The 63091-nt window shown below is 54.5% G+C and overlaps 1 protein-coding gene across 1 annotated transcript; it reads right to left on the minus strand.

Moving 5' to 3' along the window:
* Nucleotides 1-5120: 5120 nt before the first annotated feature.
* CEBPZ (CCAAT enhancer binding protein zeta) lies at nt 5121-36063 on the minus strand. The gene is made up of 17 exons (XM_061549806.1): nt 35901-36063; nt 31772-33513; nt 30919-31150; nt 30157-30379; nt 29726-29814; nt 29534-29587; nt 24745-24847; nt 23324-23398; nt 21470-21536; nt 17785-17891; nt 14324-14393; nt 13092-13330; nt 12562-12600; nt 8917-9039; nt 8110-8174; nt 6679-6760; nt 5121-5701 (listed from the first exon to the last, which is right to left on the minus strand). Exons 1-17 carry the CDS (start codon nt 36036-36038, stop codon nt 5448-5450), a joined length of 3702 nt encoding a protein of 1233 aa, XP_061405790.1. The 5' UTR covers nt 36039-36063; the 3' UTR covers nt 5121-5447.
* Between the last annotated feature and the right edge of the window lie 27028 nt (nt 36064-63091).

Consider the following 63091-nt stretch of genomic DNA (forward strand, 5'->3'; position numbering starts at 1 on the left):
ATTACACAGCACACGATACGTACGCGGCCAAGGAGGTAACAGCAGCAGAAGCATACTGCTCCTCCTCTGCCCGTGTCTCCAATCTTTCTCCCCGTGTCTCACTCCTCCTCTGCCCGTGTCTCTCTGCCCGTGTCTCCCTCCTCTTCTCCCCCGTGTCTCCCTGCTCACGATTCTCCGTCTCTCCCCGTGTCCCCCTCCTCCTACTCTACCCGGTGTCTCCCTTCTCCCTTCCATTGTCTCCCTCCTCCGCCTCCTCCGCCTCTCTCTCCCCGTGCTCCGTGTCTCCATCCCCGTGTCTCGGAGCCACAGAAGTAAACGCACGCGGGGAGGTATAGAGATGTTGTACACACTGTGCAGCACACGTGCGCGCGCACACACGCTCCACGCGCACCACGCGCACACACACACCACACACACCACTCGCACACACACACCACACACACACACCACGCGAACCACACACACACACCACGCGCACACGCACACCACACACACACACCACGCGCACACACCACACACACCACGCGCACACACACCACACACACACCACACACCACGCGCACACACACCACACACACCACGCACACCACGCACACACACCACACCACACACACCACGCACACACACCACACACACCCCACCACACACACCACACACACTACGCGCACACACCACACACACCACACCACACACACACCACGCGCACACACACCACATACACACCACACACACACCACGCGCACACACACCACACACACCACACACACACCACGCGCACACACCCCACACACTCCACACACAGCACGCGCACACACACCACACACACACCACCCACACACACCCCCCACACACACACCACGCGCACGTTTTTATTCAAACCAAGTGGGATCGGCAAGAAAAATAAGAAAGACGAGACGTTTTTTTCGAATTCGGTAACAAACAAAAAAAAACCCCACACCACTCAATATTTCCAAGAGCTGCAATGCACCGTGTGGTGAATACGAGACGGTGGTGGTGGTGGTGCTTAATAAACGTCACGAAGCAGTCGTTAATGAGCCACATGCCGCAGATTGACGACCTCTGCCCATGGTGAACTGGACTCCCATTGTGAACTAAACTCCCATGGTGAACTGAACTCCCAAGGTAAACTGAACTCCCATGGTGAACTGAACTCCCATGGTGAACTGAACTCCCATGGTCAACTGAACTCCCATGGTGAACTGGACTCCCATTGTGAACTGGACTCCCATTGTGAACTGGACTTCCATGGTGAACTGAACTCCCAAGGTAAACTGAACTCCCATGGTGAACTGAACTCCCATGGTGAACTGGACTCCCATGGTGAACTGAACTCCCATGGTGAACTGAACTCCCATGGTGAACTGGACTTCCATGGTGAACTGAACTCCCATGGTCAACTGAACTCCCATGGTGAACTGGACTCCCATTGTGAACTGGACTTCCATGGTGAACTGAACTCCCAAGGTAAACTGAACTCCCATGGTGAACTGAACTCCCATGGTGAACTGGACTCCCATGGTGAACTGAACTCCCATGGTCAACTGAACTCCCATGGTGAACTGGACTCCCATTGTGAACTGGACTTCCATGGTGAACTGAACTCCCATGGTCAACTGAACTCCCATGGTCAACTGAACTCCCATGGTGAACTGGACTCCCATTGTGAACTGGACTTCCATGGTGAACTGAACTCCCAAGGTAAACTGAACTCCCATGGTAAACTGAACTCCCATGGTCAACTGAACTCCCAAGGTAAACTGAACTCCCATGGTGAACTGAACTCCCATGGTCAACTGAACTCCCAAGGTAAACAACTCCCATGGTGAACTGAACTCCCAAGGTAAACTGAACTCCCATGGTAAACTGAACTCCCATGGTCAACTGAACTCCCATGGTCAACTGAACTCCCATGGTAAACTGAACTCCCATGGTGAACTGGACTTCCACGGTGACCTGGACTTCCACGGCCAGGGGTTGGCAACCGAAACAACAAGAAAATAAAAAAAATGTCTTTTCCAAATTTCAAGAGCCCGAACTCTGCGATCCGTGAAGAGCCGCAGGTTCCAGAGCCCTCGTTGACACCGAGGCTGCGATAATCTCCTGCGCTGAGAGCCAGACTCATTAGGCCACTCGCTAACACCAGGTTCGGACGCATAAATATATATATAAACGAAAGAATATAAATAAAATCAAGAAACTGCGTGGAGCCAATTCATGAACATTCTCGATGTTTAATGGCGTACGCATCGTGCCCACGTTCGTCACGAATAATGCCGCGTTGTTAAATAGAATTGTATAACGTGCCGACGTTTCGCGCAATGGGCCTTAATCACTGATGCCGCCGAACCCAAATATGAATGATAAATATTGAATACGATTAATGTGTTTTCATAATTTACTGTTGTTAAAAAAAATTCCTGTTTACATTTTTGTCAAAATTATGTTTAGAAATGGTATATGCCCGCCGTGAACGTAACGCTCACAACAAATTTAATCGCTTAAAATAAAACGTCAGCTGTCCATCAATCGTGAGCCATGCTCTCTCTCTCCACTGCTGGATGAAGGCCCTCCCCACGGCGTCGCCGTCTCTCACGGTCGCAGCCGATGCCAAAGAATTGCGGGCACAGCGAGCCCTCGTTGAAGGCCGGTTCGATGTAGTTCCTCAAAATCAATCGCCGCGTTCAGCGAAATTAATTTCCCCATAAATAACGTCGCGATGATTGTTTTTTAACCCTTTTATCTGGCAACAAAACTGACACCTTTTTTACAAGGAGTAATGTTTGCATAGACCACAATACCTGCAGTCATAATGCAAATAAAAAACACAACTCTGATAATGTATGCACTGTCCTTGAAGTTGATTGGTCCACACCCGAGCCAGCTTTTCTTAGAGCCTAGTCTCACATGGTGTTGGACCAGATGACGCCAAAAGGCGCACAACTCAAAGACAACGCACCATCAGAGTATGAGAGCTCGGGGTAAGCATTTACACCATTGCATTTCGACTGCAGGTATTGTGGTCAATGCAAACATGACTCCTTGTAAAAAAAAGGTGTCAGTTTTGTTGCCAGATAAAAGGGTAAAAAAAAATATCATATTTTTTACTGGCAAATGAGGTTCCAATGGTGAAACGTCGCGATGACAAAGTTTGACGCGACACGATGTACTGTTACGCACGCGCGGCGAGACGCCGGGAGACATGACCTGCGTTACTGCATCATCCCGCGTTACCGCATCCACTGCGCCGCTCAACAAAGTAGTTCGACGTTTCACCGCTCAGAAATCCGCGTTATAGCGGTGCAGCTACCGCCTGGTGCGGAGTGTTCACGAATGTAGGAATCGCGTTGTAGCGAACACGCGTTGTCGCGTTAAGCGAGGACTTGCCGTACTTACTCCGACACGCGCGCCATGACGACAATCGATTTTCATTGGGCGAATCGGCGCGACCACGTGACACACCTCCCCGCAAGGTGAAGGCGCAGTCCCTTCAACGGCTCGCTCGCGCCGCTGCCGGCAGAAGGGCCTCCACCCAGAGGCAGCTCTGGAGAGCTCCTCTGCAGGGATGGTGTTTGGCCTACTCTTCCATTCCGGAAGGAGCGGGAGTTACCGATAACTTTACCCCACCGCACATGAACTGCCAATCGACTGTGATGCTGCAGCAATGCATGCCCTGAGGGTGCCTCGGTGGTGAGATGTTAACTATCTCGCTCGGTATACAGGAGGTCGTGGGTTCGATCCCGACCCTCACGTCTGCTGTGTGCGTCTCTCTCTCTCTCGCGCGTGGATTACAATCAACATCACGCGTTCAATGTCTTTAGCGACGATCATTTCCACGCGATAAGCCACTTCATTGGGCTATCATTTGTGGCCATGTCGCCTCCGAAAAAATAGTTATATAGTTTAGTGGGTCTTGTAAACAATAAAAAAATAAGTTTAGTTGAAATATACCGCTGGGCGGACGGAGGTGGTGGGGGACAGGAGGGGAGGGGCGGCAAGGATGTAAGGAGCCTGCCCCATTATTTAACTGCAGCTCCGGGAGATTGAATGAGCGTGCACTCACCGTCATTCTTTCATTATTACAATTAAATATAATAAACAGAGGTGGGGGTGGTGGTGCGGGGTAGTGAAGGCGCAGCGGTGAAGACGCTGCGCTATTAACCCACCCCCCCTCCCCCCCCCAAGCTCGATTCCCGGCCACGGCTAACATCAGTGGCGAGCGATATCCAAACCGATCTTGGGCTCTTCAGCCTTCAGTAACTCCGCACTGCCTTTTGTTTGTGTGCGTTTAGTTTGTCCTTCCCCGGCACCTCCGATTAATTACCACGGCGCTTCTACGTACGGAGCGCGAGAGAAGTTCAACACGCATACCGATACCCGCCATTCGCCACAGGCGCCTGTGCCAGGCCAAGTGCACGTTGAGGCCACGTCAAGTGTCCAAGGCTCGCTCGCTGGACAGGTGGTCACGGGACAGGTCCCGGTGCCATGGGTCGACTGCCCCACCAGGGTGGTGAGGTATGGTCAACAATCAGCTGCGGTGTGGGTGGCGGGTGGATTGCATAGCACCGGAGTGGGGGGCTTCATCCAGCAGTGGATTGAGAAAGGCCTCAAAAACAAAGGTTCCCCATATAGCTTTAACGGACTTTTGGGGCAAGTGCTGTTAGCGAGCAAGGCCTCAACACACACAGGAGCCCCGCCACCAAGAGAATCATGAGTCTTGAGACTCAGATGATGCTTCTGTGGTCCAATAAAGGATAATTGTATTTGTAATTATTTTTAACATACGGTTGATTTTACAGTTGTGGCGATTGTCGACATGAGATTTGCGAATCGGTTTCACTTTTGTGAAGGCTGGAAACCCCCACGCGACAAGGCTGACGATGATATCACCAAGCCCCGCCCATCACCTCCCCGTCCAGCGGCACACACGGCAAGAGAGGCGAGACTTGTAGAACTCTCCCAACTCTTCTCGTGTTGCTGGACTATTGGAGTAACCTCACCGATACTTATCGGTAAGAGTAATCGATCACTCAACTCACTGGTGATCCCAGCGTCGGTCTGACTTAAACTAAGTCTCGAGATAACCACACAGAGCATGCAACTTTAAACACGCCAAAGTTTATTTCCTGGTTTGTGTACAGTTTGAAGAGCTGTGTGTTAAAGGCTGCTTCATCAACATCACCACCATCTCCACTGTCATCACAACCAACGTTGTCGTCGTCATCATCATCATCTCACAACCATCGACACACAATTGGCACCACCAGCTGACCAACATCGCCGTCACCTCCACGGCGATCACCACCGTCGTCGTAGCCGCCTCCCATCATCCACGCTGTCATCACCACACCTCCATCGTCCAAATCGTCGTGGTTGTCATCGTCATCGTCGTCACCTGCCACCCCCCCCCCCCCCCCCCATCGTCACCATCACCTCCTCCTCCTCTCTTTCCCTCCGAGCTTCTTCCCCGCTGTTCTCGCTCCTCCACCAGCCGCCCCCGCTCTCCGCCCGGCCGCTCCCTTGCGTGGGGCCCCCCCGAATTTACCTGCCGGGGCCCCCCCTCCCCCTCCTCCTCCTCCCCCTCCACTCCGTCGTTTCCTCTTCCAGGACGGCCGCCCGCGTCGCTCCCCGTCCCCCTTGACCCAGCGGTCGCGCTGCGCTTCCCAGTTCAGCTGCTTGGCGTCTGCGGAGCGGAGTTCACGGCGGTCACGGCGGTCGGCATGGGGTCAGGCGGCCCGCCGGGGTCATTCAACCAATCAGGTCGCGGGGTCATTGGGTTCACTGGCTCGTCAGCTCACGGTCTGCGCCCCCCCCCCCCCGTCGACCCCCGCCCCCCCCCCCCACCATCGACCCTGCCCCCCCCCCGTTGACCCCCGCCCCCCCCCCCCGTCGACCCTGCCCCCCTGTACTGCAAAACACGTGGCAGGACCCTCCTGAGTTTTGAGGCCTCAGGGAGGCTTTGCCAGGCACAACGTGGCGGCTCGCAGCACCGAGATGTCAACTAACCTCACCTGGTGTGCAGGAGGTCGTGGGCGAGTTCGACCGCGACCCTGACACCTGCCGTATATATTTGGAGTTTGCGTTCTCTCTCTCTCTCTCAACGTGCCCGCGTGGATTTGTTCACCGGGTCCTCCGGTTTTTCCCTCCGCGTTTAGAATCAACGTCACGCGTTCAAGAGGATTTGCCCGCTATAAATGTCCACGTGACGGTGAGCCCACTTGTGTTGAGCTACCCCCCACTTGTGGTGAGAGCCGGGTCGCGTCTGAAAAAGAGCTGCAACACAGCTCAGTGGAGCATTACCTCGTCAAGTACAAACGGCGTAGGTTGTATAGGAAGCGACCTCTTACTCCTCCTCATTGTCGTCGTTGTTGTGGTGGTAGCTAGCGACGCGTCCGCGTTTCAGCTCAAAAGCAAAAAAAAATTTGGGTTTTTTTTTGCAGATTATCCAAAATGTTCGCATCCGGGCATGGATTTTCAGATATTTTTTTTATGAATCCGAAAGTCGGGAACGCACGCTTCATGCAGGTACACAGGCACGGCCCCTCTCTGTCAATCCACTGAGGGATGAGGGCCCCCCCCACCGCCCCCCGTCCCCACCCCCCACCGCCCCACCCACCCCCGCCCCTCCACCCCCGCCCCCCGCCCCCCCACCCCACTCACGAGAGTTGTCTTTGTTGGCCACGGCGTTCAGACCCGACGTGTCGATGCCCGAGGACGAATGTTCATCCAGCATCGTCCCGAACTACAGAGACAGCGGGTCAGGGTTAGAGTCAGAGTCAGGGTCAGGGTCAGAGTCAGGGTCAGAGTCAGGGTCAGAGTCAGGGTCAGAGTCAGGGTTAGAGTCAGGGTCGGGGGTTTAGCGGTGGAGATCAGTGTGAGAGTCAAGAAATTAGCGTCAGGAATTAGGCTCAAGGATAGGGTGAAGGATTAGGGTCAAGGTTTAGGGTCAAAGTTTATGGTCAAGGTTCAGGGTCAATGATTATGGTCACGGTTTCAGGTCAAGAATTAGGGTCAAGGTTTAGGGTCAAGGGTCAGGGCCAATGATTAGGGTCCAGGATTAGGGTCAATGATTAGGGTCCAGGATTAGGGACAAGGTTTAGGGTCAGGGTTTAAGGTCAGGGTTTAGGGTCAAGGATCAGGGTCCAGGAGTAGGGTCAAGGATTAGGGTCAAGCACCAAGATGAGAGTCAGCGTTAGAGATTAGGGGTTGGGGATCAGGGTCAGGATTAGGTATTAGGGTCAACGATTCGGGTCAGGCATTGTTGTCAGGGTTAAGGATTAGGGTTGGGCAGTAGGGTGAGCGTCAGGGCAAAGGTTTTAGGGTTTAGGGTTAAAGATCGGGGTGAGACCAGGGGATTAGGGTTGGATTCAGGATCAAGGTAAGAGTCAGGGGACAAGGAGAGACTTCAGCTAACATCAGCAGCAAGTGGTGACCAGAACTCAGCCTGTGCCTCCCCTCTCGATCAACCCACGCTTCAATAAGCACCTAGTGAAGTGTGGAGTACAACCGCCACTCGCCGCATGTGCAGCGAGTCTGAGTGGCTCGCTGTGTGTGTGGTGGGTCTCTATGGGTCTCGATGAGTCTCTCTGTGTATGTGGTGAGTCTCTGAGTACACGCTGTGTGTGGGGGGGTTTCTATGAGTCTCCATGAGTCTCTCTGTGTGTGGGAGGGGTCTCTATGGGTCTCTATGAGTTTCTATGAGTCTCTCTGTGTGTGTGTGGGGGTCTCTATGGGTCTCTATGAGTACACGCTGTGTGTGTGGGGGGTTTCTATGGGTCTCTATGAGTGCTGTGTGTGTGGTGGGTCTCTATGAGTCTCTGTGTGTGTGGGGGGTTTCTATGAGTCTCTGTGTGTGTGTGGTGGGTCTCTATGAGTCTCTCTGTGTGTGTGGTGGGTCTCTATGAGTGCTGTGTGTGTGGTGGGTCTCTATGAGTCTCTCTGTGTGTGGTGGGTCTCTATGAGTCTCTCTGTGTGTGTGGTGGGTCTCTATGAGTCTCTGTGTGTGTGGTGGGTCTCTATGAATCTCTCTGTGTGTGTGGTGGGTCTCTATGAGTCTCTGTGTGTGTGGTGAGTCTATGCGATCAGCATCACCTCCTCTGCTGCTAGGAACAGCTGATCACCGTCCTTCCTCCGCCTCTTCGTGCTGTGTCCCCCTCCTGCGATCGCACAACACCAACAACAGGTTCATTCACGACCACGGGAAAAGGCCGATTCCTCGCCCGCCCTTTGATCCACGACTCTCAAATGACAACGCGCAAGAGCGCCGCGTCCCAACGGGAGGGACCGTGCCCCAATGTCACCGTACAGGAAGGATTGCCCCGCTGTTTTATTATGAGATGGCAGCAAGGCGGCCAGACGCAGTGGTGAAAGGCCTCGAATAGACTGTTGGGCAAAGCGTTGTTCGCGAACAGCACCTATGAAGGCCGGCACGGCACGCGAAGGGGTGGGTGGCCAGCACCACGCCTGGCCGCCTTTGTCTCCCCCGAGGCCCGGGATCGGTTCAGATAATCGTCACCGGTGTCGGCCGTGAGTGTTAACCGCTAAAAAATCGCTGCCCACACACACAAAGAACAAAGATCCCCCGTATAGCCTTAACAGACTGTAGGGGCAAGTGCTGTTAGCGAGAACCTATGAAGGCCGGAACGGTACACGAGGGGGTGGGTGGCCAGCACCACGCCCGACCGCCTTTGTCTCCCTAGCGGCGATGTTTACACACCGCACCAGGTACTCATTTGAGGCTGAGTCGACCTAGGGGAGACCCAGGACCGGTTCAGATAATCGTCACTGGTGTTTGCCGTGAGCGGGAATCGAACTCGGGTGGGGCCAGGTCCGTAGTGCAGCGCGCTAACCACTACACTACCGCTGCCCACACACACGCACGCACTTTCACAAACGTACCTGTCATGGCCGACTTAAAGTCGATGGTCTCCAGCCTCTCTCGCTTCTTGGCTCCTGCGCCCCCAACTTGAGGCCCCTTGTCCCTGCCCCCTGCAGATGGAGGCCGCCTCTTCGCGTGACGCCCTGCCAACGGGAAGCTCGACTCTCAATTCACTTCACTCGCCGAGCAATTACGAACAACGTCGTCGTCGTCGTCCCCACCACCATCATCATCTACGCCAGCGATGTTCAACTCTTATCGAGCGGCAGGAAGCTCACGAAGCAACCCTAACCATCTGGCAACAAAACTGACACCTTTTTTACAAGGAGTCATGTTTGCATAGACCACAATACCTGCAGTCATAATGCAAACAAAAAACATAACTCTGATAATGTGCACTGTCCTTGAAGATGATTGGTCCACACCCGAGACAGCTTTCCTTAGAGCCTAGTCTCACATGGGTTGGACCAGATGACGCCAGATGATAACCAATTATCATATTTTTTACTGGCAAATGAGGTTCCAATGGTGCAACCTTAACCACTCTAGTATACCACTTAAGGCCTCGACACAGAGGCGTGGTTTCTCTGTGTGCCTATGTTTGTCTCTCTCTATGTATGTCTGTGATATCTGTCTGCTTATATGTCTGTCTATAAGTCTTTGGTTCTGTGTTTAATCTCTCTCTCTCTCAAATTTAGCAACGTAATCAACCAGGTAGGGTGTTGACTGTTATGTTATCCGACTCTCTGTTGTATTACATTACATTTATAAGTTTACTAGATTTGTTTCTATTTCATTTACACCTGATGATGATTGCTTGTGTTGCAATCGAAACGTCGTATGCTAGTATTTAATTTATTATTTTATTTGTATACGTCACTTTACCGAAAGAACCAAAGAGCCACCCTAACCAGCCGTGGCCAGCGGGGGCCACAGGACAGGGCAGCGTCTTAGAATCAGAATGTGTATTTACACTGGAAGAATCCGATGTGCCGTCAGGCTGTTTTGTCCATGGCGTCACGCGCGCAGACGTCGCGACGTGCACACACGCGACTGCTCTGGTCGACAGCTCTCTCGCGCCCTCTCCTCTCTCTTTGACCTCTCTCTTTGACCTCTCTCTTTGACCTCTCGCTTCATCTCCCGTTTTCTCTCTCCGTTATCATTCCGAGAGCCTTTCGCGAGCTCCACACGGGGCAGCGGTGACGGAATGTCGACCGACGTTCGGGCAAAAGGCATGACAGGCGCGGAGATGGAGCGACGGGATCGGCTCGCGTGCCGGAGCGACGGATGGATGGCATGGCCAGACGTTCATCCAGCAGCGGATAGAGACAACGGCTGACGCCGACGATGTCCTGTTGGGACATCTGTGAAACGTGCGTACGTCACCGTCACCGGCACGTGCGCTGAACCATGCTCATCGGAGGCGCGAGAGACAACGAACTAAAGAGCTTTGCGGCTCGTCGAATTCTCCCCCGCGGTCGGTTCGAAATTCAGATTTTGAATCTTCACTTGGCGACGGGGATCACCGGGTGAGCGGGGGGGGTAGGGGGGTGGGGGGGGGTAACCGGCCACCCTGTCCTTTCGCAGGTTCCCGATTCCTCGTTCCTACTCGGGCCACGGGCGTTTGCGCGCGTTGGTGAAACGACGGCAGGGCGGGGGGCGGGGGGGACGTGGATAGGTTTCATATCCGGCACTCCTGCTACCATTTCCATTTCCACAAAGCGGTTAACAACTCTGGAGGAAGGGGGGGGGGGGGCGAAAAAAAACCGCTGGGCTAATTCGCGAGCTGTCGTCCTCTGCGGCGTGGCGAGCGAGCGAGTTTCACGAAGTCCGCGCCGCTCCTCCGCCTCTCTCCCCACAAAGGGCACGGGGAGATGAAGTCATTCAATAGCGCCCCCCCCCACCTCGCTCGCGCGCCCCCAGCCGCCCTGGTTCACTTGAGTCCTACACCGGTTGTGGTTCGTGCTTTTAATTTTAATTAGCTCGCTCCGGGGGGGGTGGGTGGGTGGGAGCGGCGGCGGTTTTCTTGGGGAGGGGAAGAGAAAGGAGGGAAGGGAGGGAAGTGGGGGGGGGGGGGAGTTGCACGCTGTGACCCGAGCACCTTCGCTCCGGGAGCGTCCAAACGTCCCGCGCAGGGAGACGGAATCGTACGGGATCGGCGCCGCGTGGAATCGTGGGGCCGTGAAGCGGTTCTGGCGATGGGGGTTAAAGCGCGTCGGGGGATCTGTCCGTCACGACGCGTGTCGATCACACGCGACGGGCCGGATCGGACGGACAAGGAACGATACCAACAAGGCAAGAAACCCGAATCTATTCTTGACTTGAATCGCCACCACGAAGCCGTGACTATTTTAGTCGAATCTCTGTGCCACGGGCCGTCCGCAGGACGAGGCAGGGTAGCTTTGACGAGATAACGGGACGGACGCGGAAGGTGAGAACAACATTCAACGAGAATTAATCAAATAAACAAACGGAGGAGGAGGTGAAGGAGGACGACACCCGGCTCGTAATCCGAGCTGGGCCCCGAGCACGGCGGAGTTTGCGGTTGTTATAGCGCTCTCGCATGCACGCACACACACACACGCACGCACACACACACGCACGCACACACACACACGCACACACGCAGGCGCGCGCACACACACACACACACGCACACGCACGCACACACACACACGCACACACACACACGCACACACACACACACGCGCACACACACACAAACGCACACACGCGCGCACACACACGCACACACGCAGGAACCCACGTGCGCACAGACACACCGATGCACACGCACGTGCATTCACGCTCCGGCGGCACACCAACACGCACGCACCCCCCCTTGCGAACGCTTTCCTCCTCGTCCTCATTGCCACCTACGATCTGCCCCCCAACCCATCCACCTCCGGAGTGCCGCCCAACGCCGCAGCCGCATCCGGAGCGTCGGCGCGCGAGCAGAGACACAGGAACAAAAAACCCCGGCGGTGGGCAAGGCACGCGCCATGGCGGGCATGGGCAGCCATGGGAGGGAGTGGAGGAAGGGGAGGAAAGGGAGGGGAGGAGGGAGTGGAGGGAGTGGAGGGAGGGAGTAGAGGGAGGGAGGGAGGTGGAGGGAGGGAGGTGGAGGGAGGGAGTGGAGGGAGTGGAGGGAGTGGAGGGAGGGAGTAGAGGGAGGGAGGGAGGTGGAGGGAGGGAGGGGAGGGAGGAAGAGGAGGGAGGGGAGGGAGGGAGTGGAGGAAGAGGAGGGAGGGGAGGGAGGGAGTGGAGGGAGTGAAGGGAGTGGAGGGAGTGGAGGGAGAGGAGGGAGTGGAGGGAGTGGAGGGAGTGGAGGGAGAGGAGGGAGTGGAGGGAGTGGAGGGAGGGGCTATGGGATGACCGGGGGAGTTGAGGGGGTGGTGGGGAGGGGAGTGTAAGAGATGCAGAGGGGCAAAGATGAAATCAGAGGAGATGAGCTCCACTAACTTCATTATCATCGTCATCCATGATCTCGGCTGCATCCACTGCTGGCTAAAGGCTTCCTCAAGTCGATACTGCACTGACTCCATGGCGAGGTGTGGGTTAGGAAGTGGCAAAGCGTGGTTGTGAAGCGGGTGAGGTGCGTTGAGGCGACCGTGTGCGGTTAACACGAGCGTGTCGGTGTGTTTGTGCCGGGCGTGAACACTCACCGCTCGACAGATCGCCGTCGTCGCCGCCGTCGTCAAAAGCTGCAAACGCACACAGACGGCGCACGTGGCACTCTCTCGAGCAACAGAACGCGGGTGGGAACGTGTGCCCTGCGGCTTGTGCTATGCTCTTCTGTGGCGTGTTGCGTGCGTGTGTGTGGTGTGCGTGGGGGAGCTGTAGTGTAGCGGTTAGCGCTACGCTGCGCTACGAACCCGGGAAACCGAGTTCCATTCCCGCTCACGGCCAACACCGGTGACGATGATCTGAACCTGTCCTGGGCCTCCCTTAGGTCGACTCAGCCTCAAATGAGTACCTGGTGTGGTGTCTAAACATCGCCGCTCGGGAGACAAAGGCGGCCGGGCGTGGTGCTGGCCACCCACCCTCTCGTGTTACGTGCCGGCCTTCATAGGTGCTCGCTAACAGCACTTGCCCCCACAGTCCATTTAGGCTACACGGGGGGATCTTTGTCTGTGTGCGTGCGTGTGTGTGTGTATGTGCGACCGTCATCAGTCTGACGTGTCGGTCGACTCACCATCCCACCCTTCCTCCCCCTCGTCGTCGTCGTCGTCGTCGTCCCCCCCGTTCACGAACGCTCCGCCATCTTCGCCGACCTCGTCGCCAGAGTCCTCCTCGTCGAAGCTTCCCAGGGACACTTCCTCATCATCCAGGTCATCGAGGTCTTCGTCATCTTCATCGTCGTCGTCGTCGTCGTCATTGCCGTCCCCCCCTCCTTGAGATTTCTTCTTATTCTGCTTTGGTTTCTTGATGTTGCTGAGAGTCGGGGAGATGGAGGGAGGGAGGGAGCAGCGGAGGGAGGGAGGGAGCGGAGGAGTGGGGGGGAGGGAGAGACATTTAATTGCACTGATCTTTGCCGACCCCTGAACTCCCGCCCCCACCCGCCGTTAACCTCAAGGCCAGCTTCCCACTGCGATCAACCAATCGGTGCGCTTGGCAGGCGAGGTTCATTGGCTAGGGAGACCTGGGGTTGTCAGGCTCGGCAAGCAACGACGCACAGAATCGTCGTCATCATCGGTCGGGGCTGAATTAACAAATCGTCGATTGTCAAACTGCACGTTGTACGATTGGCTAACGCCGCACTTGGGCTGGCGGCGGGGGCGGACAAAACAATACCAACGAGAGCGCGAAAACGAGGAGACGGTAAAAACTAAGAAAGAATCGCTACGCTTTGTCGAGTCACTGGGGGGGGGGGGCGGTGACATCGTCACACTGTCGGGAAATGCCACACGGTGGCACGTGGTCAATTCTGGAAGCGCCGCAAGGCGATCGCACCTAAAGCGCTTTCTTGAGACTCTGCGTGCAGATCACGCGAAACATAAACGCTTGCTGCGACGACGGAAATAATTCATCCATAATGCAAGTGTTTTTGGGGTTAGATCGCGCAAATATATAAATGTGTCGTTAAACCCGCCACTACCCGACACAGCCAACTAGTAAGAGGGTTTGTCACGTAAACAGAACGTGGCCAATTCGTCACTAGTCCAGCACACCGCTGTGTTGGAGAGCAAAGGCACGACATTTACAATCTCAGCGCGACGTTTCACCAGTAATTACAACGAGCTTCATCAGGCGACAGCCAGATTTGTCGAGAAATCCTCCCTCCTGTTACGTACGTTAAAAACCATCGCGAAGCGACGAAAGAGATCTTAGCACAGATTCTGGGACGCATTAATTCGCCACTGGTGGCATCGCGTTCGTTTAACTGTCGCTACAAAGCGACGCGCGCGCGCGGTGAAGAGATGTTACCCGGCAAAGTCCAGGTCGTCGCCGTCGCTGAGCAGATCCAAGTCATCATCCTCGTCCCCCTCGTGGGTGTCTGCGGACGACAACAACAACGACAACAACAACAACGACAACAACAACAACGGTGGTGCAACGGTTGGCAGCAAAGGGGGTTCCAGCGGTTGGGACAGCCACGCAGTCAGTCTACGATTGGCAGGTCGCGTGCGATGGGGGTGACGTGTGGGTAACTCCGAACGCTTCTAAGATGTCAGGCCGGCGTGGAAGAGTGGGCAGATTACTCCTCTTCTGTCGGGGATCCCTGCGTAGAGCCACGTCTAGCGGAGGCAATTGCAGGGGCTGCGCATTTACCCCCCCACCCCATGCCCTCCGCATCAATGACACGTGCACCAACGGGTGTATGCGCGCACGCAGACCGTTCGGAGCGCACGTGGTGCCACGTGCGGGCGTAGCGACGCGGGGCTGTGGTGGTGGCCCGCTCGACGGATTAATCGGCTGTTAAAACAGTCATTACGGGGGGCGAGGTACCGTTCCGCCCTCTAACCACACGCGCGCCACTACGTACACACAGACACAAAGCCCCCCCCCTCCCTCCCGCGGGTGGCACCTACGAGAGGCCGGCCGGCACACGAGGGGGTGGGTGGGCAACACCACGCCCGGGCCGCCTTTGTCTCTCTTGTTGTGATTCTCATTTTAGGCTGAGTCGACCTAGGGAAGGCCCAGGCCCGGGTCAGATAATCGTCACTTGGTGTTGGCCGCGAGATGGGAATCGAACCCGGGTTCGTAGCGCAGCGCTAACCACCGCACTACCGCTCCCCCGTACATACTCGCAACAAGAGCCGACGTCACCACGGCGCTTGCGCCAGGCTAGGTTCACTTTGAGGCCACGTGAAGCGTCAAAGGCTCGCTACCGACAGGAGGTCACAGAACGGACCCAGGTGCCGTGGGTTGACCGACTGAGATGGCTGGCAGATGCACCAGCCTGTGCTCCCCACTGCGCCAAGATCTCGCTGCATTTTACCCGCCCGGCGCTTCGCTCGTTGTTGCGAGCGTTGCCTCCAACTGCCCAGCAGCGTCCTTCACGAGCCTCCTCCGCAGGAGGCCGATCTTGACACCGCTGGTACCAGTCATCGGCAAGTCCATTCACACTCGCACACACTCGCATGCACACACACGCGCTCGGGCAGGCGGGCGGGCGGGCGCACGTGAGGACCGGGCCCTGACAGCTGCCGCTCGCTGCCCACAGCCTCGCCGCCTTTGACCGGGCGAGACTAAACAGCGGCCGCCGAGGTGACAAACTTAGCCATAACAAACACCGCCGTCCGTCCCTGCGTCCACCACCAGAATTATTTCTTCTCTCCCACAACACCCCCCCCTCTCTCTCTCTCCACGCACGCACGCATCACCCATCACCCCCGGCCAACAAAATCCGACAGCACGCTTCCTCTGCCGTCCCGACCTTCGCGATGGGCCCCCGAGGTTCGCACGGGACACAAGCAGCGGCGACGACTCGGGGGCTTCTCAAGAGCGCGTCGCGCATCACGACAAGTCGGAAAGGGGCATCCCCAGCGGCAGCTCGCTGTCCCCGCGACTCGGCCACGCGGCCCTGGGGGCAACGATTGCCGGGCGTCATCCCGAATGAGTGGTTTCAGGAGCTGCTGCTGCTACTGCCTGGTGCTGCTGTATGTAGCTGTTACTACCGCCAGCTGTGTGTAGCTGTGTATAGCTGCTGTTGCTACTGCTTGCTGTGTGTAGCTGCTGCTGCTACCGCCAGCTGTGTGTAGCTGTGTGTAGCTGTGTGTGGCTGTGTGTGACTGCGTGTGGCTGCTACTGCTGCTGCTGCCGCTAGCTGTGTGTAGCTGTGTGTAGCTGCTGTTGCTACCGCTTGTTGTGTGTGGCTGCTGTTACTAGCTGTGTGTACATGTGTGTGGCTGTGTGTAGCTGCTGCTGTTGCTACCGCTAGCTGTGCACAGAGCCGCTCTGCCGGCGCTCGCTGCAACCCTCGCGATGTCGAGTCACAAACGACGGCGAAGACAGACGAACCCCAAATCAAACTTTCTCGCCCCCCTCCCCTGCCACCCTCCCCCCCACACCTCTCCAAAACTTCCGATTCCCGTGACATCTGTATTTGACGTTATAATTTATACAAAAAAAAGGGGCCCTTCCACGTAAGGAACATGTTTCATAATTCTGACAAAACCACAGCTCAGCCACAGCAAGACACCTTAATCATGTGGCGACAGTTGGAAGCCATGGGGGGGGTTGCTCTCTCCCTCTCTCCCTCTCCCTCCCCCCCCTCCCTCTCTCTCATCTAGCTCCTCACCCCCCCGCCCCCCACCTCTCCGTCCAAATCCGTTCCCCATTTAAACGTGATTTGGCATCTGTCCTAAGTAATGACAACCATTACAAGCGCGCAGGAAACGTGTCTGCCAACAGGGCACACGCGAGCGTCAATCGGCGGGGCGAGGCGCCGGGCGAGACGGAGGTCTGCCTTGGCTCTCGGACGACGACGCGGCGGTGGAGGCAGTGGTGGACGAGGAGAGCTTGCCAGACGGACGCACGCGTCGCAAGATAAACACCCGTGCGCACGCGCGTCTGCGTGTCCGTGCGGTGGTGGGGAGGGGGGGGCGGGAGGTGGCGCAGAGGTTAGCGCTACGCTGCGCTACGAACCCGGCGAGCCGAGTTCGATTCCCGCTACGCGGCCAACACCGGTGACGATTCATCTGAATCGGTCCTGGGCCTCCCCAAGGTCGACCCAGCCTCAAATGAGGCAAAGGCGGCCGGGCGTAGTGCCGGCCACCCCCCCCCCCCCCGTGTGTCGTGCCGGCCGTTCATAGGTGCTACTCGCTAACAGCACTTGCCCAGAAAGTCTGCTAAGGCTATGCGGGGGATCTTTGTCATCGTCTTTGTTGTGCGTCTGTGTGCGCGCGGCTATAATAAGATCTGGACGCAGTCCCGTCGGTGATCTCCTCCGGCAGTCGAGGAGGCTGCTGGGTCACGTAGCCCGCCAGCTTCTGTTTGGCCGTGTCGAGGGGGCTAAATGGGTGTGGTATGGGCTGAGAAGAGATGGGCTGATGGGTGGGTGGGTGAGTGAGTGGGTGAAAGGGTGAGTGGTACAGGCTACAGGAGAGATGGGCTGATGTGGTAGAGGAAGATGTGGGGCTGAGTGGACTTGCCGACTGATCCTACTGCTGCTGCTGATTCTACTGATGCTGCCGATTCTGATGCTGCTGATCCTGCCGCAACCGATCCTACTGCTGCTGATCCTACTAATACTGCCGATCCTACCGATGTTGATCCTACTGACACTGCTGACCCTACTGCTCCTTTGTTCCGACTAATACTGCCGATCCTACTGACCGTACAGCTGCTGATCCTACCGATACTCATCCTACTGATGCTGATCCTACTAATACTGCCGATCCTACCGCCGCTACTCATCCCCCCCGCGACGGCGCGCCACTCACCGAGGAACTTCTCGAACTCGTCGTCGCTCACATCGTCGATGCTCTCGTTGTCCTCCTCCTGGCGCTGCCGCTTGGGGCCGCGCTCCGCCTCGCGCTGCTTGAAGAACCTGGACACGCACACGCCGGCGGGGCAAGCGCCCATAAGCGAGCAGAACCCACGGAGGAGGAGGCCGGCCAACGGCACGCGAAGGTGGAGGAGGGGTGGGGCGATCGCCACGCACGGGCCGCCTTTGTCTCCCCAGTGGCGATGTTTCGACGCCACACCGGGTTGCAAAGTCTAAGCCGAGTCGACCTAGGGGAGGGCCCAGTAGCGGTTCAGACATCCGTCGCCGATGTTAGCCGCGAGCGGGAATCCAACTCGGGTTGCCGGGTTCGTGGCGCAGCACGTTCACCGCCGCCACCGCCGCATCACCACACACGTGCGCACATCGTCAGCGTTGGCCACGCTCCGCCCACTGCTGGATGCGTGCCATCCCAAGCCGGCACAACCCAAATGCGCGCGCGCAGGTACAGCTTCAAGCGGTCAGTACGAGAGGGAAAGACGGCGTAGAGAGGGGGAAAGGGGAGAGGAAAGCGAGCAAAGAGAGACAATGGCGAGAGGCAGAGGACAAGCGAGGGGAGAGGAGGCAGCAGAGAGAGGAATGAGAGAGGAGGGAGATAGAGACAGGGGGCACACGGGAGGAACGCGGGAGACGGGGGGGGGGGTGGACAGCCGTGGTGACGCAGGGCCAAGGGGACGGGCGACACTCGAGCCTCGGCCGCCGATCCGCCGATCCGGCAAACGGTCAAAAGGAGAGCAGGGCCCTCACGAGCAGCCCGAGCGGGCGGACGGGCGGCCGGGCAAGAGGGGTGAGCGAGGGGCGAGCGCCGGGCAAACGCTGCCCGTCACACGCCAGTCGGCGGGCGCGACAGATCGTTTAGCACGTCGCGCGCGCAAAACAAGGCCGGGGACCGCGAGCGGACGCACGTGGAGACGGGGTCGCGCGTCGCCGGGAAGCGGAGGGCGCCAGCGTCACTACCGCCACTACCACGATCACTAACACCACCACTACCGCAACCACTACCACCACCACGACTACCGCCAGTACCACTACCACCGCCACCACTACCGCCAGTACAACCACCACTACCGCCACTACTACCACCGCCACTACCACAACCACTACCGCCACCACTACCGCCAGTACCACTACCACCAAAGACAAAGATCCCCCTCTATAGCCTTAACAGACTGTTGGAGCAAGTGCTGTTAGCGAGCACCTATGAAGGCCGGAACGGCACACGAGGGGGTGGTGGTATTTCCACCCCACTACCACCAACAGCACTAAACCAACACCACCACCAACATCACAATCACCATTACAATCACCACCACAATCACCACATTTAGAGGAAGGCCAATGTCGTTGTGGCACCTCAGGCGGCCTAGAGACGCCGAGACAAACGGGTTCGAATCTGGGTCCCTGCTGGAGTTACGATGCGAGGCGTTCCAACGACAGCACCAAATAAAAACCCGCCCATTTTTTTTATTCAGCTTTAATGCTGTTGCTCCTTCATTCTGGTTCCAAATTACAGAATTATTCGTAGGTCGCAGGGCGCGGCGGGGGGTAGTGAGGGGAGGGTGCGCCGCTTTCTGCGCGAAGCTCCCATCGCCCGCCGGGTCTCGCGTCACCGCGGCGATGGCAGCGTGGTTGGAACGAAAGCGGGGAAAACTTTTTTTTTTACTCGTCATCATTAATTAATTATTCACGTCTCTCTCCCTCTGCCAGACAGCGGCCACTACGGCAACATCACCTGTCCGACCGCAGAGAGCGCCGAGAGGTGCGATTCGAACACGGCTCACGCGATCCGGGAACACCAACGCACGTACGCATCCTCTTCCTGCGCAGTCCCAAGTGTCTCCCACCCCCCCTCCTCCTCCTCCTCCCACAACTTTTTCACGATAACGGCCGTAACCCGATGAGGGCAAAGGAAGGAGCTTTTGGTCCCGAGCAGCCACTGACATCACCCCCCACCCCCAGCCCCCTCCCTCCCGCCCCCCCTTATCTCACAAAAGCCCGGGTGGAGTTTGCACCCCGGCCGTGTGTGACGTGTTTCCCGTGTCGCGCGTGTGTTTTTGCATTGTATGTGTGTGGCGAGCGGTGGTGTAGCGGTTAGCGGGCTGCGCTACGAACCCGGCCACCCGAGTTCGATTCCCGCTCGTGGCCACCACCAGCGACGATTATTTCAACTGGTCCTGGGCCTCCCCTAGGTCGACTCAGTCTCAAACGAGTAACTGATGCGGTGTGTGAACATTGCCACTAGGGAGACAAAGGCGGTCGTGCGTGGAACTGACCACCCTCCCCCTCGTGTGCCGTTCCGGCCTTCATAGGTGGCTCGCTAACAGCCCCTTCAGTCTGTTTAGGCTAAATAGGGAGATCTTTATCTTTGTGTGTGAATGCACGAGTATGTAAGTGTGTTCGTGTGCACACGTGCGTATTTGCGCATGTTCCAATGCGGGTTCCGCGCGCGCAAACCGGCACTTGCCCCAAAAAGCCTCCGAAGGCCACAAGGGGTTCTTCGTCTTTGCGCGCGTCTGTCTCGTGACCTCCCGCCAGCGGCGGCGGGCAGCCTTCCCACGCTTCACGCGGCAGCCTCACAGCACGCCCAAGCCAGGCGTGGCGGGAGCCGTGGCGACGTCACCGGCACCCGCGAGCGGCGGCCGTCGTCGCGCGTGCGCCCACGTCGTGCCGACGCGTCGGCGTGCCGATCGATTTGGCCCGGGTCCCCGGCGGCGCCGCGGACGTCGCACCGCGAGCGTCGCCGCTCGCTCGCCGGCTCGGCTCCACGCGAGCGCCACCGCCGCCGCCCCTCCCCCGTCACGCCCGGCGCGCAACAACAAACATCGTCGACCGCGGTCGGACACGAGCGTTGGAATGATCGCGGCCGGGGCGGCCGCACGGGAAGCGGGTGGGGTGGGTGTCGGGGGGGGGATGGGGGGGGCAGGAGAAAATGGAACCTCTTTAGCGGCCGAGCGGCTGACCCCCCTCCACCCGCCACCGCCGCGGTTAACGTCGCCGCGCGTCGACTTACTCGGTTCCTGCGTCGTCCGATCTTATCTCCCCGCCCGCCCGGCGGCTCAAGGTCAATAGAGCGGGATTATACCCTTATTTATTTTTATACTTTAAACGATCCTCCACCCCGCAGCACCCCCCGCGCCCCCGCCTGCCGAGCCGCCCACCCACCTGCACACCCACCCACCCGCCCCACCCACCCACCCCACCCACCTTCACACCCGGTCCACTCGCTCACCCACCTAGCAAGCAGCCAAACCTACCCACCCCCCACCCGCCCGCCCTATCCGCCCACCTACCCGCCCATCCGCCCACCTACCCACCCACTTACCTGTTGGCCCACCTGCCCACCCACGCGCCTACCTGCCCACCCACCCACACCCATCCACCCACCAATCCACCCCCCACCCCGCCTTATCAGGCAATCTACCCCCCTCACGCCCACCCACCCACCCGTGAACCCCCCGCCCCAGCTGCAGCCACCGCCAGTCAAGCCGGCCTTGTTTAATGAAATACAAAATGAGACGCGTTCCAGCCCGCCAGGCAAACACAAAAAACAACCCCCCTCCCTGCCCCCCCCCCCACGGCCCCCCCCCCTCAGGGTGGCGTCGTCGCCGTGCGAGCGACCTCACCTGTAGAAGAAGAGCTCGTCCACGGGCACCCTGCTCTCGTCTAGCTCCAGGTAGGCCTTGCTGTTCACTGCGGGCCACGTGGGGGGGGGCGGAGAGAGGGAGGCAGGGAGGGGGCATCAGAATAAAGTGTTTTTTTTGTGTGAGATCACGTAAGTACAAACGTGTCGTTAACCCGCCGCCACCCGACGCGGACCAATTGGTAAGATTCGTCGCGTAAACAAAACGTGGCCATTGAGTTTCGACTTCAGCGCACGTCGCCGTGTCGGAGAGTAGACGGCGCCACGGCTCCGTCAGGCGGTGAGCCAGGAGTTGGGCATCAGTCCTGCCGACGTCACAACGCGACAGTGTCTCAGCAAAGTTGCATGATAAAGGGGGGGGGGGGGAAGGTCGCCGCCTATGACCGAATGACCCTCACCTGAATACCGACGGGAAGATGGACGAGAGAATAGATAATGTCTATAGGACTTATCCCCCAAAGGAATTGGGACGATTCATCAGATCGCTGGGTGCAAAGAATCATTGCAGGCCAAGTGACTTCTCCTGTTTTGTTTGTCTCTCTCCCACCCCCCACCCCCGCCTCAACAAGGTTACCCCGATTGCCCTCTCGGCGTCGCGCCACGGGATGGGGAATCACCCCCCCCAAACTCGAGCAGATCAGCCCATCAACCCCATTGTTTTCAGGGCGACGGGATCCACGGGTTTGCCGACAACGCAGAGGCGATTTCCGAAAAACTCTCCTTCGATCGACTTCTTATTGCCACCGTCCACACTCGGGCGACGACGGAGACGTTCGTTTAGTTCTCAGAGATGGAAAGCGACGCTCGGTCAAAAAAATAAAATACAAAATGTCTCTGTCCGTTCGTCCACGTAGCCTTCGTCTCTCTGCCCAGCCGTTTTGTCCGTCTTTCTGTCCGTCCGACCAGCTGTCCGTCCCGTGCTCGCCACGACGCCCTCAGGGTTCATTTATCCGGCGGGAGACTCGCCGCGGCCCGGGGCCTCTTTCTCCGCGACGGCTACAAGCACCGCCATTTGCTATTTGGCGACGTTTCTCCCACGGAGCAGCCCCCCCCCCTTCACCACAACTTTCAAGTCTTTTCGATCCCATTAACGCGCAGCCCTGGACGTATAGCTGTACGGGGGGCGTGTGCGCGCATGCGCGTACGCACGACGGGTTAACGCAAGGCCAGGGAGGGGCCGCCCCCCCGAGCCCACCGACTTAACCACCTATTTATTTATTTATTTAGCCAAAGCCCCGGCATTAATCCCGGCGATGACAGACGCCGGCGGACAGGAGGAGTTTGCGCCGTCCCTCCGGGGCCCTCCTCATTGCCCGCGGCGAGCCGCGCGGAGCTCAGAGCTCCTCGCCCGGTGAGTTCGGAGGTCACGAGGGCAGGGTGGCGGCAGGAGCAACCACCACCTCCGACGTCACGCACCCCCCACCCCCCCCATGCCGACCCCCCCCCCGCCCAACCAACCCCCTCACCACCTTTCTTCCTGACCCTGCTACCGCCGCCCGCTCGCTCGCCACCCCCCCCCCCACCTCCAACGGCCTCCTCCCACAACAACTTCTCACCCCGGCGACCTCTGGGCACCACGGAGCCCGCCTCGACCCCGGCTCGACCCCGGCCAATTAACGAGCCGGCGCGGAGGGACACCGCTCGGGAGTCTCTCCGCTCCGACGCTTTCATTTTAGGCGCCGGACGTTCCCCACCCGCCGCCCCCCCCCCCACCCGCCGCCCCCCACCCCCCCCACCCACCCGCCGCCCCCCCCACCCACCCGCCGCCCCCCCCACCCACCCACTGTGGCCAACGCCGCCACGGACGCCCCCTCCGCCCGGCGCGCAGCGTCGTTACCTGGCAGGTTGCGGATGTCCTGGGCGAGGAAGCGCTTCTGCTTGGGCTTCATGACCGAGACGCTCGGCAGCATTTCTGCGAGGCGAGAGGGGCAGACGAACGAGCCGAGGTCGGGGGGTCAACTCGAGAAGAGCCCAGAGCCTCCGCTGGCGTTGCGGGTGCGAGAAGCTCGTCGCGTTTTGTTCGCTCAAAACTACAGTGGGCCTGACCTGCTAAAAATTAAAATAGTTACGTTTATAGATTTAAGCATTATTTTTCTGGTGAAGGGGTGGTGGGGGGGGTGGGTACGGCTATGCCACCGATGGTGACGATCAACGCGGCCGTCAAAAGAGTTTGTTGGCCGCTGTCGTCAATGTCAGCTACTTGGCCACCCGGGTTCGAGTCCTGGCCACGGCTAACGCCAGTGGCGAGTTTCATCTCTGCCCCACTCACCCACCACCACCACACCGCTTACTCCCACTTCACCAACATGCAGCGACCAGTACAGTGAAGTACGGTCAACCAAACTCCACTATTGGCAACCCCCTTCATCCAGCAGTGGATTAGGGAGGGGGGGGCTGCAAATCATAATCACTGTTATAACATTTTTTCTTGCATTTTTTTGCTGATGATGCGAGTGCGGCGCTTATCGGGAAAGAGAAAAGAGACGCTGGACATCATTGTTGTCGTCGTGAGCCGTGGTATATCTATCTACCGCTGGATCGAAGGCCTTCACCACCATGAACCCCCGCGGTCACGCGATACCGGCGATCTAAACGCTCCATCTCCACGGCTGAACGTTCAATTCCAAGAATCCATCCTCCAATTTGCATCCCCCGGTTTACTGCGTTTTTAATTTTTGCCCACTTGAAAAATAACCTTCTGGTCTCTGTGGGCCCTCACCGGTCTCTTAAATAAAACAAACCAATTGAATGAATTCCTAATAATATTTTTGGCAAAGTCACTTCCTCCGCTTGCACTCTGCAATTTTAAAAGCAATACCCCCATACAATAATGAAGCTGTAAACGTGAAACTCCAAACTGCCAAACTGATTCACTGGAGGCCGCCCCCGCCCAACCCCCCGAGGTCAAAGTTCATCTGCGCTCAGCCGTGCAGTGGCGACACTTTGCCTCCCCTGTCCTTGTGCGTCCGTCCGTGCGCGTGTGAACGCGCACGCGCCCTTCCACGTGTATGTGTGCCCGTGCTTTGTGCGTGCTCTCGCATGCGCACGCATGGCGCGTACACAGTACACACGCGTGTGTGTACACACGGTACTCTCGATGGCTCAAAGGAAACTTTCACGAAGCGCTGCTTTCCTTGAGTCTTCGATTCACCCCCCTCCCTGCCCCCCCCAACCCCACCCCCCCCTCCGCTTTGCCCCGGGGGCGAACTCAGCACCCCCCCCACCCCCCCCAGACCGTGCACGGCTCGAGGCCCCCACCTTCCCCGCGCTGCTGCTTGGGGTTGCGGTAGACGAAGCGGTCGAGGAAGCGCATGAGGGTGAAGTCCTGCAGCGGGTCGCTCGTGTAGCTCACGCACTCGCCCTGCAGCGGGGAGACGGGGGGAGGGGGGGGAGTGGAGGGGGGGAGGGAAGGAGGGGAGGGAGGGGGAGGAGAGAGCGTTACGACTCCCCCAGCCTCAGCGTTTCAGATCGCCGCCAACGTGAAATAACGAGCGGGAGGGAAACTCTAAACAAACTCCCGTGGAGGTAACAAAACATCTCTTTCAACATCGCTGCTGGAGGGAGGGGGGAAGAAAAAAGGGGGGAGTCCCGCGAGTAAATATTTTCTCTACGGAACTTTAGAGCGAGCACCCGAGAGAAAGGGAGGGAGCGGGAGCTGAATGCCGCGTTTGTTGTGGACGCGGTGACGGTAGCCGCGCGGTGAGAAGCGCCGAAGCGTGAAGCCGCATCGCATCGCATTGTGCGTCGCATCCTACATCACATCATATAATGCATCGCATCATACATCACATCATATAATGCATCGCGCATCAGATATCGCATAGTGCATCATGCATCGCATCTCTCATCGAAACCGGGAACGGCCACGGCGGAGCGACGGTTAGCAGCGTGCCGGACTTGCGATCCGGAGGTCGCCGCTTCGATTCCAAACAACAATACATCTTTTCGCGATTTATCCAGGAGACGGATGACTCGTGTTCATGAGGGTCCCGCTGCTGCTGCTATTATTCATACGAGGGGTTCTTTTGGACAATTAATAATGAGTTGCGTTCATTTTGCAAGCGGGAGGAAACCAGAGCTGGCAAGAGAAAACCCACGCCGGGCGCGAGGGGGCAACGCTCTATCCCCGTACAGACGGTAACAGACGGCGATTCGTCCACTTGCTGCACTGCCGTCTCCTGGCGCGCCGGCAAAGACACGATTCCCGCTCGCGGCCACCAACACCGCACCGCTGACGATTATCTGACCCGGTCCTTGGCCTGCCCCCGAGGTCGACTCAGCCTCAAATGAGTGCCTGGCGCGGCGTGTAAACATCGCCACTGGGGAGACAAAGGCGGCCGGGCGTGGTGCAGGCCACCCACCCCGCTCGTGCGCCGTGCCGGCTTTCACCAGGCGCTACTCGCTAACAGCACGTGCCCCAAAAAAGTCTGTTCAAGCTATACGGGTGATCTTTGCCTTTGGAGGTTGTAAAACAACGCCACTGGAGGAATCGTAACAGCGGGCGGCGAGAAAACCCCACGCGTGAAAATTTACTTTAGCTTTTGTTTAAAAAATAAAATAAAGTGAAAAAATCCCTCGGGCTTGCCAACGCGCAGCTCGCCCGAGGTACAAATCCTGCAACGCAACACCAACCCCGCACGTGGTGGAGTTTTTTTATTACTTCACGAATAAATAAACACATGTATATTGTTCGTGGCGCTGTCGGGAGTGAGTTCATGGCGAGGGAGTCTTGAGGGCGCAGGAGCCCAGCAGGGCCAACCTGGCAGGGGGGGAGGGGGGGGAGCCGCTCAACAGCCCGGATCGCCCAAGCGGCCAGCCGCAAACAGCACCACGTAAGGCGCGGTTACAAGAACTTCTTCCCCAATTGAGCCCCCCGGCCCCTGTCTCCCCCCCAAACCCGCCCATCTCCTCTAACGGCGGTTACAAACGTGCGCACCACGAACAAACACGATCGATGGAATGAACGGACGAGCGAGCGAGCGTGCGAACGAACGGGGACGGGGCCTTAATAACCGTGGAGACCACCCGCGGCGTCGCTCCGTCGCTGGGCACGGCCGGCTACGGCGATCGGCGTCACCGAGCACGCCGCCCGCCCGCCCGCTCGCTCGCTCTCCGCCGCACAGCGCCGAGCAGAGCGCTTCTCCCCCCCCCCCAGCCCACTGCCCCCCCTCCCCCACCACCCCCCTCTCTACCCCGAGCTCCCTCTAATGGAATGCAATTACGCGACCAATATTACATACCTAATCCCCGGGCCAGTTATTAAAGGAATGTTAATGTCATCCGTTATATAAATGATATTTGATCGTCGCTAACGAACGGCGGCGGCGGCGGCAGAGCCGGCGCTGCTCTCGCCGCCTAATTACAGGCGGAGGGAGAGGGAGAAGAGAGAGAGCGAGGGGCTGACATTTCGCTGATGTGAAATTGATATAATTCACGTAATAACGCCCGGCGATATCTGGAAACACAGAGCGCGGCGCGGAATGTCATCGCGGCCCGAGTTTGTGGGAACGCCATCAATCCTCGTAAAGTCCAATTCGATAACAACACTCGGCGCTGAGCCGTTTCAACAAACTATTAAGAGAAAGCGGGCCCCGCGCTCGGCAGCCTGGGATTCCTTTCGGCTCAAAAAAACGCCGACGGGAAACATTTGCTCGGAAAAGGCGCGATCGGCCGCGTGCGACTCCCAAGTCTTTCGCGTGGGATTTTTTTTTTGTGTGTTACACGTGCGCCGAGTTTCCCCTCTTGCCAGAATCGCTCGCTCGATCGGTCGCTCGCTCGCTCGCCGCCGGTAGCTTTCTGCATTTAGCTTGTTGTCCTTCCCCGCCCCCCCCGCACCTCCCGATTAGCACGGTCGGCTACGAAGTTCAACGCACACGTACACGCGTAGAATCTGGCCATGGCGAGCGATGGCCGACGTGGCCGTGCCGAGGCCGACTTCGGTTGCTCACCAGCGCGGGAAGAGGCAGTAGGAGCCGGGGCGTGGAGGAGGGAAGATGGCGCAGACACGACACGGAGACGGCGCCCCGTGCCCTCTACTGACCGGTGGGGCAAAAGCCGTAAGCGAGCACCTATGAAGGCACAAGTGGTGTGTACCACGCCCGACCACCTTGTCTCCCCGGTGCTGCTATTTATTTGGGGTAAAATCGACCCCGGGATTTGTAGCGCACTACGCGCACACACACACACACATGCACACTCGTCCTTGCACGCGCAATCAAAGACAACGATCCCCCGTATAGCCTGAGCAGACTGTTGGGGCAAGTGCTGTTAGCGAGCACCTATGAAGGCCGGCACTTCACACGAGGGGGTGGGTGGACAGCACCACGCCCGGCCACTTTGTCTCCTGTATGGCGATGTTTACACACCACACCAAGTACACATTGGAGGCTGAGTCGACCTAGAGGAGGCCCGGGACTGGTTCAGATATTCGTGACTGTTATATTGATGGTGAACTCGGACCGTTGAGTTTGTAGCGCAGTGCGCTAACCACTGCACCACCACTGCCCACACCACCACCACCACAGCCACTGCCAACCCTCTCTGGACCGATTTGCACGCACAAAGACAAAGAGCCCCCATATAGCCTTAACAGACTGTTGGGGCAAGTGCTGTTAGCGAGCACATACAATCACTCACTCACACACTCGAGCGCGCGTGAACTCGCTCGCGCACGCGCGAAACTTAAAAAGTAAAGGAATAACCGCGCCGGGCGCTTTCCATAACAGGGCGCTCGGAGGCATGCGCGGCACTCTCGGCGCGTCCATCAGCACGTTCTCATCTCACGTGGCACCAGCGCCGCGCTCCGCCGCTCGTTACAACATAACTCCGGCGTCATTAATTGGGCCGCGACGGCTGGGCGGTGGGGGGGGGGTAGCAGAGGGGGGCAGGGGGGGGATCGTTTCCATTCCTTCAGGAGCAAGCAGCAGCAGCAGTAGCGGTGGAAAGAATTTTGTTATTTTTTTTTTTACCAAACAAGCGTGGAGCCGGAGCCGCGATCGTTGCGAGCTTGGAGCGCGGCTCTTCCGTCACGATGAGACGCGTGGCGACGATCCGTTAGGATTCGGATTGAAAATAAAAATCGATATGTACGAATAAACCTCGATTTTGTTTCTTGGTTGTCGGCTTGACGCGTGAACGTGGTTTGGCGACACCTCGGCACCGTGGTTTCGCACCACCGATTCGCAACGGTTGGTGATGCACGGTGCCAAAGAAGTTCGGCATGCATACGTACGTACCGCAAGGTGGGGGACGAATCGCTTTGACGATACATCCTCCCCAACTGCTTTACACGTAAACGACTCGCCAAGTTCTGCACTCGACGTTGATGGCGAGGTACAAATCGAAGCGACGACTGTCGGGCCCGGCCTGACTGCGACAGCGACGGCGCGGGATTGAACTCAAGCTGCCAGCGTTTGCCTCGCAGTCCGGCGAGCGCCGCACTCCCCAGGCGCTGACCGGGCATCGCTAACCCCGCAAGCTAGCGCCGGCTCCGCGTGCCAACGCGTTGGGTGCGAGCGGCCTCGCCCCGGCAGCGCGGTTGGCGCATCGGCCGGGCCACGTGAACGCGCGCAGGAACGGCGACCCCGAGACGACCCCACGCCCTCCGACCCCGGAGAGTTTTGTGGTTTTGTTTGTTTTACTTTCTCTCCCCCGCTCCCCCCCACCCCGTTTGCCGGATGCCTATGGCTGACTCTCCCACTTCCACTGCGTGTGTGTGTGGGTGTATATATGAAAGACCGTTTGTGTTGCGATCGAAACGTCGTAGTTTTTTTGTTATTTTCTTTTAACCTATCTACGTAACTTTACCGAAAGACCCAAAGAAGACGAATTCCTGCAGTCACGAAAGCTTTAAGTCAAGATCCCCCTCACAGCCTTAACAGACTACAGGAGAAAGTGCTGTCGTCGAGCACCTATGAAGGCCGGCACGGCACACGGAGGGGGGGGGGGTGCCAACACCACGCGCTAACCACTACACCACCGCTCCCCACTACACACACTCATACACACACACAGGTAGGGCAGGATGGTGCTCGAGAGATGTCTGTACCTGTAGGATGGTGTTGGCGAACAAGGCCGCAGACGGGTGATAGTGGTTGGCAAGCTGCAACAACAAACAGCAACATACAAACAACAAAAACAACGACGTTAATCACCAACAACTGAGTGCAAGGGGGCGGGCGTGGGGTGGGTGCTGACCGTCGAGTGACAGGGTGCCGGTCTGGGCCACGGCATCGCTCACCAGACGCAGCTCCCAGAGCGACGCTTTGTCGGCGGAGCAGTAGAGGGGGTTCCTGTGCGCCGGGTCGTACAATCCGCCCGTGCGGTCTCCTGCTCCCGCACGCGAGACACAGGGAGACACGGAGACAGACAGATAGGTCAAGAGCTGGCGAGCGCCTCTCCCTGCAGAAAAAGTGACGACGGCGAATTTGACGACGTTAAAAATGCCGACGCCGATGATGTTGATAACGATGCTGATGCTGCTGATGATGACGATGCTGATGATGACGATGATAATGATGCTGATGATGCTGATGATGATGCTGATGACGCTGATAACGATGCTGATGATGCTGATAATGATGCTGATGACGCTGATAACGATGCTGATGATGCTGACGATAACGATGCTGATGACGACGCCAATGACTCCGCCGATGACTCCACACTCACCCTCCCGGTTGCGATGGTGAACCCAGGAGGCGCATGCGGACGAGCCGGCACGAGCGGGCGCTGCGCTCTTCCCAGCCTCGCCCTCCGCCCCAGCCTCCGGGTTCGACTCCGTGACCCCGGGCTTTGAGAATGCGCCGCTCGCCCCCTTCGCTCGCTCCTTCACGTCCACCTCGTCCTCGTCCTCTTCGGCCGCGTCCTCAAAGTGCTCCTCGTCGTCCGAGTCCTGCGATTGTTGGAAGACAATCAGCGCGCCCGACCCCCCGCCGGCTCGCCGTGGTAACAGTCACTGACATTGCTTGTACCCGTGGCTGGGTGGCTAGTTGGTTCGAGCTACGGCTAGTAGCCAACCAGCTGGCTAGCTAGTTGGGGGTATTGCTAGTAATAATGGTTGGCTGGATACCTAGTTAAGGGTGGTGTGATTATTGCGAGTGGTTGCCTTGTTGGTTCGGATCTGTGCAAGTACTAGTCTAGTACTAGCGGTTGGTTGGCTATCCAGATACGAGTCTCATTATTGCTAGTTGCTGATTGGATGTGCGGTTCGGCTTCGCGTCAAGCTGGCTCAAGTGTCTGAATACAATCGGGAATTTTACAGCAAACCCAAACCCACTCGGCCTTCCTTCCCTCCTCCACCGCCAACGCCGCCGCCATCAGTTACTTGACGAGGCTACCTGCCAGTTTCCTTCGTCGTTCTACAGTTGCGCGCGTAAAGCGCGCGGCTGCGTGCGTGCGTTCGCGCACGTGCGTTCGCGCCTCCTTCCTCACCGCGCGCGTGTCCAGGATGGAGCGCAGCTCGGGGCGCATGCGCAGCACCTCGGAGACGAGCAGCAGCGCGGCGCACACGAAGGCGGCGCTCTGGGCGCACGCCACCTGCAGCAGGCGCTTGACGAACGCCTTGACGCGGCGCGCCACCACGTCGGCCTTCAGCGACTTGTACAGCAGGTTCAGGAACATGCTGGGCTTGGACGACGACGACAGGCCTGGGTCCAGCAGCTTCCTGCGAGGGTTTGGGGGTTGGAGTGGAGGGTGGAGGAGGGGGCGGGGGGGGTGGAGGAGGGGGCGGGGGGTGTGGACGAGGGCGACGGGGGGGGGGCAGTGGACGTCGCAGGGGAGGCAATCGGCTTTACGGTTACGCTCTCTGGAGCAGAGCGCGTGGGAGGGTGCTGCCCCCTGGAGTGTGGACCGGAGAACCATTGAAGGGATCTTTAAGAAGTAGTGATTTCCACTTCCGCGGGGCTGTGCTCGAAGACGAAGGGGTGACAATAACCTTTTATTTTACCAGGTGAAGCCCACTAGATAGCTCTTTTCAGAAGCGAACTGTCCGCAAATGAGAGCTCAACAAAGTGACTTATGACGTGGAAATGTACAGCAGCCAAATACTCCCAACGCGCATTTATAAACACACACGGCTCTACGAGAGATCCAAACGTATTCACCATCTCGCGGCGTCACGCTTAACATGCCTTCACATCGCACGATGCCGACAGCGCAACTGGAATAAAAACGTGTAAGATAAAAATACGTATACATTATTTTTTGTTCATTCAAAAGCGGAGTTCACAGCACCGGCGACGATGCGACGACGATGCGACGACGCAGCGCGATCGCGCGGACGAACCTGTAGAGCGCCGAGTAGTAGCGGTCGGAGAGCGCCTGCTGCGAGTCCATCACCTGGAAGAGCAGCATGAGCGCCTGCACGCCAGTGTTGAACGCCGAGACCTGCGCCACGCGAAACAGCGTGTTCAGCTGCTCGCTCAGGGCGCCGTCGCCCAGCTTGGCGTAGGGGTAGGCGCGGTTCACGCCGCTCAGCAGCGCGCCCAGCATGCGCGAGTCCACCTCGCCCTTCTTCACGAACGAGCGGAAGAACGAGAAGTAGACGCCCACGAGCCTGGCGGCGAGGTCCCCCTCGTCGTGGCTCAGCGCCACCTGGTTGAGGAAGCACACGCCGTAGTACTGCGCCTTGGCGCCCACGTTGGGCCGGTGGAGCAGCCGCTCCACCTCGCGGCACACCACGCCGTTCATGTTGGGGTGGCGCGTCAGCAGCCCCTCCAGGAGGTAGGCCGCTCGCGACGCCACCTTGTGCGCCGGGTCGCCCAGCTTGTTGGTGAGCAGCGTGAGCATCGCCTTCTCCTGCTCGGGCTTGCTGCCCAGCAGCTCGTGCGCCGCGCCCACAGCCCGCAGCTTCGTCGCCTCCACCGTGTCGTGCGACAGCAGGTCCAGCGTCTGCGCCAGCTCGGCCACCTGCCGCTTCAGCCGGTGCTCGTACAGCCAGAGGACGAGGCGGCGATCGCGCGCGTCCTTGTTGCCGCTGCTCAGCTCGTCGAGGCGGTCAAAGGGCCGCTGCGAGAAGTTGCGGAGCTTGCGCTCGTCGGGCAGCAGGTCCGAGACGAGCAGCTCCTTGAGCGTGTCGACGGCCATGAGGCTGGGCCGCCGGCTGCCCTTGGTGCGTGCCAGCGACAGCACCGTCTCAATGCAGCTCAGGTTGTGCACGGGCGCGTCCTGCACCAGGATGGTCGCCGCCGCCATACGGTCGGCGAGCGTGCCGGCGCTCGCCACCGTCTTCATCCACGACGAGCTGCCGCCCTTCTGGTTCTCACGCCGCGTGCGGTACAGCTCCACCTCATGGTCCAGCAGCTTCTCGGCGAGCTCCAGGTGGCGCCGCACCAGCTCCTCGTCCTGCTCGGCGGCGTTCGACTCGCTCGTGTACTCCATGTCGTGCCACTTCCCGCCGGGCTTAATGAGCAAGTGCTGGCGCGGGGTGAACGCAAGCGCGTCCGCCTGCTTGGCCTTCCTGCCGCCAGCGGCAGCCTGCGTGCTGCTTGACACCTCGTTCAGCTGCAGCGGTTCGCGAGCCGCATCCCGTTTCTTGGCTGGCGCTTTTGCCTCAGCCGTTTTGCCCGGACGGGTAACCGCACTGTCCTTAACCTTCTCTTCTTTTGTCTTCAACTTCCCTTCTTTCGTATTCACCTTTCCTTCTTTCGTCTTAAACTTCTCTTCTTTCATTTTCACTTTTCCTTCTTTCGTCTTAACATCCTCTTCTTTTGTCTTCACCTTTCCTTCTTTCGTCATCACCTTCTCCGTTTTCTTACTCTTCTTGTCCACCTTCTCCTTCTTGAGTTCCTTGGCGGCCCCAGCTTTGTCTCGCTTCCGGATGGCGTCTCTCTCTTCCGGAGGCCGCCCCCCCTCCTCTCCCTGCTCCTCCGCGGGGTTCTCGTCCATTCCATGTCCGTGCTTGTTGAAGCCGAGCGACTGGATGAAAGTACGGAGCTCTCCTTCCTCCAGATCATCGATGCCCTGGTTCTTCCCTCCGTCCACGAGCTCATTGCCATCGTCCAACGCCGCCAGCATGATGTAGTCATCCTACCCGAGTCAACAAAACAGGCACGATGCAGAGATTAACGCGGCAGTATAAAGCGTGGGTGCAACGATTCACACTCGCAGTGACTGGGCAAATCGCAGCACTTCATGGTCATGATTCGTTGAAAGAAATTGTTATTTTTGAACACTGGTGAATGGTCTTGGCTTAATGGGTCAAGTGAACACATTACACAACATACAAGACTGATTCATCTCTTTCTCTCTAAGAAGCCAATATATACTCTTGGTTTCTTCGGTAAAGTCACGTAGGAAACTAAACAAAATAACAACTAAAATAAAATTAAATCAAATCACGGCGTTTCGAGCGCTACACAAGCGTCCTTCTTCAGCTGTTGTGCTGACGCTTCGTTGTCCCCACCTGAAGAAGGATGCTTGTGTTGCGCCCGAAACGTCGTGATTTGATTTAATTTTAGTTGTTTTCATTCTATTTGAGTTAATCAATTTTTTCCCTACGCGACTTTACCGAAAAAAACAGAGTATGAATCCTTGCCGTCACGAAAACTTCAAATCTAAGCCGCCAATATATGCCCACCGTTTCTGCAGTGTCTTGGCAGTGACAATAATTTAATGCAAAAAAATCCAAGACAAATTGCAATCGTCTGGTATAGCTGAAATGGGTGTGTAAAAGTGCAACAAACTCCTCTTATATGAACACGTGATTTTTTTCTGATTTACCAAGTTTTGCTTTGCATCACATTAACGACGTGAATCGCAGCTTACCAACCTCGGATAAAATGCATGAAACATGTTCAGTTCAGCCAACTCTAAACAACATCCCACTGAGCCTCAAGACTCATTTTCAGGAGGCATTGGTATGTTTGGCCCATTTTTCTTTAACAGTGTTTTGCGTGCGAGAGAAAACTGCACGGTGTGGTTTGTTGGGGCCAAGTGCTAGGGCACAAGAAAGAGGGAGGATTCAAGCTATGGCAGTCACAGAGATGAAGATGTGTTGCGGTGGATGTTGGGTTTAACAAGAAAACACTGGGTGAGAAATGAAGAAGTTAGAGGAAGACTCAAGGTGGTAGAAATCACAGAGAAGGTGAGAGAGAAAAGGATGGTGTGGTTCGGTCACGTGGAGAGACAACAGGAAAATGATGTGGGTCAGAAGGTGCAAGTGATCCAAGTGAAAGGAAGGAGATCAAGAGGAAGGCAGAAGAGGTGGGGGGGGCGATGTGGTGCGATCGGACATGGTGGTCCGAGGAGCGGAAAGAAATATGGAGCAGGACAGGGAAGTGTGGAGAAGGTTGGCAAGGACAGTGGACCCCTCATGAGTGGGACAAACGCGTGGAAGAAGAAAACTGCACAGACGGGTTAATGAACACACTAACTGTACAGCAACCTTCTGGGAGGTTCACAATTGTGCGTGATGCGCCAACTGCTGTCTCCACAGCGTTGGATCACAGGCATGCGGACACCATACCGCATCATTGTTTGGAGTCTAAACTATTGCCGCATTCGCCAGACTATAAGACGCTCAGGAATATAAGCAGCACCCTAAATTTCTCCACGTACAAAAGTAAAGCATGTTTTGTATACTCTGCTGATGAGACGCCGAGTGTGGAAACCGCTCTGGAGTTTGCTTCGACTGAATCACTGCTGCTGAAATTATTCACTCCCAGAAGAACTTAATAGAACTTAATAGTTCTTCTTGGTTCTTTCGGTAAAGTCACGTAGAAGGGAAATAATAAAATAATAATAAAACATCGGCCACAACGCAAGCAGCCGTCCGCAAGCAGCCGTTGTGGCCGAAACGTCGTGAGAATTGTATTTTATTATGTTTTATTTATATTATTTTATTATTTCCCTTCTACGTGACTTTACCGAAAGAACCAAAAAGATGAATCCCTGCAGTCACGAAAGCTTTAAATCGAAACTTAAGTTGTATATAAAATATAGTTAATATAGTTTTACTTATAGACAGTTAAATTAATGAGACATGTTTGCTTATATGTTATTTATATTTTGTGTCTATGATTATTATTTTGTGTCTGATTATACACATTATACATAAGACGCACCCCTCCCGCTATGTTTTGCATTAAAATACTGTACACGTGGAAAATTCGTCATACACTCCAGAGACTACGGAACGTGTAGAATTAGACGGATATTAAATATTAACGAGCACGCCGAAAGCAAACGAACGCCACCAACTCTACGGACATCGTTCCACCCACACAACCACGCGGTTCAAACAAAATCTTCGGGACCACGGGGGAGGGAGGAGCCTCTCGTCGCCTCGCCTCCCCGGCCTCCCCTCACCTCTCCCGGGTAGCCCATCCAGGCATAGCCGAGGCTCCCCTCCCTTACGCTGTCTAGGCCTAGGTCGTGTTTTTTGTTTTTAAAAGTTCTTTTTTTTTTCACGTCACCTTCTTCCCGCCGAGTCGCAGGACATCGGTGAGGTTGAAGTCTCCCTCCTCCGCGTTCCCGTCGCTCTCTGCCGGAACGCGAGGCTCGGAGGACCCGGCCTGCGAACGTTCAACGTGGTGTCCCTTGCGCGCCGCCATTGCTACAGGGGGTCACTGTGGGGAAGCGAGGTCACGTGGGGCGGCGGGCCAGTCACGTGATCCTCCACCCACGTGTAGACTTCACATTTTACATTTAATGATCATTGATCAGAATTAGAATATTGCTTTTTTTGTAACGCTCGTTGGCAGCGGTGCACAATCACAGTGAACGAACAAAGTTAAACGCATTCGTTAATAACAACACTATGGCCTTTTTTTTCGATTTAAAGCTTTCGTGACTGCAGAGATTCATCTTCTTGGTTCTTTCGGTAAAGTCACGTAGAAGGGAAGTAATAAAATAATAAAAATAAAACATAATAAAATAATTCTCACGACGTTTCGGCCACAACGCAAGCAGCCGTCCTCATGTGAAGAAGATATATTTAACATGCTCTGAAGAAAGCATATTGCCCGAAACGTCGCCTATTATATCTATTTGTTTTTTTTGCGCGACACAGTTACTAAAGAACGTGTTGAGGATGTTTTTTTTGACAATCATCAGCAATGGTCAACCCACTGCTGGATGACCGAATGATAGTGGTTTGTTTTGGAGAGAGCGCCCCATTAAACGGGGATATCTCAGAGTAAGTTAACGCAAGATAACGATTTAACTCTTTTTTATTTAACCAGGTCATGCCAACTCAGCTGTTACGTAGCTATTTTTCAGAAGCGACCTGCCCTCAAATGATAGCTCAACGAAGTGGCTTCTCATCACGTGGGCATTTGAAGCAACCAAATGCTCTCAACGCGTGACGTTGGTTCTAAATGTGGAGAGAGAAAAAACGGAGGACCCGGAGTAAAATCGACGCGACCATATGGAGAGAGACACGCAAACTCCAAATACACAGCAGCAGGCGTCAGGGTCGGGATCGAACCCACGATCCTCTGCATACCAGGCGAGTCCAATTAACATCTCGCCACCGTGGCGATAAGCGGCGACTTCCATTTGAAAGGGCACCTCCAGTGGCAGCTGCCCCTGTGCGGCACAAATGGTGTCTCAGCAGCAAGGCCTGAGGTTGGACTTTAGTACAAAGTCAATTGCTGTTCTGCACTCCCCAACCTTCACCGACCCGTACTGACCAGTGTGGTGAAGTATGGTCAAATAAACCCTCCCCGAATGGCCTGCACGGCGTGGGGAGGCCCTCATCCAGCAGTGGATTGACTCTACATGTACACGCGTGCATGGCTTGGAGTGTATTTTAGGGGGTTTAAGGACGCTATCCAAACATCACAAGGCAGGCAGGCGCCTCTTTAGAATGTGCCTTGAGACTCCTTACATGCTCTGTAACTTATTGTACTATGAAATGGTCTACATTCTGTAATGTTACTGCGTCCACAACTTTAGAAATGTTCTAAAGCAATGCGACTCTTTGAGAAACGCTATAATCGAGAAGATTTAATGCACAGTATGCATCAAAATATAAACGTGATACATTCAATGGCGGGGGAGGGGGGAGGAGGAATAGTGGCGTAGTGGTTAGCGCACTGCGCTACGAACCCAGGCGTTGTAAGTTCGACTCCCGCGGACGGCTAGCATCAATCGGCGAGTTGAGTGCTAATTGTATCGACCGTGCCCATCACCAACCACCTTCTTCACCTCCTTCCCTTCCTCTCTTCAAGCCTCACCTCTTCTCCATTGCCAGCCATCCCCCCCTCCCGTCACCCCTCCACTCGATGCCATCCCTCCCCCAGAGCCAGAGCCCTTCCGAGACCCCCCCCCCCCCCCACGTGCCCTCTGTTACGGTGTCTTTTTTTCAATTTTTTTACGATCAGAGGAAACAAGAAGATGCTCGGTGTAGTCGGCACTTTGCTTCGTTCATCATTTCGGTTTTTTTTCAATGCTTTGCTTTATGTGCCCCCCTCCCCCTTTTTAAATGAATTTTTTCACAAAAGATTTCACGCTCTGCTCTCCTCCTTCTTACCCCTTCCCTCTCTCTCTACCCCCCTCTCCCCCCCCTCTCTACCCCCTATCTCCCTACTCTATGTCTATGTTACCCCTATTTTCTATGTAATATTTTTTTCAAGAAATTTTACTACGACAAGTGCTGCATCTGCACCCAGCCCGTCTCGCAATCACTCATTCCTCGGCTCTCGCACTGCCCCCCCCCCCCGCCATCTAAATCACTCGATTTTATATTTTTGCGACCGCTTTTAAACTCGGCTATAAAGATGCGAAGGTGCTCTCTGTCTCTCTCGCTCTCTGTAAAATATAGCATGAGATAAGTAGGGTCCATCACGACTCGTGGGTTCGTAGTGGCCACCACGCGCCTCGTTCGTTCTCTCTAAAAAAAAACAGTCACGATCCAGCTTGGCGCGTTCGTTCTCACGCGCAACACACACGGGGTGGTGGCTGGGGGGGGGGGCAGGCAGCCAATTTAGGTCCCCACGCGGGCAAACGGCTCCGGCGCGCACCGCCACGTGCTCTGGGCTTCAAAGCCAGGGGGCTTAAGATTCCTCACCACCACCACCACCGCCACCGCCTTGCCTCGCCACTCCGTGTTTACACTGCGCGGATTTCTCTCGAGAAAATGTTGTGGTTTTATTTTGGGAGGGAGTGGGGGGTAAGAGTGGGTGAGTGGGGTGCCTGGGTGAGAACCAGATGGCATAGAGGAGGGTGGGGGGGGGGCACAAGGGGATGGGGGGGGGAGGTCCTGCAAGTTAAAGACATCACATTGACGTCCTCTATCGAACAGGGAACGACAACCAGAATAGCGAGAAGAGCCTTTTTTAAATCCTTTATATTAAGTTCACTTGCTTGCTTGCTTGCACGCTTACGACCGTGCAAATCTTTCGGTCGTTTTTTAACCCACTTCCCGTGATCCAATCGAGCTGACATTTTGCACACAGACTCGTTGTGCGTGACAATTTATTTTCGTGAAAAAAAATGTCCAAAATTTTACACTTTTTAGGATTTTTTTTATATTTAATTAGCAATTGCTTAATGGTGACAGGCAATCATCTGACCCATAGGTGGCAGCCATCTCAAGCCAGAGGACGAGAGGACTCTAGCCGCCCGTTTCAAAGACCAATGTGGGCTGGGTTGTGGCCCATTGAACACGCATATAAAGGATTTATAGTGAAAAACTTTGTTTTTACGGGTTGATTTTTTTCAAATTCGCTCGAGAAAAAAAATCCTTAATATTTCAAGGACCGCAAATCAACCGCTGGGGTCCTTGATAACCGACGTCACAAAGCAGCAGCCCTTGAAGAGCCGCGCGCGGCTGCGGAGCCGCGGGTTTCCGGCCCTCCGCTGTCAAACAAAGCAGGGGTCGCCAACCCCCGGGCCGTGGTCCGGTACCGGCCTGTGGCCTGTTAGGAACCGGGCCGCACAGCAGCACGAGGTGAGAGCGGTGAGTCCGCGCGTGGCCCGCCCCCATTGTTTTATTATTCACCACTTCCATCCGCGCCTCTTTCCCGCACTGCCGCTTGTCTCAGTCACAGTGTTGGTAAGCCCACAAGCTCTAACCCCAAGTAGCCAAAATGAGTTTAAAACAAACGTCGCTGGAGAGCTTCTTTGAGAAGGGGGGAAGACCCAATGATGAACGCCCCCCCCCTCCCGGTCCGTGAAAAAAATTGTCTTCCACGAAACCGGTCCCTGGTGCCAAAAATGTTGGGGAGTCATATTCTTAGGTTTTTTCGGTAAAGTCACGTAGGTAAAAATTTAAAATTAATCAAAGTAAAATAAAATAAAAATCACGACGTTTCGGAGGCAACACAAGCTTCCGTCTTCAGGTGGAACCGTCACAGCACGATAGCTGTATATCGAAAACAGTATTTGTATATATACTGGTTGAGGGTGGGAGGAGCCAAGGTAGGCCCTGAATATTATTTTTGTGAGGTTCGATGCGGCTGAAGCACGCTGCTGTTTACATAAAGGACGCCGTTCGAGACGAAGAGGCGGAGGGGCGTTCGAAAGGAGGAGACGTGGCCAAGGCCTTTGGCCGCCACGACTCCGCGCATCAGGATCGAGTCGGTTCGTTGCATCGCGCAGGCTTTGGGGAGGGGGGCGAGGGGAGCCTCCATCCAGCAGTAGATGAATCAAGGCTGCCGTTGCTGGGGTGCGAGTACTGGGTGGAGCGGTTTTCGGTGGCGGTGAGGGCACTGCCCTATGACCCTGGTGAACCGAGCTCGATTTCCGCTCACGACCAATGACAGTGGCGAATCTTTGAACCGGTCCTGGGCCTCCTCTAGGTCGACTCAGCCTTCAATGAGTATCTTGGTGCCGTCTCTAAGCACCAGCAGTCGGGAGACAACGGTTGCCGGGTGCGGTGTTGGCCACCCACCTTCCCGTGTGCCGTTGAGACCTTCATCAGGTGTGAAAGAAGTTCAATGCACGTGCAGAGGTGCTCGCTAACAGCTCTTTCCCCCCAACAGTCTGTTCAAGGCTAAACTCCAAAGCATGCAGGAGCGAATAACTTTTCACCGCCCGAAGTATATCCTATGTATTTGTGTACGTTGAACTCGCACCGTACGTAGCCAACCGTGCCAATCGGAGGTGCGGAGAAAGGACAACGAACTAAACACACGAAGCAGTTCCACAGGAATTAGTTTAACAATCAGGACGATTTCAAAGTGCAGAGCTCCAGTGGCATTCCTCACATCGGAAGGGGGGAAGAGCGTTCCAGACGTGCCGCAGAAGCGCATCTGATGCGATGACCCCCGTCTCTGTTTCATCTTGTTGAGGTGGTGGGGGTGGATGGCTTGGGTGCATCTGCAATTCACCGACTCTCAGACGAGGGGCAATTGAGTGGCTAAATCGATTCCGCCAGACTCTGCCTGCGTTGCTCCTCTTCATTAGGCCACGCGAAAGGGAGAGGCGGCTCATGGGGTCACGCCGGTTCCCATAGGATCACCGTTCCCGTGGGATCACAGATTTCAGAACGCGGAGAAGGAAGCTTTCACCGGAACGCGTGGGAATCGATTGATTAATTGAGTGGCATGTGTTTGGCACTGATATATCCGCAATTATTTTCGCTTGTGTGGAATACCTTACACCATCGGCTTAGTGGTAAGACAACTCTTTGTCAATGGTTTAGTTGCAAATTCAATAATGGTTTCCTTTAGTGCGGAGTGGTGGCGCAGCGGTTAGCGAACTGCGCCCCTCCCCCCCCCCAACCAGTCCGCGTGAGTTCGATCACTTGGCCGCGTGAGGTTTGGCACCACCCCCGGGACACCTCGTCGGCCAGACTGACACTGAACCAGCGTGGTGAAGTATGGCCAAACGACCCCGGACGACCGAGGCGGCATCGGCGAGGAGGCTTCTACCCAGGCGGTGGATTGACATCGGGGGGGCTGCATTTCATTAATCAATTGATTACTCGCTTCATCGATCGATCGATTAATTAATTAATCACTTGAATGTTTAATGAGTTCAATGGGAGGCTTCATTGATGTCCGGGGATGCCACCGCTCTGCCCATATCCGGACCCCGGTGCTCGCACGTGCGGAGGAAACAGATTGAGTGGCAATTAGCGACGGCGAACTCTGACCCGACCCGACCCAGCCGGCACCCCCGCACAACCACCCCCCCCCCCCCCCCACGTAAATAATTAATTAAGTGGGCACGCCACTAATTTAATTATTAAATCGACACCAATATCTAGGGTGCGGCCTTATCTCTCCCGCACTCACTCACTCTCTCCGTCTGTGCAAATGAAAAAAAAAAGTGAAAAGGCCGGTGGGGGGGGGGGGGGGGTAGGGGGAGGCGGGAGGGGTGGTGTGGGCGAGTTGAGTACCGCGCATACCCGCAGGCGATAGGCGGAAAGTGGAGGAGGAGGAGGTGGTATCGGACAAAGGATGAGGCTCGAGTTTTCTATTTTTTGGAGGAGGGCGGTAGGGGGGGGCGGTGGTGCTGTCCGTTGTAGTTGTCGCTGGAGACAAGGTCAAATGCTGTGGATCGGCGCCGATAGAAAGAGGGCTTTGTCTCGGCATTGATACTCTGGAGGGGTCTGACCCATTGTGGCGGCCCTCTTGAGTGAAGGTCACGAGCCACGTGGCCTCATAGTCTCTTATCGACGCCGGTCCCACCCCTCCCCTCCCCTCCGACACCCTCCACCCCACAAAGGAAGTGCCGAGTTCAGTCCAGGGTTGAAGCGTCCGTCGGATCCAGTGGTCGGCAACCAAAACAACGAGAAGAGACAATTTTTTTTCCGAATTCGGTATATAAAAAAAAAACTCAGTATTTCAAGAGCGACACAATGCAACGTGAATACGAGACGGCGGTCCCTGATACGTAACGCCACGACGCAGCCCTGAAAGAGCCGCATGCAGCTTCGAAGCCGCAAGTTACCCCTTACTCGAGTCGGTCGTGAGAAGCAAGCGGCTGATTGGAGAGCCGAACTTAGTCGCACAAACTCAACTCGGATCAGTTTAACGCGAAGGCTTTCGCGACCAATATCATCCCAAATAATACTGGCTTTTTTGCGTTAGATCGCGTGACCGAACTAACTCCAAAAACTTGCATTATGGATCAACTCAGATCGCCAATAACAGTGAAAGGGAGCACAAATGTAATCGGCGACGTTTCGGGCAATGGTCCTTCGACAAAGCCGAGAGATGAGTGATGTTGTGGCGGCAGGGTGGTGAGATGTTAACTACCCGATTTGAGTGTTTACAAAATGCCTGGGCCGACAGTTTCGTCCCAGTCCGTCACTGGATCCACAGTTCTGAGTTGCATGGCCACAATGGCACGACTCCTGCACTGCGTACGTCTCGTGCATGTTCTGACGCGGTCGACGGTCAAGGCCCGCGCGTGTCTTCGAGGGATGTTGATCTTAGCAATGGGAAAAAATTAACCCGTAAAAACAAAGTTTTTCAACATAAATCCTTTATATGCGTGGCATCGGTTTTATTTTATTATTCATTTCTGTTTTTCTTGAGTAAGAGTTTCATTTTTATCACATTGGTATTTTAAATTAAATATAAAAATTTCTTTTTCCTAAAAAGTGGGAAATTTTGGGAAAAAATTTTACGAAAATAAATTGTCACGCACAACGAGTTTGTGTGCAAAATGTCAGCTCGATTGGATCACGGGAAGTGGGTTAAAAAACGACCGAAAGATTTTCACGGTCGTAAGCGCTGCAAGCAAGCAAGTGAACTTAATATAAAGGATTTTAAAAAAGGCTACCGGCCGACGGTGCCCAACAGTGGAAGCACCCGGTGTGGATCTTGTACGTGACCTCCCGTGGACCGTGAGGAGGAGGAGGACGAGGCCTCTTCGCGCAGTAGAGGAGGAGGCAGAGGAATAGGAGGAGTAGGAGGATGAGGAGGGGTGAGGAGTAGCGATGGCAGTACAGCAACTGGGCCGTGAGAGATGGCCACGGCATGGGGGAAGCCACTGTCCAGCAGTGGATAGATCATGGCTGCTGATGGCGATGATGATGGTGGTGATGGGTAGTGGGTGGAGACGCAGTTGTATGTGCGCTGCACTATGAACCCGGTGGGCCCGAGTTCGATTTCTGGCCAGGGGTGAACTCAGGGGCGAGCGATGTCGAAGTGGCCAGCGTGGGGAAGTATGGTCAAACAAGCTTTCATGAGCTGCACGGCATGGAGAGGCCTTCATCCAGCAGTGGATGTATTGTAATTGTTATTTACTACTGCAGTACGTATGTACATATATACCCAGCACGCGTACGCATAACGATCGTTCGTACGGCATTCCAATGTATTGTGTTTTTTTTAGTTGGTATCTATACATACATTATATATTTTTTGTCAAATCAACGAATTACTCTTTGGTTCTTTCGGTAAAGTCACGTATAAAAATAAACTAATAAATTAAATACTAGCATACGACGTTTCGATTGCAACACAAGCAATCGTCATCAGGTATAAATGAAATAGAAACACAAATCTAGTATACTTAGAAATGTAATGTAATACAACAGAGAGTCGGATAACATGACAGTCAACGCCCTACCTGGTTGATTACGTTCTTCCTGAGAATGCTAAATTTGAGAGAGAGATAAAACACAGAACCAGAGACATATAGACAGACATATAAGTAGAGACAGATATCACAGAGATGCATAGAGAGAGAGAGAGACGTACAACGAATGCCAAAGTGTGTGTTGTTTTTTTGCTCAATTAAATATGACGCCCTTGATTTATCCGCCGATGTTAGCCGTCGCCTGGATTCGAACTCGGCACGCCAGGGTTCAGAGCGTAAATGCGCTCACCACTGCACCGCCACCGCCGCGCTCACGTCCCCGCATGCATAAACAAACAAAACACACACAACAATTATTAGACGCGTACATAAAACAAATGTTTGTACAGCGAGTACAAAAAAGAATTAGAATAATTATTATAACAAGAAGAATGCAATGTATAAAATAAAATATAACACAAACAAACAAAATACGCACCCACACACAAAGACAAAGATTCCCTGCATAGCCTTAACATACTGTTGGGGCAAGTGCTTCAGACGCTGTCTCCCCAACAGACCTGGTCTTCACCTGAGGACGGCTGCTTGCGTTGTGGCCGAAACGTCGTGAGAATTATTTTATTATGTTTTATTTTTATTATTTTATTACTTCCCTTCTGCGTGACTTTACCGAAAGAACCAAGAAGAGGGGCAAGTGCTGTTATGAAAGCCGGCACGGTGCAGGAAGGGGTGGGTTAGCCAACACCACGCCCGGCCGCCTTTGTCTCCCCAGTCGCGATGTTTATAACACCCCACACAGGGTACTCACTTTTGGCTAAATCGACCTAGGGGGAAGGCCCAGCAACGGTTCAGAACATCGTCGCGTGGTGTCGGCGGCCGTGAGCGGGGAATCGAACTCGGGTGGCCGGGTTCGTTCGCGCGGCGTAGCGCTAACCGCTGCACCACCGCTCCGCGCGCGCACTCGCACGCTCTCACGCGCACGCGTAACGGGATTAAACACGCGTCTCTAAAACCCTCACCCACCTAACAGATTCTCACGCACGTGTGAATAATTACACGTCTCATTTTCACCCGCATTGTACGAATTTGAGATATACTTTCGTGCAAAAAAAAATCGTTAACAAAAATGTGACTTTTTTTTTTTAATCACAAACATCAGCTGCTAGGATTAGTTGTGTACGCACGATCACGCGGGGGCGCAGGGCGGGGGGGGTGGAGGTGGTGGGGGCAGTGGCGCGCGCTATCCGAGGTGCTGAAATTGTGGCGGCTGGTAGCGGGGGGGGGGTTTCTCTCCTCCTGTCCAATGATTAAACCTGGCTGTTGACATGGCAACGGGATGAGAAGGTAAGAGAGAGAGAGAGAGCTATAGCCCACGCTGGGGGATATACACACACAGACAAAGACACCCCCCCACCCACCCTCCCCCGTACAACCTTATAAAGACTGTCGGAGCAAATGCTGTTAGCGAGCACGTATAAAGGGCGGAACGGCACACGAGGGGGTGGGTGGCCAACACCACGCCCGGCCGCCTTTGTCTCCCCAGTGGCGATGTTTACGCACCGCACTAAGTAATTATTCGAGGCTGAGGCGACCTAGGTGAGGCCCAGGACCGGTACAGATAATCGTCACTGGTGTTGGCCGTGAGCTGGGCTCGAACTCGGGTCGCCGGGTTCGTAACGCAGCGTAGCGCTAACCACTACACACACCATCTCTCCCGCACTCTCTCTCTCACCCCCCCCCCTACTACTCCCTCCACCCCCTCCCTCTTTGTCTTCCTCTCCTCCGTCATCTCTCCGTTTTTAATAGACGCTCTCGTTTATTTTATAGATCTACCGAAGATTTTTTTTTTTTAGCTGGCTGGCTTTAATGATACCAAAAAAAATCTGGTGCGACTCGTTAGTACAATTACCCAGCCGGCACCCGCACTAAGTAACTGTCTAATTGGCATTAATGGAAAGTTAATTGGGGCTGGGGACAGATTATGCGAGGATTAGTGAATGGGGTGGTTTTAATGTCTGCCCGGGCGAGGTCTGTCAGCCTTAAGAACGGCAGATCAAACGCGCATGCCGTCGCGATAATATTAACATTATATATAATATTTATATGATTTATATATTCAGTGATAACTTATATCGTTAGTCAATGTAACACTGTTCATCACGGAACAATATATTTTTAAATATGAATTTCATCATAGGCCCCATGGAATGAAGTCTAATCTCTGAATATTATCCACGCTACCTCTCTGGCTTTCTTCTTGCTACGTACGTATGCATGTTGACCTTACTTCGCACCGTACGTAGCCAACCGTGCTAATCGGAGGTGCTACGAAGAGAGGGCCATTGCCCGAAACGTTGCCCATTGTATAATTGTTTCCTTTCAAGGCCACACGCACCGCTCTTGGCAAAATGTGTTGAATATTCTGGGTGGCTTGGTTCAGGGTGGTTGGCCCGATACGTTTCAAAGGAAGTTGGGATGTGAAGATACGGTGTGCGGGGAACATGTCTCCTCTCTTGCTGGCGGAGGACGTGTTTATTAACGGAGGTGGAAATTCCACGTTCCTATGGCGAGAACTCGATATTCCCGACCGCGGTCGCAATAGGTTCCCGATAAAGTACAAATAATTATTGCATCGACTCCATCGTGATGATGATGACGATGATCCCCCTTCCTCTGTTGATGATGATATTGCTGTTGGATAATGATGCCGATGTTGCTGCTGATAATCTTATGATGATGATGCTGATGCTGCTGCTGATGATGATGCGCTGGATCAAATAACACGTCTACTCTCCCTGCCTGCACAGTAACGTGGTCGCATCTTAAATAGAGGACAGCTTCACCAGCGATGCTTGAAGCTGAAATATTACGAATTCTTTTTGCAGCTGAACAATTATGAATTAATAATACAACACAATTACCAACGCAATTAAAATGACAACTGTTCCCACTCGCCAACACCAAAGCGTCCTCCTCTCACCACAGATCCGACAATGGGGACACGGGAGGGCCCCCACTTCTGGGGTCCTGCCCGCACAAAAAAACTGAACTAAAAACTGGGGGAGGGGTGCGTCTTATGTATAATGTGTATAATCAGACACAAAATAATAATCATAGACACAAAATAATCGTTTGCGTCGTTGTGGAGAATATAAATAACATACAAACAGACATGTCTCATTAATTTAACTGTCTATAAGTAAAACTAAATTAACTATATTTTATATACAACTATTAAGTTTCGATTTAAAGCTTTCGTGACTGCAGGGATTCATCTTCTTGGTCCTTTCGGTAAAGTCACGTAGAAGGGAAATAATTAAATAATAAGAAATTACATATTATAAAATACAATTCTCACGAAGTTTCGGTCACAACGCAAGCAGCTGTCCTCAGGTGAAGAACAGGTCTGTCGCTGTCTTTCCGACAGACCTGTTCTTCACCTAAGGACGGCTGCTTGCGTTGTGGCCGAAACGTCGTGAGAATTGTATTTTATTATGTTTTATTTGTATCATTTTATTATTTCCCTTCTACGTGACTTTACCGAAAGAACCAAGAAGATAAAACTGATTCGTTTTCATTTCACCAGGGAAGGCCCCACTGAGCTACGTAGCTCTGTTTCAGAAGCCACCTGGTGATCACAAATGAGAGCTAATCTAAGTGGCTTTACCATCGTGTTGAAACTCATAGTAGCCAAATACTCCAGACGTATGATTCTAAATGTGGAGAGAAACTCTGGAAGACCCGGAGAAAAATCCGCGGGGAGAAAGAGCGACACCGTAAACTCCAAATACACCGCAGCAGGCGTCCGGGTCTGGATCGAACCCACGAGCCCCTGTGTACCAGGCGAGATAGTTAACATCTCCTAGCCACCGTGATGATGATGAGAGAGAGAGACACGCAAACTCCAAATATACAGCAGGCGTCAGTGTCGGGATCGAACCCACGAGCCCCTGTATACCAGGCGAGATAGTTAACATCTCCTAGCCACCGTGGCACCCTCCTATGTAGCCCCTCGCTATGGTGCTGTAGGTCGGTTGAGAGAGGATAAGGTGGGAGGGGGGAGGGTGTGGTGTTAGGGGTCACAAGGTCACGAGTGACCTCACCACTTCTTCACTGCGTCGAGGCTGCTCGGGGTGTGTGTGGCACACATGAGCCAGCACCCCATTAGAGGTGGCAAAGCTCGAGGCCCGGTCCTGCAATGGCTCACTCACTCCACTGATGGCAAAACAAAGGTTTCCAATCAGAACGAGCTCCTACTCTTAGTTCTTTCGGTAAAGTCACGTAGATAAAAAATGAAATTAAAATTAAAAAAAAAAAAATCACGACGTTTCGGAGGCAACACAAGCTTCCGTCTTCAGGTGAAACTGTCACAGCAAAATACCTGTATCAAGTGAGGAGAAGTCCCAGGAGGTACGACCCTTCCTGGCTCCTCCCCCCTTAACCAGTATATAATAAGGTCGTACCTCCTGGGACTTCTCCTCACTTGATACAGATGTTTTGCTGTGACAGTTTCACCTGAAGACGGAAGCTTGTGTTGCCTCCGAAACGTCGTGATTTTATTGTTTTTTATTTTTTATTAATTTCAATTTCATTTTTTTACCTACGTGACTTTACCCAAAGAACTAAGAGTATGTATGAATCCTTGGAGTCACGAAAGCTTCAAATCTAGAACGAGTTCCTCTCGGGGGGTATTTGACCTTTACTCTTCCACGCTGGACAAAGGCCTTGTAAGCGGTGGTGGTGGAGGGGGGGTTACCCACACTTTTCCCCACCACGCACGACCTGCCAGAACGCAATCTTGTCACAATGCTCCCTTTTTTCCCATAAATATGCTAAATTCCTCTTGATATGCAAATTAATTTGTCAAGGCGCTCTTCCCCCTTCCAACCCAGCTTAAATATACGCTCCAAGTGTGGTGGTGTTTCATTCAGACGCTGTCTCCCCGAAAGAACCTGGTCTTCACCTGAGGACGGCTGCTTGCGTTGTGGCCGAAACGTCGTGAGAATTGTATTTTATTATGTTTTATTTTTATTATTTTATTATTTCCCTTCTACGTGACTTTACCGAAAGAACCAAGAAGATGAATCCCTGCAGTCACAAAAGCTTTAAATCTAAATTTAATGCTCACTTTTGTTCAGCTATAGAATAGCCTCGCCGGGCCTCGGGAGGTTTGGCTGCGATGCATTTCCACACGATGAGCCACTTTGTTGAGCTTACAACTTTTTTTGCCGGCCAGGTCGCTTCTGAAAAATCAGCTAATAGCTCAGTGGGCTTTATCTGGTAAGATTAAAGAAAAATGTTTAGTTTTATTGGTAAATATCTTTGTTTGTGTGATTTGTTTACCTTTCCTATCGGTTTTTTTTTTTATTTAAAGCTTTCGTGACTGCAGGGATTCATCTTCTTGATTCTTTCGGTAAAGTCACGTAGAAGGGAAGTAATAAAATAAAATAAAAAAATAATAAAAATAAAACATAATAAAATTATCGGTTTTTTGTTTGTTTTTGTTTGCTGTTGTGACGTTCGGACTCGCACCCGACTGGACATCTGTGAGAAACAATAAGAGCTTCATAGCTCATCGGATTCCTCCTGCAGTGAGTGAGAGTTAGTTTCGGTGCGGAAGGACAATTTGTCATAGCAACCCCTGCGCCTACAACACCTGGCAAGCCTCCCCCCCGCCCCCCCCCCCGGTTGCTAACCAGGCTCAAACCCGCTGAGACTTGGATGGACCGACCTGGTGGGGTGCATTCCAGGTGACTTGGTCGTAAGCAACGCAAGTATTGTCAGCCAACAGCATCCATCAACAACTAACATGATTCACCTCGTTTTCCGCTTTCCTCCTGATGACGCTCGCTTGTGTTGTGATCGAAACGTCGTAATTTTTTTTTATTTTATTTTCATTCATTTGAGCCAGAGGTCGCAACCGGGTACCCGATGCCCGTACCCTACCCGATACCCGGCTACCCGTACCCGGCCAGGTACGGGTAGCCGTTTGCGACCCTGGTGCCACCTGGTACGGGTACGGATAGGCCGTGAGTCACTGGTGAGTAACCGTTTGTCACTCATTTCGGGTAGGTTACGGGTAGGGAACGGGTACCCGTGCCCGGCCGGGTACGGGTACGGGTACCCATTTGCGACCCTGGTGCGGCCGGGTACGGGTAAGGAATCAAAACCCGTTTGCGACCTCTGATTTGAGCCTATCTACGTGACTTTACCGAAAGACCCAAAGAATATGAAAAGTATTCACCATCATCATCATCGTAAGGGGCCGTCCATAAATGACGTCACGCGATTTTGGACGATTTTTTATCTCCCCCCCCCCCCCATCGTCACACGGCGTCACACAAAGTCAGACCCCCCCCCCCTCAAATATGACGTCACAAAGCTCTGCCCCCCTCCCCCCAAAAAAAACACATGCTTCAAATCGCTTTAAACTATTGTCATTGTAGTGCGTATTTAATGTGGCGCTGCACTCTGATGTTGTAGGAGAAAACATTTATTAAAAAGTCTAATTAAGTAGAACGTGTTGTCTATATTTATTTAAAGTTGCGCATTTTGATGTGACGTCACATTTCTCAACCCCCCTCCCCCCCTCGTCACACATCGTCACGAATGTCTGTACTACTCGCTGACAGCACTTGCCCCCAAAAAGTATGTTGAGGCTATACGGGGATCTTTTGTCTTTGGTGTCTGTACGCGCCCGCGCGTGTGTGCGTGCGTGCGTGTGGCTAGCGACGCACGGCGCTCAGAACCCCGACCATCCGAGTTCGACTCCCAGGCACGGCTCACGTTCAGTGGCGAGCGATTTCTTAAACGCTCTTTGAACCAAAGCCGCACTGACCCCCATACCACGTGGGTGAAGTATGGTCGAGCAGCCCCCCACGAGTGGCCTCCCCCCCCCCCCCACAGCGCCTCCACATCCAGCAGTGAATTGATTGAGACAGAAGAGCCGTACATGTAGACATGCAGTGATTGTGATAAAGGTATTACTACCAACCCCCCCCCACACCACTCCTCCGGCCCCACCCTCCGCCTCGCTACCCCCCCCCCCATCGTGCCCTCCCCCACCACCGTGCCCCCCCCTCCCTTCCCCGTGCTATCAGGACGCGTCCCCCCGTGCGGTTGGGAGGTCAAATGGGTCCTCGCTGATTACCGCGTCCTCCGAGCGGAGCACGGAACGAGGATGGGGCGGGAGGCGATGATGGGGAATGGGGGGCTGGGGGGGTGAAGGGGGAGGGAGTGGGGGGGGGAGTTGGGGGGGTGATGGGGGATAGGAGGGTGAGTGAGAGTCTTTACCAACAGGCAGCACGAACGGCGTGCAGTGTGTTTCTGCTGGAGGTGATGGGGGTGGCAGCGGTGATGGTGGCGATGGTGATGGAGGCAATTGTCTCGTGGTTGTGGTGATGGTGGATGGCGATGATGGCGGTAACGACGGACCTAATGGTGGTGATGGTGGTAATTAGGTGGTGGTGGTGGTGATGATGTCGGAAACGACGGAGCTAATGGTGGTGATGGTGGTAATTAAGTGGTGGTGGTGGTGGCGATGATGTCGGAAACGACGGAGCTAATGGTGGTGATGGTGATGGTGGTGATGATGGTGGTAATTAGGTGGTAGTGGTGGTGATGATGTCGGAAACGACGGAGCTAATGGTGGTGGTGGTGGTAATTAGGTGGTGGTGGTGATGATGGTGGTAATTGTGATGTTGACGGTGGTTGTAAGTGGCGGTGGTTATGGAGGATGGGGACATCACAGCAGGTCGTGTAACGGTCGTGATGTTGATGGTGATGACGGTGGCATCGTGATGGTGATGGTGGTGGCGAGGATGATTTTTCGTGATGACGACGTTGGCGGTGGTGATGGGGATCACGATGGATGCCCATCGCAACGCAAACTTAGATTCTTAACTCCAACACACATCGACAGCGGTGTCAATCTGACATCAATCCTGGCCTTCGATCAACACTGGGTTTTAAAAAACAAAGACGGCCGGGCGTGGGGTGTTTGTATGTCGAACTTATTTCGCACCGTGCATAGTCGACCGTGCCAAGCGGAGGCACAGGGCACACCACCCCCTACCACAGGAGATCACAAACGGCAGGATTGAATCGTGCAGTCTCTAAGGGGCCGTCCATAAATGACGTCACGCACCGGGGGGGGGGGGGGTCAGACATTTGTGACGATGTGTGACGAAGAGGGGGGGGGGGTTGAGAAATGTGACGTCACGTAAAAATGCGGAACTTTAAATAAATATAGACAACACGTTCTACTTAATTAAATAGACTGTTTCATAAATGTTTTCTCCTATAACGTCAGAGTGCGCGCCACATTAAATACGCACTACAATGACAATAGTTTAAAGCAATTTGAAGCATGGTTTATTTTTTGGGGGGGGGGGAGGCAGAGCTTTGTGACGTCATATTTGAGGGGGGGGTCTGACTTTTCGTGACGCCGTGTGACGAAGGGGGGGGGGGGGTCAAAATCGCCCAAAATCGCGTGACGTCATTTATGGACGGCCCCCAAGGCTAAAAACAAAGCAAGGATTTTTGTTTTTTTTTGTCCAGATATGGGCGACAGAATGGGAGGGGCGGGAAAGGGAGACAAATGCGGTCGGGCACCAGACTGGTTGCACGTTCTGTCGTGTTTGTCAGAGAAATTAACATTTTTCTTCTTACGTGACACACGAATTCCTGCTGCTAATGATGTTGTATCACCATCATCATCAACATCGTAAACGGTGGCTAGGAGATGTTAACTACCTCGTCTGGTATGCAGGAGGTCGTGGGGTCGATCCCGACCCTGACGATGCCTGCTGCTGTATATTTGGAGTTTGCGGTGTCTCTCTCTCTCTCATCATCATCACGGTGGTGAGCTGTTAACTACCTCGTCTGATATGCAGGAGGTTGTGGGGTCGATCCCAACCCTGACGATGCCTGCTGCTGTATATTTAGAGTTTGCGGTGTCTTTCTCATCATCATCACGGTGGTGAGCTGTTAACTACCTCGCCTGGTATACAGGAGGTCGTGGGGTCGATCCCGACCCTGACGATGCCTGCTGCTGCTGTATATTTGGAGTTTGCGGTGTCTCTCTCTCCCCGTGGTCGCGTGGATTCTTCTCCGTGTCTTCCTCCTCCCCCCCCCCGCCCCCCCACATTTAGAATCAACATCCACGCCTTCAGGATATTAGAATTTCGGTGACCGTAAGCGGTCTATGACCGCCACTGATGTCCTCTTCTCCCCCCCCCCCCCTACAAAACATCATTTGGGGGGGGGGTGTCGACAATTGTTGTAGACCTTGTTGGATCAGTTTAGTTCATTTATTTAGGTATAGCCCTGTGAGCCATTCGGCTCTTGACTCGGGTGCAACCGCAACAAACAAAAACATGAACAAGGAAACATCTTAAAGTGACTACGGATCAACGTTTTACCCCGAATCTGTTGGGTGGGGGGGGGTCCACTTTCTCTAACTTGTTGATTCAGGCCTTCTGAAAGGCTCTCGTAATTTAGTTGACGGACAAACGGAACGCCGGGATTTTATCATAGATTTGGTCGCTATAAAGTTCCACATGATAAGCCACTTCGTCGAGAATAGCATTTGTGATTGCCAGGTCGCTTCTGAATAAGTATAACCCGTAAAAACAAAGTTTTTTCACTATAAATCCTTTATATGCGTGGCGGCTAGAGTCCTCTCGTCCTCTGGCTTGAGATGGCTGCCACCTATGGGTCAGATGATTGCATTGCACCATTAAGCAATTGGTAATTAAATATAATATTTTTGTCCTAAAAAGTGTAAAATTTTGGAAAAAAAATTGTCATGCACAACGAGTCTGTGTGGAAAATGTCAGCTCGATTGGATCACGGGAAGTGGGTTAAAAAACGACTGAAAGATTTGCACGGTCGTAAGCAAGCAAGCAAGCAAGTGAACTTAATATAAAGGATTTTTAAAAAATCTATAAATAGCTGAGTGGGTCCTTACCTGGTTAAAATAAAAACATAGTTTAGAGTTTAGTTGACAGAAATTCAAAAAGTCTCCCACCTCAAAGGAGTCTCAAACGTCGTTCATCTCGTTCATCCCTCCTTGAGCAGAGAGTGGACAATTCCACGTTGCTATGACAAGTGATTCGACTACTGAAGGTTTAACATGCAACATTTGTGCCCTCTCTCTCTCTCTCAGCTGTTTCACACAAACTCCACGTGGAATTCTAATTATTTTCCACTCCGGTCTCCCTCATTGAACAACATTATTTGGGGACAATGCATTGGCGATGTTGAACGTTGCAAAAATAATAAAAGCCCCAACAGATTTGTCAACAAAACCGCCTGAAAATAAACATTATATTTAATTAGGTGTACAGGATTTGTATATAAATTGGTGACAGTGGTTAGAATCTGGTTCGCAATGTCTGGCGTTTTGGTTTTCAATTTGCACCAATGACTCCACAAATTAATAATGTATTATTATTATCATTTAGTTGTAGGTTCAACATTCAGTTCCCGAAGAAGCTGCCAGCACGTGGAACGAAACGTCGGACATCGTGCCGAATAAGACGTGGTTATAACCCGAACAAATATCACACAACCACACAAAACAAATCAATGCAGTTGTGCCACTACCACAATCACCACCACTAGCACTATCACCATCACCACCATCACCACCATCACCACTACCACCACCATCACTAGCACTACCACCATCACCACCATCACCACCACTAGCACTACCATCACCACCATCACCACCATCACCACTACCACCGCCACCACTACCACCACCACCATCACCACTACCACCGCCACCACCATCACCACCATCACCACTACCACCGCCACCACCACCCACTACACCACTACCACCACCATCACCACGACCACCGCCACCACCATCACCACCATCACCAACTACCACCTGCCACCACCACCACTACCACCACTACCACCACCACCATCACCACTTACCACCGCCACCACCATCACCACCATCACCACCATGACCACTACCACTACCACCGCCACCACCACAATCAACACCACTAGCACTACCACCACCATCACATCACCACCATCACCACCATCACCACTACCACGCCACCACCACCACTACCACCACTACCATCACCACCATCACCACCACTCCACCGCCACCACCATCACCACCATCACCACAATCACCACCACCAGCACCACCACTACCACCACTACCACCGCCACCACCATCACCACCATCACCACCAGGACCACGACCACTACCACCGCCACCACCACAATCACCACCACTAGCACTACCACCACCATCACCATCACCACCATCACCACCATCACCACCACCGCCACCACCACCACTACCACCACTACCATCACCACCATCACCACCACTACCACCGCCACCACCATCACCACCATCACCACTACCACCGCCACCACCATCACCACCATCACCACTACCACCGCCACCACCACAATCACCACCACTAGCACTACCACCACCATCACCACCATCACCACCATCACCACCATCACCATCACCACCATCACCACCATCACCACTACTACCGCCACCACCACCATTACCACCACTACCACCACCATCACCACCATCACCACTACCACGCGCAACACCACCACTACCACCACCATCACCACAATCACCACCACTAGCACTACCATCACCACCATCACCACCATCACCACCATCACCACCATCACCATCACCACCATCACCATCACCACCATCACCACCATCACCACTACTACCGCCACCACCACCATTACCACCACTACCACCACCACAATCACCACCATCACCACCATCACCATCACCACCATCACCACCATCACCACCCATCACCACTACTACCGCCACCACCACCATTACCACCACTACCACCACCACCACCCACAATCACCACCATCACCATCACACCATCACCACCATCACCACCATCACCACTACTTACCGCCACCACCACCATTACCACCACTACCACCACCACCACCACAATCACCACCACCATCACCACCATCACCATCACCACCATCACCACCATCACCACTACTACCGCCACCACCACCATTACCACCACTACCACCACCATCACCACCATCACCACTACCACGCGCAACACCACCACTACCACCACCATCACCACAATCACCACCACTAGCACTAACCATCACCACCATGACCACCATCACCACCATCACCACCATCACCATCACCACCATCACCATCACCACCATCACCACCATCACCACTACTACCGCCACCACCACCATTACCACCAACACCACCACCACAATCACCACCATCACCACCATCACCCATCACCACCATCACCACCATCACCACCATCACCACTACTACCCGCCACCACCACCATTACCACCACTACCACCACCACCACAATCACCACCATCACCATCACCACCATCACCACCATCACCACTACTACCACCACCACCACAATCACCACCACCATCACCACCATCACCATCACCACCATCACCACCATCACCACTACCACCGCCACCACCACAATCACCACCACTAGCACTACCACCATCACCACCATCCGCACTACCACCACCACCACTACCATCACCACTACCACCATCACCACTACCACCGCCACCACCACCACTACCACCACAATCACCACTACCACCGCCACCACCATCACCACCATCACCACTACCATTACCACCGCCACCACCATCAACACCATCACCACTACCACCATCACCACCATCACCACCAACACCACTACCACCGCCACCACCATCACCACCATCACCACTACCACTACCACCGCTACCACCATCACCATTACCATCACCACCACCGCCACCATCACGACTGACAACATCACCACTAATCGACCCAGAAAGAACAACACAAACACAAACTCAGCACATTCGTCAGTAACACTGCGTTGCTTTCAAATAAACAATAAATTACGTGCGTCGTTTCGGGCAATGCCCCTTCATCGAAGCACATCAATTACCGCTAAAACACACACGCACGCTTAATAATTATTTCCGACTTCCATCCCGTGCCAATCCCGTGCCAATCCCGTGCCAATCCCGTGCCAATCTCGTGCCAATCTCGTGCCAATCCCGTGCCAATCCCGTGCCGGACTCAACTCGAGCAACTGAGCGACCTCCACCCCCCTTCCATCCCTGCGGCTACCCCCCCCCCCCCTCCAACCCCCCCCCCCCTCCCACCACTTCTCCCCCCCCCTTCCCCTCCTCTTCCACACCACAACAGCGTCGTCTCGGGAGCTGCACGGCCAACCGGGGTTTGTCTGCCTCTGTTATTCCGACACCGGTGACCCCCGTCTCGCATTTTGTTGCCCTCCCCCCTCCCCCATCCCCCCCCTCCCCCTCCCTCGTTGAACCCTCCCCGCGACCTGTTTGCTTTAGCGCTTTACAATCTCGGTGGCAGGCGGCACAATGACGGAGCCCGCTGCGTCTCCAGCGGGAGGCGGCGGGGTGCAAGGGGTGGAGGGAGGGGAAGGGCTGGCTCGGTTCGTGGACGATGACGAGAGTTGGAATTGGATTTGGCGATGGTGATTGTAATGATGGTGATGAATACGTTGACTCTGATGGTGGTGGAATGTTGTCCATCGTGCGTTTATGTGACCTTTACAGCCACACACACGGGCCTCTGTATTGACCCAGAATTTGATGAGAATTTGATGTTTTCCTGTTGCCAACAGCGATCGGTCCTTACTATAAATGAATGAATCGTGTTCATTGGGTGATGCTGATGTTGACGATGATGCTTCTACTGATGATGATGTTGATATCATAGTCAAGGTGATTTCCTGCTCAAATGAGCATTGCGGCGGCGCTCATCTGGGTACCGGAACCAATTGCGTAAATTCCACATTCCTATGGCGGCGGGAGATTACGTCCAGAGGAAACCCAATTGTTGACTTATCCATGCTGTTTGTATCTACCACGGAGGGATTACGGGCTGAGTCAACCCCCGAACAGGATTTGGACTCCTGATGTTGAGCTGCTCTCTCTACCACTGAGCCACTGGGCCCAGAATGATGGTGGTGCTGATGATGATGGTTGGTAGCGATGCTGCTGCTGATGATGATGATGATGTCAATGGCCGATGCTAAAGTCGCTGTTGCCGCTGCTGCTGATGATGATGATGACGGTGGTGGTTGGTAGCGATATTGCTGCTGCTGATGATGATGATGTCGATGGCCGATACTGAAGTCGCTGTTGTTGCCGCTGCTGCTGCTGATGATGATGATGACGGTGGTGGTTGGTAGCGATATTGCTGCTGCTGATGATGATGATGTCGATGTCGATGGCCGATGCTGAAGTCGCTGTTGTTGCCGCTGCTGCTGCTGATGATGATGATGACGGTGGTGGTTGGTAGCGATGATGCTGCTGATGATGATGAGTAAAATTATAATGAAGATGATGCTCGTGATTATAATGACTGGCCGTGATGCTGCTGCTGCTGCATATGATGACAATGATGGTAGCTATGACGATAGCAGTGCTGCTACTGACATTAATGATGATGACGTGATGATGATAATAATGATTGTTACCATCTTCATCACATCACCATCCACAGACAGACACCCCACCCACAATCAAACACGTGCCATCATCATCATCGCATCACCGATTGTGGGAGCTGCCCCCGTCATGCGTGTTTCTTCCCGTGTGTGTTCTCTAAAGCAACACACACGCACGCGCGCGCGCGCTCGCACAGATATATAAATTAAAATTCTCCTCCATGGCGATGACAAAATAACCCATTTATACGAACCCTTAATCTCCAAAACAACAGCCCGCTCTGCCACGTGTTAATTGCCACGCGTTCGCCTGTCACCTCGCAGTCAGTGATGAGGCCGGGGGAGGCCGGGGTGGGGGCGAGACTGAGGAAGGCCGGGAGAGGCCGGGGGGGCGGGGGGGGGGAAGGCCGGGGGAGATTGGGGGGGGGGCAGGGGAGGGAAATGGAGGGAGTTTGTTTTTCTCGTCAGGTTGTATTTTTTAACTGCTGTAATGTCGTTCATTAGTTTATCGTTGATCATTATTATTATTATTCGTCCATCGGATTTAGGCGGGCGGCAGTGGTGGTGGTGATGGTGGTGGTGATGGTGATGGTGGTGATGGTGGTGGTGATGGTGGTGATGGTGATGGTGGTGATGGTGGTGGTGATGGTGGTGGTGGTGGTGATGGTGGTGGTTCTGTGCACGTGTCGGCCTGTAATCCAGCACTGTGGAGGCAGCAGCGAGGGCTGGTGGATCACCGCCGCACATCCATGCCGTGAAACTCCCTTCAGCCAGGAGAAGGCGGTGCGTACAGCAAAACAAAATGTGTTGCACCCTCGCACGTGCGTGGAGTCATCCCCGGGTGCTCCATGCGGTTTTTTTTTCGCAACTTTTTTAAACGCTCATCAATTGAACTCAAAGAAATGAAACGATTAACACGCGACCATTTCCAGTGTTAAAATAAATAACCTTACGTGTCCTGGCTTTTGGAGGCCAACCGCAGTACATCATAGGCGAGCGGCGGTGCTGGGGTCAGCTGGCTGCAACGTGAACCACGGGCTACGAGACCCGTGCCGAGGAGTGAAACCTGAGCGGGTCCTGGGCTTCAGAGTAATTAGGAGGCTGAGAGAGATGTGTGTGTGCGTGTGTTTGTTTGAAAGGAGGTGTTGGCTAGAATGTGGCTGTCATTTAAAGTATTAAGACACGACTGTTGTGTTTTGTTTTAAGTGTTAACGTTTAAACCATCATCATCATTAGCAGCAGAACCATCAGTAGCAGCAGTACCCACCGTGATATTTTACCGTCGTCAGCGTCGTGAACAGCAGCAGCAGCATCATCATCCGATTGGCACGGTTGGCCAGGCACGGTGCAAAAGAAGTTCAATACACAAACATCAGCAGCAGTTTTCACCACGATATTTACCATCAAAATCATCAGCAGCGACATGAACAGCAGCAGTGCCCAGCATCTTTTCCACCACTGACATCATCACGATTATGTGAAATCGTCTACCGACTATATCCACATCATCATCTACATCATAAAAATCAGAATAAGTATATCTACTGGAGTAATCCGATTAGCTATGAAGCTAATCGAATTCCTGTCCAGCGGGAGAGGGAGGCGTGTCAGAACGTTACCACAACAAACAGCACGGCACACGATAGGAGTGCAGAGGATCATCACCATCATCACCATCATCACCATCATCATCATCCACATCATCACCATCATCATCACCATAATCATCATCATCACCATCATCACCATCACCATCATCACCATCATCACCATCATCACTATCATCAGCATCATCACCATTACCACCATCATCACCATCATCCACATTTGTTCGTATCTCGGGGACTGTCTAAACTGCAATGGATATAGACGGTTCATATTCTTGGTTCTTTCGGTAAAGTCACGTAGAATGGAAATAATAAAATAATAATAATAAAACATAATAACATAATTCTCACGACGTTTCGGCCACAACGCAAGCAGCCGTCCTCATGTGAAGAACAGGTCTGTCATTCTACGCGACTTTACCGAAAGAGCCAAGAAGATGAATCCCTGCAGTCACGAAAGCTTTAAATCGAAATTTAGACGGTTCATAATCAACGTTTTTGGGTTTAGATCGCGTTATTTATAAATGTGTCGTAACCCTCCACCACCCGACACAATATAAAACGGCTATCCAACTCCCTTAGTAACGACCACGTCTAGGGGCGGGGGATGGAAGGAGCTCGCGTGCAGGGGCCGGGTGAGGTGGTGGTGGTGTTGGTTTTGGTGGTGTTGGTTGTGGTGGTGGTGTTGGTTCTGGTTCTGGTGGTGTTGGTTGTGGTGGTGGTGGTGGTGGTGTTGGTGGTGTTGGTTGTGGTGGTGTTGGTTGTGGTGGTGGTGGTGTTGTTGGTTCTGGTGGTGTTATTGGTTGTGGTGGTGGTGGTGGTGGTTGTGGTGGTGGTGTTGGTTGTGGTGGTGGTGGTGTTGTTGGTTCTGGTGGTGGTGTTGGTTGTGGTGGTGGTGGTGGTGTTGGTTGTGTTGGTTCTGGTGTTTGTGTTGGTTCTGGTGGTGGTGTTAGTTGTGGTGGTGGTGGCTTTGAGCGGGAGCACTTCATCCAGCAGTGGATTGACCAAGGCCGATGAGAACGATCCGTGCGAACAACCCTTCGGTAGGATGAGCCGGCACAGTGACGCGGCTAGAGAAGGGATGGACTGATGCGATGTGGAGATGATTTTACTTGCCGATGACCGGTGCCAGCAGTGTCAGGGTCGGAATTTCGCGAAGGACGCTGCTCATGAGTTGGAGGCAGTCGCCCTCCAAGCAACAACGGAGGGCAGAGGAGCGACGCTCACAACAACGAGCGAAACAGCCGGGCGGCTAAAGCGCAAAAGAGTTGGCGCAGTGGGGAGCACAGGTGGTGCATCTGCCAGCCATCTCAGTCAGGCAACCCACGGCACCTGGGTCTGTTGCGTGTCCTCTTGCCAAAAACGGGCCTTTGACACTTCGCGTGGCCTCAAAGTGCACCTAGCCTGGCACGAGCGCCGAGATGACGCCACCGCCACTTCGTGGTGCATGCCGGTTGTTGTTGGTGGAGGGGAGGAGGGGGGGGGGAGTGAAAGGGGGATGGAGGGGAGGGGTTGGGGAGTGAAAGGGGGATGGAGGGGAGGGGTTGGGGAGTGAAAGGGGGATGGAGGGGAGGGGTTGGGGAGTGAAAGGGGGATGGAGGGGAGGGGTTGGGGAGTGAAAGGGGGATGGAGGGGAGGGGGTGGTGGAGTGTGGGGCCGATGAGGCCGCGTTCCCAGTGGAGCTCGCTACAATGAGGCCACATGTTGAGTGGCTGTAGGAGGAGGGTGTTTGCAGGAGCGCAGTTGTGGGAGACTGTGGATGTGGTGTCACCCAATACGACTGACTGTGCGTGGTGGGGTGTGTGGGCATCAGCGGGGAGCGGTGGCGCAGTGGTTAGCGCGATAGGAATCCGGCGACCCCAATTCGATTCCCGCTCACGGACATTAACACCAACGGCGATTAATCTGGATCGCTTCTGGGCCTCTCCTGGGTCGACTCAGCCTCAAATGAATGCCTGGTGCGATGTGTAAACATCGCCACTGGGAGACAAAGGCGGCCGGGCGTGGTTCTGGCCACCCACCGCCTGTTAAGAGCTACACGGGTGATCTTTGACGCTGCTGGTGCCAGCCGTCTCTGTAGCTCACAGGTCTCTATGGTACCAGTCAGGTCCGCTCGGCACCAAAATCCTCCCGTACCACATCGGGCGGTGGGGTGGTGGCGGGCAGTGATCGACAGCCCACGCCTCACAGCAAGACGAACCTGGGCTCGATTCCTGCTCGGCTCGCCAGCCCCCCCCCCCCCCGCCATTCTCTGTGCAGCCTGCCCGTTCTCACCCTGCTCTGCGTGGCTTTCCTCCGCGTTTTCCCTATCTTCTCCCAGAGTTTAAAACACGCACACAAAGTAACTGGGCACAGCATTGGCCAAACATCCCAATGATGAAAAATGACCTGCGGATTTTAGTGCGAATTGGTGGGGGGGAGATGACACTCCAGCCCCAGCAGCGGCAGCAACATCGCCCCCTGCTGGCAGTACGTGGACAGAGTGTTTGAGACTCGGCGAGACACGCAGAGAGACAGCCCCACGAGCAAAGGGCTGCCATGGGCTGTTGGCGAGTAGCACCAATTAAGGCAAACGCGGCACATGCCAGTGCCACGCTCGGCCGCCTTTGTCTCCCCGTGCCAGGTGCTCATTTGAGGATGATTCTACCTAGGGGGGAGGAGGGGGGGGGGTAATTCCCTGGACCGATTCAGATAAACGGTCACTTGGTGTTGGCCGTGAACGGGAATCGAAGTCGGGTCACCGGGTTCGCAGCGCAGCACGCAATCCGCAGCGCCACCGCTCCCCGCAAAAAACAGCTCCAACACCCACACAAAGAACCCCCGTGTAGCCATAGCAGACTGTTGGGGCAAGTGCTGTTATGAAAACCGGCAGGGCGCACGAGGGGGTGGGTGGCCAACACCACGCCCGGCCGCCTTTGTCTCCCCGGTGGCGATGTTTACACACCGAACCATGTACTCATTTGAGGCTGAGTCGACCTAGGGCAAGACCAGGACCGGTCCATACAATCGTCACTGGTG

Source organism: Lethenteron reissneri, chromosome 11 (assembly GCF_015708825.2).
Source record: "Lethenteron reissneri isolate LAM-NWPU_2019-01 chromosome 11, ASM1570882v1, whole genome shotgun sequence".
NCBI classification, from domain to species: domain Eukaryota; kingdom Metazoa; phylum Chordata; class Hyperoartia; order Petromyzontiformes; family Petromyzontidae; genus Lethenteron; species Lethenteron reissneri.

What these genes read in the sequence shown, in the direction of transcription:
- CEBPZ (XM_061549806.1), bottom strand. Translation starts at nt 36,038, where the DNA reads ATGGCGGCGCGCAAGGGACACCACGTTGAACGTTCGCAGGCCGGGTCC. An exon ending in TACTACTCGGCGCTCTACAG is followed by an intron (nt 31,151 to 31,771) that starts GTTCGTCCGCGC and finishes AAACCCTCGCAG; the next exon opens with GAAGCTGCTGGACCCAGGCC. An exon ending in CAAGCAGCAGCGCGGGGAAG is followed by an intron (nt 23,399 to 24,744) that starts GTGGGGGCCTCG and finishes CTCGCCTCGCAG; the next exon opens with AAATGCTGCCGAGCGTCTCG.